This window comes from Periplaneta americana, chromosome 16 (genome assembly GCF_040183065.1).
Source record: "Periplaneta americana isolate PAMFEO1 chromosome 16, P.americana_PAMFEO1_priV1, whole genome shotgun sequence".
In the NCBI taxonomy this organism is placed as follows: Eukaryota; Metazoa; Arthropoda; class Insecta; order Blattodea; family Blattidae; genus Periplaneta; species Periplaneta americana.
The window spans coordinates 152509113-152581201 of NC_091132.1; the positions used below are offsets into that span (position 1 = coordinate 152509113).

Sequence of the window (72089 nt, forward strand, 5' to 3'; positions counted from 1 at the left end):
CTGTTGTAAAAAAAATGGTAATTTCCTGGTATAATGTTCTGTTTACACAGTTGAAATACATTATTCATTTTATAATCTTGTATATTTTCAGTGCACCATGATGCTTTGGTTTAAGCTGAAGATTATCCAGCCTAAATCCACGTGTAATCTTCCTCTGTACCTTGAATTTATGGAATTCTTCATCATAGTTGTATTTAAAAAAAATACGTGTTCACTGTCACTTTCCCGATACTGGAACCACACTATATCCAGCCATCTACAATGTTTCCATTAGTGTCAACTTTCTTGTTCTTTATTGATGTCTTCTGAATTTCTCTTACATCATTACATTACTCTGTTCCACTTCTATTTTGGATACAGCTCTAACTATAGTATACCACTCTGATGGATCAAATATTTCTGTATATTTTGCTGCTTTTTTTTCAATGTGCGCGTGGACTGTGTCCATTTGTGAATGTCCTAGTTAAAAAAAAGTTCAATTTGAGGTACGTCCAAAACATTCACAGCATAAAGGAGCATGGTTGATATAAGCACAGTCCTCCACAGGTATCGGACATGAAACAGAACCTTTTACCATTTTGCAGTTTTTTTCATTTGAGCAAAAAGATATAATGGTACCTCTGCAGCTCCCATTTCTGCAATTTTCTCATTCCATAAACAATTTTCTGCTGTTCTGTTGGCTGCATCATACATGGTCAAATTATGTACAGGTATTCTACATTTATAAAACACTCATTCCATTTTAACATTTGGACTGTAGCGCACAGCTTCGAAATCAAATTTAAGAAAGTAAAGATCGTTTACTGATGCTCTAAATTTTGTAATCTTTTTTTACTTGACGATCTCCTTCCTTTCTTTCAATGTGGGACCGATGAACTGCCTCTGTCTCTATCTTTTTACATTCAGACATGTGATCACATTTATAACATTTATCGCATTGATCCTTTCTGGAATTATGAAAAGCTATATTAAAATTATTTTTGAAAATATGACGATAATATGAAAGGTTTTCTGCCTGAATATTAGCATTCCTGAATTCCCCCACCCCCCCCAACATTTAGGCCCGTCATTGCTCCGGAAGCACTGCAGCCTTAGGCTTATTGTGCTATCTATGTTTTATAATTTAATACCGATTCATCAGCCTTGTTACCTTGATTAAGGTATACAGTCCGGATATAGAACCCGGTTCAAAATCTGAATTTTTCTTTATACAATTCATACATTTTTTTGTAAATTTAAATCACAAGACAGATACTCTCTTGCAGTGTCGTTTCTTGTACTCTTGTTGGACAGTATTCTTGAAAATGTTTGTGTGGTTCACTATACATTCACGAGTATTTTCAGATTTCTTTACTCCGTGTTAATGCTATCCTCTTCGATCAGTATTCACTATGTTATTGTCACTTTTTTACAAAATATGTTCTATTATTGTGTTGGATATGTCAAAGATGGCGAATTTTTCTTTATACAATTCATACATTTTTTTGTAAATTTAAATCACAAGACAGATACTCTCTTGCAGTGTCGTTTCTTGTACTCTTGTTGGACAGTACTCTTGAAAATGTTTGTGTGGTTCACTATACATTCACGAGTATTTTCAGATTTCTTTACTCCGTGTTAATGCTTTCCTCTTCGATCTGTATTCACTATGTTATTGTCATTTTTTTACAAAATATGTTCTATTATTGTATTGGATATGTCAAAAATTTTCTTTATTTTTCACAAGACAAAAAATGGCGTTTTGCCTTCTAGATTCATCCTTTTTGGATTTGATTTCCTTCACTTTTGTAAGGACCCTAAAAAATTGCCGCTTCACATCATTATTCTCAATATTCTAATATTGTTTATGAATTTCATGTTTGTCTTCAGCACTAAATGAGAGGTTGCATTTAAGGGGACATTTTGTACAATCTTTGTCTAGAACTTTTTTTACCAGCAATTTCTTTCCACTATTTAAGGACTTGTGGGCTTTCCCTGTTATCCAGCGTTGGACATGGACTACTAACAACTATGCTCTTATTAGCTTCATCACTCATTCCTTGTGAAATTTTAGATGTCGCTAAAGCCAACTTCACTGTTAACCTGCCCCTAGTATTCGAACTGAGTATTTTTTAGCTCTAATAAAAGAGTATCAAATTATCAGAGCAATCCTGTGGTGCGTTTCTTACAAACTGTAAACTTCTTACAAACTGAATTGATTTAAGAATCCTTGTTCTATTAATTAAATAATTATCAATTCTCTAACAACGAACAGTATGGTGATTGTATTACATTCTTGGTTGTATGTTCTGAGGTAGTGTCACCAATAAAATCTTAGAAATGATAAATAATTTAGAGACAAAGAACACTATCTCGACTTAGTGTTCTTCTAGTCTATATTTTGTTACTGTCAGAGAAAACTAAGTCTAGATAGTGTTGTTTGACACTCAGCATCTGTCTAAATTAACATAACACTATCTCCAAAAAAAAATAAAACTATTATTTGTAGAGACATATTACTTTCACACTATATAAAGGCTACTTTGTACAATAGGATACTATAAATAACTCAAAAAGTCGATTTTTGGAGTTAGTGTCCTTTGACACTAAGCCGTCGATATACCGGTATAGAATAGAATCAAATTATAATAATGATTTTTGTGACTGATATGTATTGAACTGATTCTGTATGGATTACTTTTTTTTCTACTACAATATCATTTTTTTAGAATTTCACTTCTCACAACAACAGTAATAATAATAATAATAATAATAATAATATATACATGTATGACATTGAATGCACTGAATTCCTAAGAAATTTTAATTTATTACACTGTAGATGAATGCTGTGATGATAAGTAAGTACACATTCTGTCATCACCAGTCGAACTAGGGAGTATAGCCAGTTAATATATTATTCGAGGAAATATCTTATCTTTATTGTCAGATTTTATGGATTACAATAATGACAGTGAACGAGAGAAACATATATCCCAGAATCAGAAAGTGAAAGCAATCTGAAGGAAGGAATAAATAAATAAATAAATAAATATATATATATATATATATATATATATATATATATATATATATATATATACATACACTGCTCAAAATAATTAGAGGAACACTTGTAATAAACTGAATAAATTAGTGTTTTGTGAAGCTATGGTGCTGAAAATTGGATAGTATGTAAATTGGAACATTAATTTAATCTGTGGATACAAATTTTAAAGATCCATGGCCTAAATACAGAGTAATTACCTGAAATAACAAATATGGAGAAATCTTTGATTACGGAAGGCACTGACAACTTCTAATTGATAAGCTTTCTGACGTTGCTATGGTGAAGATTGCTGATTATTGCCTTGTTTATTAAAGTCTCTGACAAAATGAGGCATTTAAATGCGTTTGAAGTGTATCGTGCTCTACTTCTTTTATGACAAGTTCAATCACTGAGATAAGTGGCTAGAGAGTTTGAGGTTTCTCCTTCTGTGGTGTCCAGGTTACGCAACAGGCACAGAGAGACAGGTCAGTATTGTAGAAGACCTGGCCAAGGCCGTAAATGTAAAACAATCCCCGAGGACGACAGATACATTGTCCTATCTGCTCTTCGACAGTACAAAAACTGCAAGAGATCTGCAGAATGACCTCTATATGGCTTCCGAAATCCGGGTTTCGGACCAAACGGTAAGGAACAGATTAAGGAATGAGAATATTCGTCCAAAAAGGCCTGTTAAAAATAGCGTTTGACAAATGAGTATAAGGCAGCAAGACTTAGGTTTGCTGAAAACCATGCGGATTGGAACCTGAACCAGTGGCAGTCTGTGCTCTTCCTGGATGAATCCAGGTATCGTCTCACACGTTGTGATGGTTGTTTAAGGGTGTGGGGACGTCCAGGGGAAAGATTTTCTGTAAAAGCTGTACAGGAAATTGATAGATTCGGTGGAGGTTCCATAATGGTGTGGGCCAGAATTATGTACAACAATCGTATGGACCTCATAATTGTTCCCCAGCGACTAAATGGTGTCCGGTATATCGAGGACGATCTAGAAGAGCATCTAGTACCTGCTGCCATTGGAGTAGGCCCTGGATTTCTGTTTGTTCAGGATAATGCCAGGGCACATTCTGCAGCTGTCACTAGAGATTTTCTAAGGGAGAATGAAATTGAGGTAATGGAGTGGCCAGCGATCAGCCCAGATTTCTACCCTATTGAACACTTGTGGGTTCTTCTGGATACGAGTCAGGAACCGACATCACGCTCCACAAACCCTGCAGGAACTTGGAGATGCTCTAAAGGAGGAATGGGAGAATATCCCCCAAGCGGAAATACAGAATCTCATAGGGAGCATGCCACGAAGGTGCCAAGCTATCATCGAATGTCGTGGAGGCCATACACGATACTAGACCTTTATAAAGGGTTGTTTAAGTTTGATAAGTAAGAACAAGATTCAATTTCTTATACAGTGCAATGTTTTAAAAAGTTGTTTCTTAACATTATTAATTTGTTTTTATTGACATGGAGATAAATATGGCCATAAATAACCATAAATAATGTACTTTATTAATTTCATGTCTGTAACTTCATCCAATAAAAAAATATGTAAGTACATATATATATATATATATATATATATATATATATTCATTTCATTTAGTGTTCTGCCCAAGAGAAAGTCTTTCACTGCAAACCCAGCTTTCTCCAATCTTTCCCATTTTCTGCCTTCTTTGTTTCCTCATATGAGCCATATATCTTAATGTCGTCTATCATCAGATATATTGTTCTACTCCGAACTCTTCTCCATTTCACCATTTCTTCCAGTACATCCTTCAGCAGGCAGTTATTTCTCAGCCAGTGACCCAACCAATTCCTTTTCCTCTTCTGATCAGTTTCAGCATCATTATTTCTTCACCCACTCTTTTCAACACAGTTTCATTTCTTATTCTGTCTGTCCACTTCACATGTTCCATTCTTCTCCATATCCACACTTCAAATGTTTCTATTCGCTTCTCTTCACTTCGTTGTAATGTCCATATTTCTGCCCCATACAAAGCCACACTCCATACAAAGCACTTCAGTAGTCTCTTACTTAGTTCTTTTTCCAGAGGTCCGCAGAAGATGCTCCTTTTTCTATTAAAAGCTTCCTTGCCCATTGCTATCCTCCTTTTGACTTCTTGGCTGCAGCTCATGTTACTGCTTATAGTACACCGCAAGTATTTGAAACTGTCCACTTGCTCTACTACCTCATTTAGAATTTGTAAGTTTATCTTCTGCATTTTTCTTCCTATAACCATGCTCTTCGTCTTCTTTGCATTTATCTTCATCCCATACTGCTCACAGCTGTCATTTAGCTCCAGTAGCATATCCTTTAGTACCTATCATTTCTTCTTCTGCTAACAACGCCATATCATCAGCAAATCTTATGCAGTTTATTCTTGTTCCTCCTACTATCACTCCTCCCATGTTCTGAAAACAGTTCTTTACTAAATCCTCTACATATATATATATATATATATATATATATAACAAGAAGAATAAAGATACAGCTATTATTAAAGTCTCTCATAATGGTTCAGATCTGCGAAAAGAGCACATTTTCAAAACTGTTCTACCAAACTGTAGTGGACACATCTCCTTCAAAAGATGGAGTTCGGCTTTCTTCTACGAGCAATGACAATGCTAAAGCAGTTTTTTACAACATCCTTGGGCAAAAGCAGTGACTGTAGAGTGAACACTTCTTTGAAATACTGGGCAATCGAATGTCAATGTTAATGGAAAGGAAGTACATGCAAGGAAAATGAAACCATTTAATGAATTAATGTTATGAAAAATTATATTTAAAAAAAATTTCAGAATAATGGGGGCTTCGTACTCTTGATAAAAGAAGGACTGTTACCTACGAATACAGTTTTGAGATCAACAGAGGAGTTCATACCTGTGGAGTAACGGTTAGCGCGTCTGGCCGTGAAACCAGGTGGCCAGGATTCGACTCCCGGTTGGGGCAAGTTACCTAGTTGCGGTTTTTTTCGGGGTTTTCCCTCAATCCAATATGAGCAAATGCTGGGTAACTTTTGGTGCTGGACCCCGAACTCATTTCACCGGCATTGTCACCTTCATCTCAATCAAACGCTAAATAACCTGAGTTGTTGATAAAGTATCGTAAAATAACCTACCAAAATAAAAATAAAAAAATCAACAGAGGATACCCGTATGCAAATACCTGTTTTCTCAGCACACTGGATAAACACAAGAAATTTGTTAGACGTGTCATTCAGAATAAAAGGCCAAGCACTACTGAAACATGGCTTTAATGACGGACGTGAAAAACATAGAGAAGAAGAATGAGGAAGAATAATGAAGTGTAATTTATTTACTGAAGAGATTACAATAGAGGTAAATAAATAAATGAATACTGATAAACATAAATAGAAACAATAAAAATACCTATAGGAAAAAAACTGGGTAACTAACAACATTTAATAAATTTGAGAACAGATTAAGCAGTAAGAACTCATAGTTTGTCTTTTCTTTCTTATGCAGTTCATTATACCAGAACCTTCGTTTTTTCAAGTACTGAGAATTTGCAGAGTATGGTAATTTGTTAAAGAAAATTTTTTTTTTATTCATTTCCCATGCCACATACAATCGGTCGAGAGAATGGTGATGGCAGAGCTACTCTTTCTTGTGGGAAGAAGGCAGATTATTTTTCCAGAGAGCCATATGAAAATAAAAATACATTAAACAAACAGACCGTGGGTGGGTGCAATGAATTTGTTAGCAGTCATCTCCCCATGATGAGTTTTGGTTTGATAAAGCTTGTAATATATTTGTTCCTCTTGTTTCGCATTCCTACCATCTCTTGGAAATTGAAAATAATACTCCCATTTTATCTCTAAATAATAACAATTTGTAGCAGTCTGCATCAAGCCTTCAGACCTGCAAACATGCTTATGTTAGAAAGAAATAACATCATCAGAAAGAATCCCTCCACGGCTCGGTTAAAAGTGCTTCTAGGAGGTTCGAATTTTTTGTGTGAAACGTTGTCACCATTGTACAACTCTTGCGAACCCTTAAATTTTTAATTTCGGAAAAAAACATTTTTCGGCCTTTTGATATGCCACACATCCACGGAAAGCATGTTACTAGTCTCTTTCTTAGTTATTTTTCCAGAGATATGGAGAGATACTCCTTTGTTACTGCTAGCCTCCCCTTTACTTCCTGACAGTGACTCATGTTATTATTACTTATAATACACCCCAGGTCCAGCAGAATTAATACAAGAGGGAGAAAGCGTATTATCTAGCAAAATTTATAAGCTTGTATTTGCTATTTGGAAAAAGGAAATTGTGCCAGAACAATGGAAGGAGTCCATAATTGTACCTATTTTTAAGAAGAGGGACACGACTACCTGTAGTAACTTTCGAGGAATATCACTTTTGTTGACGTCGTACAAAATTTTATTCAATATTCTTTTGAGAAGATTAACTCCATATGTAGATGAAATTATTGGGGATCATCAGTGTGGTTTTAGGAGTAATAGATCGACTATTTATAAGATTTTTTGTATTCGACAGATATTGAAGAAAAAATGGGAGTACAGTGAAACCTGCCTTTGCGGTCACTTCATTTAAACAGCCACCTAGCCAAAAGGCCAATTTTCTCTGGAACCAATTGGATTTGCCATAAGATCAATACAAATTGTCTCTTTATTTAGCGGCAACCTCATGCGCCGGCCAGCGGCCGGGGTCTGTTTGGATTGGAACCTGACTATAACAGTCACTGTCCAACAAAAAATTTTTTCACGGATACTATCTGACCAATTTTTTCGATGGTTAGAGGGCAGAGAGCAATATCACGAGGACAATAGCTAAGTGTACAACAGTACACCCTCCATATCTTGGGGTTAGTTACTGTTTTATGACTCTTTTGTCACTTTCCACTCCGACCCTGCACAGCTATAAATTCTTACTCGTTTTTAAAGGATTGAAACACGGACGTTTTCTATCGAAAATGTCACAGTATGTTTTAGGTCAGTAGTTTACCAATCGAATTTTTTATATATATTTTTTTTTCTCCCCTTTCTATCTTTTTCTATTTGGACCAGCTTTTACGAATTTTTCTTCTTTTCATTCAGTCGATTCAGAGGAACTGTGAAGTTAGTTTGAGAGGGAAATCATGTCTAACAGTAAATCTAGAGTGGTAGGCTATTAAGTTTAGAGGTGAGACGAAAAATGATTGAAGAAAGTGAGAACGGAACATCTGCGAGAAAAATTGTAGAAATATTCAAATGTGGAAGGACACAAATACACGGTATAATTAAGATGGAATATTAAAAGAATGGGAGGAAAATACGCATGGTGGTTAAAAAAGGAGAGAGAATCTGTGTTTAGTAATGTGAATGATTTCGTTTACGAATGGTTAAAGTGTGCGAGGGTGAAGAAATTGAGTTTTGAAAAGGCTAGCTGCAAGAATGGAAGAGGCTGACATTAATATGCACGATTGTTGTACGCGCACAGTACTAAAAAGTCAATGAAATTCAGTACTTTCATGCTGATTCATAAAAAACCGCAACCTTAATCAAGCGGCCACCTGATAAAACGGCCATTTTACAAGGTAACTTCATATGGCCGCTTTAGACAGGTTTCACTGTATAAGGGTACAGTACATCAGTTATTCATAGATTTCAAAAAGGCATTTGACTCGGTTTAAGAGAGAAGTTTTATATAATACCTTTATTGAATTTGGTATTCCCAAAAAACTACTTCGATTAATTAAAAAATGTCTTATTGAAACTTGCAGCAGAGTCTGCATAGGCCAGTTTGTAACTGATGTTTTTCCAATTCACTGCGGGATAAAGCAAGCAGCTGCATTATCACCTTTACTTTTTAACTTCGCTCTAGAATATGCCATTAGGAAAGTTCAGGATAACACAGAGGGTTTGGAACTGAACGGGTTACATCAGCTTCTTGTCTATGCGGACGACATGATTATGTTAGGAGAAAATTCACAAACGATTGGGGAAAACGCGGAAATTTTACTTGAAGCAAGTAAAGTGATAGTTTGGAAGTAAATCCCGAAAAGACAAAGTATATGATTATGACTCGTGACCAGAATATTGTACGAAATGAAAATATAAAAATTGGAGATGACGTGAATATGTTAGGAGAAAATGCACAAACGTTTAGGGAAAACGCGGAAATTTTACTTGAAGCAAGTAAAGTGACAGTTTGGAAGTAAATCCCGAAAAGGCAAAGTATATGATTATGACTCGTGACCAGAATATTGTACGAAATGAAAATATAAAAATTGAAGATTTATCCTTGAAAGAGGTGGAAAAATTCAAATATCTTGGAGCAACAGTAACAAATAGAAATGACACTCGGGAGGAAATTAAACGGAGAATTATGAGAAATGCCTGTTATTATTCGGTTGAGAAGCTTTTATCATCTAGTCCGCTGTCAAAATATCTGAGAATTAGAGAGACTAGACATGGATGTAATAAGATCGAATATGGTTGACAGGAACCAGAGAGAAGAAAAAAATACATATGGAAAATATTGAAGAAGCTGCTACGTGGTTGAGGACATGCATAGAATGTGGAGCCGCCCCACAAAACGTAAATAGGCAAGCGAGACTCAGGTTCGATAAAGAATGTTTCGAACAGAGAACGTTGACTCTAGAAAAACTGCATGAAATTCGAGAGGCAAAAAATGACAAAACTCTCGACGATTATCGACGAGAAAGAAAACTTTACAAAGATCTTACCAAGAAGAAAAAAAGGGAACATTTGTAAGTAGTACAGAGGAAAATCATAGAAGAAGAGGAAGCCTTATCCAGTGCCTTCCGCCCGAGAGAACAAAATTCCCAACTCAGCATTACCATGGAGGCATGGAAAGAACACATGATCGAAGTTATACGTGCAAAGGAAACAAGACTCCCGGTAAAGCCTCCTGTGATACCACAGGCAGAGGAAATCTTTACAAAAGAAGAAATTGCCAAAACCGTACAGGAAACCAAGAACAACAGAACCCCAGGTCCAGACAGGATCAGAAATGAGCATCTAATGCAGATAGCCCTGGAGCTACTTCTGGTATGGACCTCCCTCCTGAAACAAGTGTATGGAATTAGGAAACATACCGGACGAATGGAGAAAGTCGACTGTCAGACTAGTGTACAAGGGTAAAGGAGATATGGCCAGCTAAATTCATAAAGAAGGATAGCCTTAGAATCTACGGCATTGAAACTCCTAACGAGAATCCTAAAGAAGCGATTGGCAGAAAAGCTGGAACCACTACTTTTGGAAGAACAATTTTGGTTCAGAAGAGGAAGATTCACAATAATGGCAGCAAAGAACCTACTGGATCAAATAAAACTCACATTAGAAGAGCCCAGAGGGAAACTATATGTGGTTTTTTGTAGACTATTCAAAAGCCTTCCACTTGGTCAACCGAAAGCTACTCATGGGCAAGCTAGAAGAGCTAATTGGCAGAACAAGTACGACCATACTCAAATCAAACATCTTGGCAAAGAACTATCGTCAAATAGACGACGGAGTAGGAAGATCGGATTGGCTATCCCAAACGAATGGCAGACTTCAAGGCAACGCACTAAGTCCCATCCTGTTCAATGATGTCGCGAAACAGATAACAGGAGCCAACATGTATATCTATGCTGACGACATGGCTATCGCGACAGACATAGGCTCACTACAGGCAGTGATAGACATATTATGTGACTGGGCAGCGAAAAACGACATAAAGATAAATGAAGAGAAGACAGAAATTGTAGTATTTAGGAAAGGAGACAGATTCATCGAAGCAGAAAAGGTAAAATGCAACGAGAAATTCCTCAAGAGATAAACAACTTGAAATACCAAGGTCATACAATACAGACAACAGGGAAGAACTTCAGAATCCATATTAGAACAAGAATGGTGGCTGCAATTAGGGCCGTGATCGAGATCAGCAGCATCAGGCTGCTATCAATGGACACCACTATGGACCTATTCAGGCTGAAGATATTACCTGTTCTTATGTATGGAATCGATCAGGTGTGGGAACATCTCACATATAAGCAGCTAGAAGAGATAGGGTAAAAGCCAGGTATCTCAAGAGGGCGGTAAGAGTATCACAAAGTACAAGATCGAGGCTGGTGTACGAGCTCACCAGGGAGAACTTCCTCATAGAAGATCTGCGGACTACACTACTGCAGCCATCTAGTGAAGCTTACAGTGGACTTCTACAGAACCTATGAGAGGAGAAAAGGGACATACCATCGGAATTCTATGCAACCTGTGCGATGCAAGACAGAAGCTGGACTCAGAAATGCGTCATGTGACTACAAGACTGGCAATCCATGGCTTCCAACACAAGCTGTGTTCCTCGATCCTAATGATACCTGCATATGTGTTTTGTGCTCAGAAAAATGTGAAAAGTGCAAGAAATGCTGCAGATCTATCGCTGCTTATAGCAAGGACAACTAAGTTTATATTTACTCTTTGCAGAGTTTGTGAGCAGTTCTAGTTTATTATTATATTATCGTTTGTTCTGTATGGTTGTGAAACTTGGACTCTCACTTTGAGAGAGGAACACAGATTAAGGGTGTTTGAGAATAAGGTTCTTAGGAAAATATTTGGGGCTAAGAAGGATGAAGTTACAGAAGAATGGCGAAAGTTATACAAAGCAGAACTGCACGCATTGTATTCTTCACCTGACATAATTAGGAACATTAAATCATGACTTTTGAGATGGGCGGGGCATGTAGCACGTATGGGCGAATCCAGAAATGCATATATAGAGTGTTAGTTGGGAGGCCGGAGGGAAAAAGATCTTTGGGGAGGCCGAGACGTAGATGGGAGGGTAATATTAAAATGGATTTGAGGAAGGTGGGATATGATGACAGAGACTGGATTAATCTTGCACAGGATAGGGAACAATGGCGGGCTTATGTGAAAGCGACAATGAACCTGCAGGTTCCTTAAAAGCCATTAGTAAGTAAGTACACCCCACGTTTTTCAAACTACCCATTTGTTCTTCTAATTTCGAATTCGCACGCTTACTTTCTTTGTTTTTCTTCCGATAACCGTGGACTTCTTCTTGTTTGCATCTAACTTCATCTCACACTGCTCATAGCTACAGATCTAGTAGCATATCCCTTAGTACAGAGTGATTCATATAAAACTCCATGATTCATTCATTTGAACAGGAATACATTGAAATCTTTCATTTACCTCTCAAATTACGCGGGAGTTCTTGGAGTTTCATTCATGTCACATGGAAGCTTTAGGTGTTTATCATGAGATGACGCAGCGCGGGAGTTCTTGGGTTGTAACTTGCAGCTTGTTCATTGTCGTTTCACGCGCTATTGTTAACATTGGCATTAAAGATGCAGTACACACTACTGCAACGGTTATTCCTTGTCAAAAACTGCTGGATAATGAACTCGGCCACAGCGACGCAAAGGACATTTTCATGGAAGTCGTTGAGCAACTGAATGTATTGAGCTACATCATGGGTACGTTCAACAGGATGGTGCCAATTTTCATACGTCACATGAGTCCATGGCGCTTATCCCAATTTTTTTTTTTACCTCCGCATCATCTCCAACAACTTGTGGCCATCAAGATCACCGGATTGATCTCACCAACTTTTTCCTGTGGAAAGGGAAGAGTCTTACGCTACACACGTAGAACTTTGAACTATCTGAAGGAGAACATCACATGCGAAATCAACGATATTGACAATGCAATGTTCCAGAGAACGGCCAGAAACATGGAACGTGTTCAGCTTTACCTACTTAATATAAAGGTGAAGTAATTTCCTAGAGATTCTGTACATTTAAGACGCAATACAACCTTAATAGCATCCTTCTTGTTAAAATGAACACATAATTAAAACCATGAATTTTATATGAATCACTCTGCATCATATCCTTGTGGTCAATTTTGGTGAAGTCCGAAAGGCCTATTTAGTCAAATCTATTCTTCTCGCCCCTTGTTGGGGCCCTTTAGAATCTTTTAACTTGCGAATGTAAGAGTAGTGTGAGGAAAGCAATGGAAAGGTACAGCATTTCTATTATACCAAGGAAACCTGCAAACATGGCAAAAAAATCGCAGATATTTAATAAATTCATGAATAAATTGTAGGAATTATTTCGTATTTCCTTCGCAAAATTCATTGCAAGTTTCTTAAATGTAGCACATAATTCTTTTGCTGAGTAACAGCCATATTATTAATTTTATGTTATGTATAGAGTCCATCTCGCTCACATCAAATGGACATTATGAAGCCTTGTACTTAATATATTATAATGTTAAATTAAAACCTGAGCTCTATGTTATCTGTATGTAGACAGATATACATGCTGCCTAAGATGTCTTATCCTTTAGAGACTTTCCGTACAGATCACATTTTACTCATTTGTGATCTAATGTGCGCAGCGTTCTGGACTTCCCAGTTTCGAGAAAAATATTCCACGGATTACACAAATTAACTCTTGTCTAGGAAGTATGCCTACGTGCATGTCTATTTAAGGTTCCTGAATGGGAAAAACATTTCCCACACACATCGCATTTCAATCGTTTCTCGCCAGTATGTTGACGGATATGCGCTTTCAAATTTGAAGACGTTGAATATTTTTTGCCGCAAATATCACATTTAAAAGGCTTCTCGCCAGAGTGAACTCGTGTATGAGCTTGAAGGTGACCAGAGAAAGAAAAACATTTCCCACAAGCATCGCATTGAAATGGTTTCTCGCCAGTATGTTGACGAGTGTGAACTTTCAAATTTGAAGACTTCGAGAACCGTTTTGCACAAAAATTACAACTGTATGGTTTCTCACCAGAGTGAATGCGATTATGCACTTTCAGATGACCAGAAAAAGAAAAACATTTACCACAAACATCACACCTAAATGGTTGTTCGCCTGTATGGAGGCGTACATGCACTCGTAGGAGACGTGATTCCACGAAACATTTTCCACAAACATCGCACTTATAAGATTTCTGAACGGAATGATAACGGACATGCTGATTTAGGTGCCCCAACTTGAAAAAACACTTTCCACAGATATCGCATTCGAACTGTTTCTCTCCTGTGTGAAGGCGAGCATGAACTCGTAAGTAAGACGAACGCGAGAAACATTTTCCACAATCATCACACTTGAATGGTTTTTCGCCAGTATGATGGAGTTTATGTTGATTTAGATGTCCTGCCTGGAAAAAACACTTTCCACAGACACTACATTTGAATGGTTTTTCGCCAGTATGTAGTCGAGCATGCCGATTTAGGTGACCCGACTGCAAAAAACACTTTCCACAGACACTGCACTTGTATGGCTTCTCACCAGTATGTTGTAATAAATGTCTTTTAACTTCTCCCGATCGCGAGTAACATTTACCACAAATATCGCATTTGTACGGCTTCTCGCCTGCATGCCGACGAGCGTGGATTTTGAGGTGTTCTGAGCGCCAGTACCTTTTCTCACACAGATCACATTTGAAAGGTTTGTCGTCACAGTGAGATCCAGTAGTGTTTTGGTAGGCAGGTTGCTCTGAAGTACCAGAACTGTAATTAAATTTACCAATAATTACCAGGGTTAGGAAGTTCCTGCAAGTGCATATTATAATATTGTTAATGATATGCTGATAAATTATTTGTAGAAATTACGAATTTTGTAGTTTTCTGCATGAATTTTATTGTTCATGTAATTCTCTTCTGCGTTATATTTAAGTAAATATAAGCTTTTTTCTAATATTTTAACAGTGAAATGCAAATTTTTCAAAACGATTTTTAAATATATTATTTTAGTGAGTTGCCTTTGTATGCCATCTTATTCAGGATTATTTTCAGAGTTCACTTTACATCTGTAGACGAAAACTTTCAAAGTAACAACGTAACAATATGTTTACATATCTGTGCAGCAAATATTGTTTCGGAATTTAGTTATCTCAAATATTTTACTATTTTCAATTATTGTAAATATTTTCCTTTGCTTTCACCCTTGACATCGTATAATCCAACATGTATAATACGCAATCAGAGCGTTGTTTTAATTAAGGGTGGCAATATAAAATGCCATTCCAACAGCAAACGTTCCATTTACGACAATCAATTTTCACTTAGCAGTGACGCAAGAAACTGGAAGGTTCAAAAGTTGAAAACTTCATTAGAGATTGGTCAATAATGCATGTGATGAGTTACCAAAGAACAAGAGAATGCCACAAAGGCATCTCTAAAAAGTATCCTTGATTTTAGGTACGGAAAAATTTTATTTGTTACCTTTGAAATTGTGAAGGAGTGTGTTGCTACAATTTTACAGGGCCCAGGAAAATTGGCATATAGACTGCATGATGCTGAACGACTCTCTCAGGCTAAATTTGATCTCTTCACTGAAGACTTGAAGAAGAAAGAATTTATTTTCTCGGTATCTTATAACGAAGGTTTGTTGCGAACATTTTCCGATTCTTTGTGCCATGAGAAGAAAGAATCTGATGAAAGATTAATGCAGTTGAACAAAATGTAAGACATTTTTCGGGATGAGAAAAAAATTGTTCTGTCGACGGTGACAGAAATTGAATTATGGTACCTTAACTAGGCTGTATCACATGCTACAGCTACAGATGACAGAGGAAAGGGCAGGGGAAGTTGATGCGTCGTTTTGGTTTACTTGATAATGATTCATACTTTAATTTGCGCAAGTTTACAAAATATGTTGCGACAGTTTGGGTCGACTTATGCGTCCGAAAGTATGTTCTCCAACATGAATTCTGTAAAGAACAATCTCAGATCCAGAATAACTGATGGACACTTGCGGGACTGATGAGGTTCGATGGGTGAATTCTATATTTCAAACGTGCATATTGCCATTAAATGTGAAAAGTAATTGACCTAAAATTTGTTTCTGTGTGAAAGTATTATTGTATGTACAGAGTACACACTCCACAAGCTGTAATGCATAAAAAACAATAGAATCACAATGTTAATTCATGCTAATATACGTCATAGTTACTTTATTCTGACTTTATATCTACATCTATACAATTCTACGGAGTAAGACCCGCATCAGTCTTACTGACAAATGTTTGGACCTCAAAGTCTCTTTTATTGATATTACAATCACTCTGGATCCCCAAGGAAAAAATAATTGAAGACTCCTGATCTAGGAATGAGAACAGTGTTACTGTGAGTGATAACAGAAACAGTGTTACAAATGTCAAAAGTGCAACAAAGTAATGTGAGCAGACTTAAAAGTTTACATTGTGGATGTTATAGTAATCTTATTAGTAAAGATGTCTGACTTTAATATTGTAAGGCATGTGAAAATATATTGTGAGTGAAAAATATCTCATGTGGTTCAACATATTAATACTGTGAAATATCAGGAACAGCTAGCAAAAAAAGTGTGACAGAAGTGAAGGTGGCCAACAGCTATTACCACAAAAGTATCTAGAGAGACAAACATTTTCCATGGAAAGTATCTGTCACACAATGATGGTAAATTGTAATTCATCCCTTATTGTGGATGTGGAGCGAAGCACATCTTTTTCTAAGTAAATATAAGTTTGAATCAGTACATTGCTGTAGGCTATATAGACATTTTTGTGCATGGTTTTTTTTTGGCATATTTCGCACATTTCAGGAGAATAAGTGCACGCATATTGCGAGATACCAATATCTTTTTATTGATACCAGTAACTTTTTATCAGGAAAAGATAAGCAATACCATGTGTTTTCGTATAGAAAGGAGAATAAATCAACTAGTGGAATGGTTTGAGAGAAACAGACTGGTAATCAATACATCTTGATTACACAACAGCAAAAAATCCTTCTAGACATTACAATAACAAAAGTCGACAATAAACACACATTCAAAATCTACAGAAAACCCACAACAACAACAACAACAACAACACACATACATAACACATCCAATCACCCAACACAACACAAATAAGCTGCATTCCGAACAATGGTACACAGTCTACTCAACATACCAATGAGCCAACAAGATTACAAAAACGAGCTAAACACAATCAAATACTTACCATAAGAAAACGGATACAACCCTAACATAATAGACAACATAATAAGACAGACAAAATATAATCCCAAAAAACCTAAGAATACAAAACAAACACAAGAACACAAAAAATACATTCCACATTACACTAACACAAGGTTGCAACCTCATTCAAGAAATTAAATTACAACATCGCATACAGAACAAATAATACTCTACAAAAACATCTTAATACACAAACAAACAAATACAACCACACAGGCGTATACAAACTCATATGCCTGCAACAACTTCTACATAGGACAGACAGGCAGATCATTTCAAACATTGGAGTAATACAGAACACACCACACCTACAGAGACATCAACACAGACATGGACATCCTACATATTCAATCGAAAAGCCAGAAACTAAACACACTAGAACAAGACACAGATATATGCTGAAACTAGTTAGCCATGTACTGTAATATTTAACACGCGAAGAATATATAATACATATTCCGAGGTAATCAATAAGTCGAAAACCATAGCCATTTCTTTTCATCATTTACAAAACAATAATTCTGAGTGGTCAGTCCAAGAATATCAAAATGAAAGAATTCAGTATTCTAACAACACAAAATTTCTTGGTAGGCCTATATGGCTGCATGAACATTTAAAATGGTCTGTACACCTCCAGGAACTAGGGACAAAATTAAGTAAAAATATGCTTTGCTTTACGACTTATAATAACAGCATCATCCATTGAATCCGGTAGCACATTGTACTTTGCATACTTTCATTCTATTCTAACATATGGTATAATCTTTTGGGGTAATCCACCTAATGCAATCTAGATATTTAAACTATAAAAGAGAGCTATTAGTCCCATAGTTCAAGTATCTCAAACTATCAGCTGCAGGCCATTCTTAAAAAATATATATCTTGCCATTAGTCTGTGTTTATATTTATGAAACCTTAAATTTTATCAAACATAATTTGTATAGTTTTCCTACAAATTCAGACATACACATTAGCACAATACAAGATATAAAGATAATTATTCACGTCTGCTTCACAGGGAGTTTTACCTGAAGTCTGATTTGCATATTCTCATTTTTGTTTGTGTGTTTGTCCGCGTGTGTCCTATGTGTGCGGGCGTGCGTGTGCACTTCAATATTTATGTTTGTAATTCTTTTTGCATTATTATAACATTGTACATAGCATATCAATTAAAATATTAGTAAATAGCTCAAAGTGAATGATTTGGTGATGGTTGTGAGACTGGCGAAAATGTTAAAGAATTAACACAGATTGGAAGTTAAGGGGAAAAAAAAAAGAAAAACATCACACCACTTAATTTCATTATACATGAATATACTTGAAATTTTAATTCGAGTGTAAGTAGGAAATAAGAACTAAATGCACTAAAGAATTCCTGAAGATAAATATGAATATGTGAGGTACATTCTAATTATTACAATTATAATTAATGCAATAATTTGATCCATGAAGCGAAAGAATAAATGGTGGACTGAACAAGTTACATAGATGAAGAATAGGTGGAGCGGAGAAAAATTCTCTCCGGCACTGGGATTCGAACCCGGGTTTTCAGCTCTACATACTGACATTCTATCCACTGAGCCACACCGGATTCCAATTCCGATGCCGGATTGAATCCTCTCAGTTTAATTCTCACCTCTTAGTTTCCCTTTAGTGGCCAACCCTCATGCACTGTGTCACAGATGTGTAACAGTGGCACAATGTCCAACAGCAGGATCCGATGGAATGAGCGCCGTCTTAAATCACTGAGGATCCCGGCCACTTAGTCATTCGTAATGAGTGCACCTCTGTACATTAGTGTGTTGGACATTGTGCCACTGTCACACAGTGCATGAGGGTTGGCCACTAAAGGGAAACTAAGAGGTGGAACTTAAACTGAAAGGATTCAACCCAGCATTGGAATTGGAATCCTGTGTGACTCACTGGACAGAGCGTCAGTATGTAGAGTTTTATGCCCAGGTTCGATTCCTGGTGCCAGTGAGAATTTTTCTCAACTCTACCTACCCTTCATGATAATATGGTAACGCAGAATTCCTACACGGAAATGTCATATGTACTTTGATACATCGCAATAATATAAGTTATACAGAGTTTGTTATACAATTAAGAAGAGGACTGACAGGGCCTCGTCATGTCCTAAATGTACAAGATTTAATTTACAAAATACAAGTAGGAAGGCCAAGCAAAAGTAGATGGAACACACAGCACCGGCCTGGTACTCTTTTCTATAACTTGGGAGCACTCTGCTCCATTATTTTTAGTTTTTGAAATAAATTAACACATATCAAGGATGGACGACAGTCGAATACGAAAGAAAGCCTTTCAGTGTAATCCCAAAGGAAAAATAGCAGTGAGAAGACCTTGGAAAAGATGGACTCCTGTCTTAAGCATCGCCGAGACAAGCTGATAAGCCTAATTCATGTAGTTGATGATGATGATGATGATGATGATGCTGATGATGATGATGATGATGATGATGATGATGATAATGATGATGATGATGATGATGATGATGATAATGAAAATAATAGTCTTTCTCCTGCTCAACTTTGTATTCTATAAGTATGGATTAGTAATATGTGTAATAGCAGCAGCACAACTAATAAGTAATGATGATGATGATAGTAATAATAATAATAATAATAATAATAATATTATTATTATTATTATTATTATTATTGTTATCATTACCATTATTATTATTATTATTATTATTATTATTATTATTATTATTATTATTATTATTATTATTAGTATTATTATTATTACATGTAGGCGATTTTGATCCATTTAATGTATAGAAGTAGTAGAACATGGCAATGTCTTTGCTAATATTATTTCCTAATCTTTCTACACATATTGGTAATACCTTTGTAAGAATCAACTCCTTTCCATAAAATATAATAGTATTAATTCTTGTAAATTAATCATTGCAATCTATGTTCTTCATTTTGTTGTTATTTCAATTATTTAATTTGTATCATAGTTATTCATTTTATTGTATTAATTGTATTACTGTGCTGGACTTTCATTGGCTAATGGCTGTTGTCCAGCACATAAATATGAATAAATAAAAATAAAATAAAAATTACAATACCAGCCTAATACACAGTCTCTGTAAATACGCGGTTGACAGGCATTCCTTGAAGAGCATGGTGTCGGTGTTATAATAATAATAATAATAATAATAATAATAATAATAATAATAATAATAATAATAATAATAAACTTTTTGCGAAGCATGCTGGTAACATTTTATTTAAGACTACACCACTGGATAGTTGAAATGTAGGATGTCATAAGTAATAATTTTAATGACGTAAAGAAAGAAAGAAAGAAGGTAAGGAAAATGAAGACTCGAAAACTACATTTACCTTTCACTCAAAACCTCATCCTTCTCTGCCGTTACATCCAACTCCAGCTCTTCCTTCACTCTGTCCAAGTCACACAGTTGGTCCTAAGAGTGAAAAGTAGTAAGTAGTGGTAGTAGTAGTAGTATTATTATTAGTTGTAGTAGTAATATATAAGTAAGAGGGTGTGTCAGCATCTTTGGCTCCCATGAAATAATATTCATCAAGCAATCACAATTAACACTTGGCATACACAATGTAGCTAAAAACAAAAGTCAAAATCCCTGTAATATTAAAACTCGGGACACAATACATTACAACAAGGCGATTATTATATACATTTAAAATAAATGAGTATCACAATGGCTAAGACAAATTAAAATGACCAACGACATCCAGAAGAAAAGTGTCCGGTGAACTTACATTAACAATAAACTAAAATTTAAAAGAATTTATTATATAATTACATCAGTCAACAACTTTCATTATTAAGATGAGGTGAAGACTAAAAAACCTATCAGCTCATAAGAACATAATAGTATTCCACAAATATTTTCAACCTTTCAGTAAGTCATCTTCAGGTGGTGTACAATAGATGTGTAATTATTTGAACACAAGGGGATACACACATATATATATATATATATATATATATATATATATATATATATGGTAGTTGTATTTTAGAGTTAGCACAATTAACATAATTATAGTGTTTAAGAAGTCACTAATAGCATGTACGGACATTATTTACTCTAGAATTACAAGAAATTGAACATTAAATAAAATAATCATTACGATAATGACTTGATACAGTGTAAGAGGTTGTCAGAGTAATGATGTAGACACTATTTACTCGTATCTTCGTAATGTTATACCATGGGTAAAATCTCTTAAGAACAATTAAAACTTGTGTTATACAATATGATATAATTATAAATATTTATAGTGAGGTTACTAAGTTGTAAAGTACATGTGTTGAGTTTTTAATTTGATTACATGTAGTTACAATATATGCATTCAGTCGCTGCAATGAGAATACTGAGGAACATAAAACTGATGTTGTTTAGTAGGAAGGCAGATGACTGCTCTGCACCTCAATGCAGCGTAACATTGGTTGAACTCGCTGAAATGTTCAGATGTAAAAGATCCTATAGGGAAAACTAAAGTAAAACTCATGATTAAAATATCCTTCAAATGTAAAGAATCTGGAGAAAAAGTAAGGAAGCCCAGTAGTATTCTAAGAGTTAAATCATCTAGTCGAGACTTGTACTTGATAAAAATTTACAAACTGTATTTGCACAATTAAAATCATTTTCAAGAGCGTGGCATAGTGCTGATTGTATGGCATGTCGGACTAGGTCATACTTCGAACAGTATAATAAAATACATTCCACTGTAAGTGAAACATGGCAGTTATCACAGTCCAGTGAAGGTTCGCCACGTAAGAGATAGTTGTGTGTTAGATCAGTGTCCAATCCTCAATCGTGTTAATAAAATTTCTTCACGCGGTGACGCTCTATTAGACGAATCCCATTTCCGGACAGTACTCTTTATTAATCTGAGTTTGTTCTTCTGCACTCCCAGCGTTAAATACGTCATGCCACCTCTCACAACAATATACCAGTGTGTCATTCAGAGCAGCGTCCCTTGCTGCATCAGGAACAGTACTGGATTTAGTCCTAGCCAACCTAGGCAGTTGCCTAGGGCAGCATTTTCTCTCTCTCTCTCTCTCTCTCTCTCTTCCTTTTTTTCATTTTCATTTTACAGTGAAATTTGTTTTTGAAACACTTGTTGGTAAATCTTTTCTGAAGTTTATTATTGAACACCTTGTGGAAGTCGGATATTGTTCTGTTATCGCATTGTCTCGGTCTTGGTGAAAGTAAAACGAAAGTGTGCAGCTGCATAATTTATTTGTAGTGCTGGTATCACGTTATTATACTATGAAACTCCTTAAATTTAACTCCTTATATAAACAAGAATGCATTGTTGAAGAACAAATTGGATGTGTCTTTTTTTTTTTTACTTCAGTAGGTTCTTTTACGACTCTTTATCAACATCTTAGGTTAATTAGCGTCTGAATGAGATGAAGGTGATAATGCCGGTGAAATGAGTCCGGGGTCAAACACCGAAAGTTACCCAGCATTGCTCATATTGGGTTGAGGGAAACCCCGGAAAAAACCTCAACCAGGTAACTTGCCCCAACCGGGAATCGAACCCGGGCCATCTGGTTTCGCGGCTAGACGCGCTAACCGTTATTCCACAGGTGTGGACAAATTGGATGTATGTTTATATTATTTATCGCTATGAATGGTAACCACAACTCTCAGTTTTCCAATATAATATATCATCAACAATACTATTTAATCACTTTCCAGCATGTGCACTATATACGAGTAATTAGAAATGGAAGGTTTACTGAACAAAGAGTTGTACTTTATTTTTCAATTTACTTTACACTTTTATCAAATTAAGAAATATTCGTAATAATTATACCAACAACAAAACCAATGCTTAAAAATAAACAATAACCTGACTTTCACAAATCAATTTTGTTTCAATAATGAATAAGTTTGAATGTGTTTCTTTGCATCGAGTCTGATGTGCTTCATCATATCGACTTTGATGACATCAGCAATGTTTTCTCTGTGAAGAAAGTGCGAAGGAAATCTTTATAATTCACAAGATACATGTATTTTGATTTCAGGAATTTATTTTTTTCTGAATTGTAACATTTCATTTAAAACTAACTTAAACTAAACACGACCTGTATAATAACTGCTCATAAATTGTTTGTGCGAGTTGGGGGCGGCAAATTTTAGCACTGCTTAGGTGTGACACTATACCTAAATCCGGTTCCAGTCAGGAAGTTGGAACAGCATTACGAGAATATAATATATGTATCAACTACTATTCATTTTCGGTGCCTGAGATCTGCTTTTAAATCCTGCTCATTCAAAGTAGAAATTTTAGTAAGATAAGACAATTTTCGGCACTCTTCAGATTTATCATTGCGTTCTTTCATTATCTTTACCATAAAAGCTAAAATAACTGCTGTCACAGCAATGATATGTGAACGACTATTTCAATCCCCAATCGCTAATTTCGTGGGATCAGTCTCTTCACGGTTTAATTGCGTTAACACAAAATCTGACATTACAAAACGTTCTCCATTTTCTCCTTCAGTTGTGGATATTTGCCTTTACTATTCTATTGGTACACGTGTTTTCTTTTTTTATTTATTTCTATATGTTTTAAACATATCAATCATTCGGATTTTATTCTTTCATAATGTCTCGCCTTTTGGCCTTGTAGTGTAACTCATAATAAAATTAAAGCATACCCTCCACCCATTGTAGTTAGGGACTGGTCCATATAAACTTTTCTGTTCAAAATATCTCAGACCACCGTCTTTTCATTTTATTTATGTACATATCTCTGAGTAGTACAATAATACAAGATGGAGCAGTCCTGTGAATATCTTCATTTTTGTTGTTTGCATATCCTGGAAATTGTTAAAACTAATGCATGTACTTCACTTTTGTTCTATGCATTCCTCAAATTAAAATAACTATGAGATAAATACCATTTAATACACTCTTACGCACAACCACACAATTATAATGGACTGTGTAAAGGAAGTGTTCAAGTTTACAGTGCAACTTCTCTGTAAGGAAAAGCATATGATGTTAATTCTTCTTTCGTACGTGGTTAATCGTTACATTTTACACTGTCACTCGCTGAATTATATGTATTTTTTTAATAAGATACAGGGCTCCTACAAAAGAACTGTCTCGTTTCGGATACATGTAATTTACGTTCTACGAATCTGAGGTGTCTGAAAAAAGTACCAATGGAAAGAAAAACTCAAAAAGTTTAGTCCCTTACCTTGAAGATGTTCAATGTGTCCCCCCCCCCCCCTAGGTAACACGGCACACATCAAGCCTATAATGTATGACTTGAGTCTTTCCTGGCGTTTGATATAGAATAACTCTTCTCGGGTTCTTAGCCAGGTGAGTTGGAGATTAGCTTCCAAGCTTTCGACGGCTAGTTCTGCCATCTTCTTCAGGGACGAAGTGATGTGGGACCAAGTCTAGCCGGTATATATGCAAAAGTAGGGCTTCCCGCTGCGGGCCAATCAGGAGCTAGTTCCTAGCCCTGACCGCCAGGCGCATTCTGGTTGGTGGACACGGCAGCCAATCAGGAGCTACTTGCTGGTCCCAACTGTCTGCCGTGTGCTGGTGGTCTAAGCATATGGATGGCAGGTTTCCATGCCATACTCAGTTGTAGACCCCCGTCTCTGTTGAAATTATTGCCATCTAGCTGGATTTCGATGGCTTCCTTGATAACTAAGTCCCAGTAACCTGATGTCTTGTCCAAGATGGTGGTGGCGCCGAAATCTATCTTGTGACCAGTTTCTAGGCTGTGTTGGGCTACTGCAGACTTATCAGGATAATATAGTCTTATGCCGCGTTGATGAAGCCTATAGTTAAGTTCCACGTAAGTACGCGGATTTTCCGATCCCCAGATTCTGAGGTTATGTCTGTTCACCTGACCAGAAAGATGAAAAGTGGCTTCATCAGAAAACATCACGAAATGATTAAATTCATCATCGTTTTTAATTAAAGTCTGCATATCTATGCAGAAATTTCTTTGCCCTCTGGTTTTAGAACCTGCAGAAACTGTAGTTGGTACAGATGAAATCGCAACCACTTGCGAAGAATCTTGCCTTAAAATCAGTGTACCATTTACGAACTGTAGGCCCACTGGTTGAATCTGCACCAAAATTTGTTTGGTAATACCATTGCACATTAATGACTCACTGGTTCACATGAAAATCAAGCTCTTGTCCTCTGTAGCAGCCATTTCGCCTCAACAATGAACAAATTTGTTTATATGCGCTATTATGAGGCAGTGTTACCAACTAGATAAACAATGTTGTCAGAACTAAACTTCTGTAGGAGCCCTGTATGTCATTTCGTATGTAATGACTGAAATTCAATATCAAATTGGTTTCATTTATGTGATACACATCATCTTCCTTGTGATCTCTCATATAAAAACTGCATATGATTCTGCTACAGTCTCCAATATCAACGGAACCTATTATAAAATATGAGTTAAATTAAGAGCCAAAGACAACTTGGATATATTAATAATAATTTTCTATTATAATATTAACTGTTAATAAGAGTTTCATTTTCTCAAAGTACAGGCTTCATACAATGAGCTGTACTCAATGACGTCTTATTACTTCGCTAGATGGATGACTGACTTACTTTGTAATGGTTCTCAGTGAGGCCGTGAATGCTGCCATGCTGAACGGCGGAAAGTGTTGTCATGAAACAAACAACCTTATACATCCGATTATGATGTTGCAGAATATTAAGACTTCATTAGAGGCAACAGGCGTGATGATAATACTGAATTATAATTTTTGCTTAATACAATTATTATAATTCCTTAAATAATAGGTCTACAAGTAAGGTGCTGAAATTTCTATATCCAACTGCATTTTTCTGAATTCCATCGCTATAAAAATATGTAATTTTTTACGAAGGAAATTGCATTTGGAAAGTCCCTCGGTCCGTGATGGCCATTCCGATTGGGATTTTTCATGCTTTTCCACAGTCAAAAAAGCAAATGCCAGATAGGAAATTTACATACCGTCCCAATCACTAATAAATAATCATAAAAATCAAAACAAAATCTAATTAGTTAGGTCTTCATGAACACAAACCATCTAACACGACAAAGGAAAAACTAACTCAACAATAATCAATGGTCTACTGATATACCTAAAGATCTACACAAGCAATATGATCACAGACTTTTTTTTAACTAATGGTAGGTACTCGATTGTTCATCATTCACCCATATGAAGTCAGTTGTGTAGACAAATTTACCGACAGTCATTGTCCTGGGTGCGCCATTGGAGGTTGGTCTATGCTACACTTACGACGAGATGATTACAGAGACTTGTTTGGATGCCACAGAGGAACCAGAGTACCTGGAGAAAGTCCCTGTGTTACCTGGACCACAGGCTTCCCCAACACAAATTATAAATTGGAAATAAACCAGGAATTGAAATCAGGCCCACAGGATTGTAAGTCCAGCGCTTTGGCCACTATCCATGGCAGCTATCATACATATTGAATCATGTATTAAAACAGTTTTAAAAGTTTTTTTTTTCCTTTTTTTACAAATATGTGTTAGCTACTTTGAGAGAGGAACAGAGATTAAGGGTGTTTGACAATAAGGTTCTTACGAAAATATCTGGTGCTAAAAGGGATGAAGTTACAGGAGAATGGAGAAAATTACACAATGCAGAACTGCATGCATTGTATTCTTCACCTGACATAATTAGGAACATTAAATCAATCTAGACATTTGAGACTGCCAAGACATGTAGCACGTATGAGCGAATCCAGTGTTAGGTGGGAGGCTGGAGGGAAAAAGACCTTTGGGGAGGTCGAGACGTAGATTGGAGGATAATGTTGAAATGGATTTGAGGAAGATAGGATATGATGATATAAACTGGATTAATCTTGCACAGGATAGGGACCAATGGCGGGCTTATGTGAGAGCGACAATGAACCTGCAGTTTCCTTAAAAGGCATTTGTAAGTAAGTAAGTAAGTAAGTAAGTAAGTATAATGTGTTAGCTTAACTAAAGGAAGTCCACAATTACTTGCCTTGAGTAAGATTTGTATTCTTGCATATTTTGTCTGTTTGTATAGTTACATGAACTGAAGATACGATCATTTACTTACTTACAATGGCTTTTAAGGAAACCGCAGGTTCATTGTCGCTCTCACATAAGCCCGCCATTGGTCCCTATCGTGTGCAAGATTAATCAAGTCTATATCACCATATCCTATCTCCCTCAAATCCATTTTAACATTATCCTCCCATCTACGTCTCGGCCTCCCCAAAGGTCTTTTTCCCTCTGGTCTCTCAACTAACACTCTAGATGCATTTCTGGATTCGCCAATACGTGCTACATGCCCTGCCTATCTCGAACGTCTGGATTTTATGTCAGATGAAGAATACAATGTGTGCAGTTCTGCGTTGTGTAACTTTCTCCAATCTCCTGTAACTTCATCCCTCTTAGCACCAAATATTTTCCTAAGAACTTTATTCTCAAATACCCTTAATCTCTGTTCCTCTCTCAAAGTGAGAGTCCAAGTTTCACAACCATACAGAACAATCGATAATGTAACTGTTTCATTAATTTTTAGATCTTTTTACAGCAGACAGATGACTAAAGCTTCTCAACCAGATAATAACAGGCATTTCCCATATTTATTCTGCATTTAATTTCCTCCTGAGTGTCATTTATATTTGCTCCAAGATATTTGAATTTTTTCACCTTTTCGAAGGATAAATCTTCAATTTTTATATTTCCATTTCATACAATATTCTGGTCACGAGACATAATCATATACTTTGTCTTTTCGAGATTTACTTCTAAACCTATCACTTCACTTGTCTCAAGTAAAATTTCCGTGTTTTTCTTATCGTTTGTGGATTTTATCCTAAGATATTCACGTCATCCACATGGACACATAGCTGATTTAACCCGTTCAATTCCAAACCCTCTCTGTTATCCTGAACTTACCTAATGGCACATTCTAGAGCGAAGTTAAAAAGTAGAAGAGATAGTGCAGCTACCTGCTTTAACCCGCAGTGAATTGGAAAAGCATCAGACAGAAGCTGGCCTACATGGACTCTGCTGTAAGTTTCACTGAGACACATTTTAATTGATCAAACTAGTTTCTTGGGAATACCAAATTCAATAAGGATGTTAAATAAAACTTCTCTTAACCGAGTCATATGCCTTTTTGAAATCTATGAATAACTGATATACTGTACCTTTATACTACCATTTTTTCTCCAATATCTGTCGAATACAATTTCCAATATCTGTCGATCATTTACAGCAAAGTAAATTGTAATAATTATTTCAAAGTAACATAAGTTAAATACACCAATTTCTCCTAACCACATACAATGCAACATGTATTTTTGCCGTGCAACTCTCCATCCACGCACGGCTTCACATTGAACTCCAAAGTCAGCCATCTACCAGAGTTATAAGACATCACTGACTGCACTTCAGTGTTATAGCAATTTTACAGCAAAACAGTGTTTTGTTTAAAGGGCGAGCCAGCATCTGTCCTAGTCGCACTCCTTCAGTCATTAACTGCTAACACAAAATATGTAAAATAAAACATGTTTCATACAGAATACAATAAAAAATATCTGAATAACGAAAAAAACAACAAAGACCAGTGACTTTTAAAACATGAACGACATTTACATATATAAGAAATGAAATTAAAATAGAGAAGGCCAAAGCCAAAAACGAAGTGGTAAGATATGCTACCATCCCAAGTATGGGAGGTAGCATGGCAACTAATAAAATCTTTAAATATGTGGATGTAAATGGTCGACTGAAGTAAAAAAAAAAAAAAAATATTTTAAATATCCATTAGATCTAACCACGAAAAGCGAAACTATCAGAAAGTGCAGCAGTAGCAGGAGTAGCAGTGGCAGTAGTGGTGGTGGCAGCAGTGGCAGCAGCAGCAGCAGCAGCAGTAGTAGTAGTATTGTTCAGAAGGGTGCATCAGTAATGATAGCTATTTGTGCCACTAAATGGAAGTCAGGTAAAATTCAAAAGTAGTAGACATAAAATATTAACAGTCTTACTAATAAACCGTGTATAGTTTTTATACTAGACTTATGCAGAGTTGAGACAGAAAACGTTACTAATAAACCGTGAATAAGCTATGGACGTATAAACAGGCTGTAACTATACAATGGGAATTGCTTTGCGGTAGTTATATACACGAAACCCTTTGTTTATGCGTTGTATATAGTGAAAAAATGGCCGCCCCTTTAACAGCTGTTCATATCGACTGTCATTTTATGATGATGTTTACCTTGTAACCACAGAAGAACAAACCAAAGATTATAGAATTATTAGAATAATATTGCTGTAGCTTGTACTCTTTGACCAAAATCTAGTGTGGTAATCGATTAGAGCTAGTTGTACTATCGATATTTCAACACGCCACACTAGATCGCTCTACCGGATCCAGTAGAGAACCTCTGATATTCTATTACCTTTCGTAACGAAGTAATGACGAAACTATGACGTAGCTGTGTAACAGTTATACTGTTATACACGACGTATGTAGTGATTATTAGTAAGGAATTTACACACAACTTATAAACGAGCTACTCATTGTATAAGTATAAGACAGTTAAACGTCTGTATATAGAGTTTTTATTAGTAAGACCGTAAGAGTTTGAGTAAAATTTATTTTGGCTAAGTCCCACCTTTTGCTGTACTGGACTGTACTCAAGTACAATGCAATCTGTCAATCTCCGTTTCTTTGTATTACTTTGCTATTGTGAAGAAGGATTATTAGAAAGCGAGAGCATAGTTAAACTGGCCACCTCTATGGAACCATCTGCATCAACATGCTACCGGAGGAGGAGAAGAGAAAGAAACCTAGAGAATCTTCATGATGGTTGCTGGCTGCGAGAACCCTCCCCCAAGACCCAATCCCAAGCAACCACGTCACTCAAGTTATCCTTCAGACTGGACCTAACAAAAACTCATACATCAGAGGAGACCTGGAACTTTATGCCCCTACCATGAAACAACAGACCTTGGCTGCCCACTATACACCAAATAATCCCAAGATTACAATTTTCAGGAAGTTGTGATTGTTTACACTAACGCTTCCATTTGTCAGAGGTAACACATTGGGGAAATTTACCATTTCCCGGTTGACAGATCGACCACCGGAGGTGCCTACATAGCTTCGGACATGGGTGTATATGACCACTCATCGGAGCTCTCCAGTTGGACTTGCATATAGGGACAGTAAGAAGGGTTCATTATCACTTCGTTGGGCAGCATATAGAGAGTGTGCATGGTTCCTACCATGAACAACCATATCAGGCAGTGGTGTTCTCGGTATACATGTGCACTTATAATATGTAAAAATGTCTAAAACACGGCTAAATTTTTACGTAGTGATTTTCCACAATACAGGAGAGAACACGGGAGGAACTGGAACTAAATTTAATTCATTTCCTAATCGTCCACGAGAAACAGATAAGATGGAGGAAGTGGATTTAGCAGAGAGAAGAGTAAAGAATTTCCATTGTCAAAGTTTATTTACATGTTTTGTAGAAAATTATTAAAACAGTGAGGGTGGTTGGCGATTAAGTGACTAATAACTAAATGATGACTATATAACCATATTAATTACAGCCCCACATGCATTACATCAGTTTAGATTAGGTTGTTTACTTTATCAGTGTAAATTGTGGTTCAGCCACACTAGAACATTCCCATAATAATGATGATTATGCTGATGCTGCTGATAATGACGAAGATGATGATGATAATAATAATAATAATAATAATAATAATAATAATAATAATAATAATAATAATAATAAATCAATCTTCTTAATGTATCCAGCTGTTTGCTGACAACATAAAGTCCACTGTAGTCTATTCAGTTGTTGTTTTTGACGAGAAATGGGTGGTACATTTAAATACCGAGAATTAAAACGAAAAGGCAACATTAACCCAGATGTTCCTGACGTCCTTCCAGAAGGACGGAATGCATGGCTAAGAAATAATGACGTAATAGTTAATATTAGGCTCCAAATGTTACTATTGTTAGTCACGTGCCTTTTCAATGTCCATTGTTGACGACTGCACAGAAGCTGCAAGTTAATCGTCAGTTGTGAGCGAGAAATTTAGACCTGAATGTTGGACTTCAGTAGCGATGGTTGATTTGACTGACCTTGTTATAATTGGGTAATTATATTTTCCGTAATTTATGGATTATTTTTTTTTTTAATTTATGGTGCAATATCTCAAAGGTTAGGTCTTTCAATACACTTATATGAAATTTGCATGAACGTACATTCATAACTAGTAATAACGTTATATTTTTTAGCGTCCTTCTGGAAGGACGTCAGGATAATATGGTATTTTCTTTGTGTTTCCCGGAGAAAAATTACACTGCATGAACTTCTGGAAATTATGGACAGTAGTGAAACTATTCCAAACAGTGGTGTAGATGTCGCACTTTTGCCACCTCTAAATGCAAAGGATGATTTGATTGATGAGGATTCGGGTGCAGAAGACAACCCATGTGTAGATAATTTGCCTGCAAGTCAGCTGAGTGCCGATGTGTTTGTAACTGACATGGCTATCAACAATGTATGTGAGGAATCATCATATGACAGGATTGCCGTCTGTTACCTGGTCCATCTTCGCTATCTAGAAAGTGTAGAAGGACAAGATCTACAACGCCCTCAACAGCCCTGGAGATAAACAAGGAAAACGTTACTGGGACAAAGGCTACCAAGAAAGAAGACAGAGGGGAACCTGTAAAAGCAGGCTCAACACTCCCAAGCACCAGTTCTACAATGGCCCCTCCAACTCTACACACAAACAAGGAAGGTATTACTGGGACACAGGTTGCCGAGAGGAGAAACTACAGGAGAACCTGAAAATGAAGACTCAACTCTTCCAAGCACGGAATGGCCTCTGATGTGTGAAGTATCATTCAAACCCGGTAGAAGTCCATTAGAATACTTCACACAATATTTCGATGACGAAATTCTAAACATGATGGTCACTTATACCAATCAGTACTCGGCAAAGAAGAACAGAGTAAGAGACTGCTCTGAAAATGAAATGATGATGTTTCTAGCTGTAGTCCTGCTTAGTGGTTATGTATCAGTTCCCAGAAGAAGAATATACCGGCAAGGGGAACAAGACAGTCACAATGAACTTGTGTCAAATGCAATTTCGAGAGACAGATTCGACTTCATCATGATGAACTGGCATGTGTGTGACTGATAACGATGACCTAGAGAAATTTTTCCTCTGAGACAAGTTGGGTGCTTTTCAAGAAAGAAGAACCTAAGGATAGCTGTGCCTCAACCTCGTCTTTTTGAGTCATACAACAATCATATGGGAGGCATTGATCGCGGGGACCAGAACGTGTCTCTCTATCGGACGTCCATCAGAGGGAAGAAATGACACTTCCCAATCATTGCTCATCTCATAGATGTCGCTGAACAGAACGCCTAGCTTTTGTACAGGTGTAATGAAGAGAATATAGATCATCTGTCTTTTTAGAGACGAGTTGCTACAGCTATTCTGGAATCAAACAAACGTGTTCTCACCAGCAAAGGGAGGCCTTCCAAGGTATCGAAAATTGAATCCTGGTATGATGAACGGGACCACTACGTTTATGATCTGCAAGTGGACAATCATACGCATAAGAAGAAGCAACTGAAATGCAGGATATGCCAGAAAAGAGCAACCACAATATGCCTCAAGTGTGATCTGCCCCTCCATGTCAGCTGCTTTGTGTCTTTTCATATCAAGTGAAATGATTGGTGAAAGAACATTATTACTGGATTAGTAAAAAAACATAGTCACTGGATTAGTGATAAGCATGAGTGACTGGATATCCACAGCTAATTCATGCTATACTTTGCGATATTTATTTATGTCTGCATGTTCTCAATTGTTTTGTGGTATTCCAACATATTATCATTCCTAAATAAATACCAATAAATGTAATTGTGCGCAATGGTATCAATAGTTTTAACATCATTGGGCCCCTAAATGTTATTTTTAGTATTTATTATGTTTTTGGAGGACCACGAGTATAATCTTATGGTACGCACTGCTGAAATTCGCTTGTCTATTACGAAAAATCGTTCTTCACATTTCTTATGACATTGTAGTCATATTATCCTGACGTCCTTCTAGAAGGACGTACTTTTCTGCAAAACCTAGGAACGTTATTACTTAAAAAACATACTTGTCCATTACTAAGGATCACTATGAACAATATACACACTATCTTTCGAAATTAAAAAAAATAATAATAATTCAGGAACATCTGGGTTAACGAAAAAGATACAGACACTAAAAATTTTACAATGTAACTCTAGGTCTTTAAGAAACAAAATGGATTTATTAAAACAAGAAGTTCAGGACAAAAAGCCTTCTATAATATGCATACAAGAATCTTTTCAGATTGCTGATATTTTAAAATTTTACAAATTTGCTGACTACAAAATTTTTAAACTGTTTCGTAAAGATAGAGGGGATGGAGGTGTTGTTACCATGATCCACAACTCCATTCACGTAATTGAATCTAAACAACAATTTAAAGGCCAAATTGAATTCATTAGGATAAAATTATTACTTCAAAATAATATTTCATTTTCACTTGTCAATACAGTATATATATATATATATATATATATATATATATATATATATATACCTCTAGGCCTAAACCTAGTAATGGATGATATAGAACAATCGATCCCATCTGATCGCAAGTTTATCATAGTTGGTGACTTTAACAGTAAACATCACATATGGAATAATGGACCTTCAAATCAATATACATAATAATAATAATAATAATAATAATAATAATAATAATAATAATAATAATAATAATAATAATAATAATTTCTTTATTGCGGTGCAGATGGTCAAATTCCATTTATATTTCTAATTTATATAGTTTTTTTTTTTAGTTGGTTATTTAACGACGCTGTATCAACTACGAGATTATTTAGCGTCGATGAGATTGGTGATAGCGAGATGGTATTTGGCGAGGTGAGGCCGAGGATTCGCCATAGATTACCTGGCATTCACCTTACGGTTAGGGGAAACTCCAGAAGAAACCCAGCCAGGTAATCACCACAAGCGGGGATCGAACCCGCACCCGAGCGCAACTTCAGACTGGCAGGCAAGCGCCTTAACCAACTAAGCCACGCAGGTGGCTTTTTATATAGTTCAATATAACAAAACTGCAGCTGGAGCACCCCGGAAACCAATAAAATGTCCTTCTATTTCTATTGAACATTTCGTTGGGGGAAGTCGAATAGAGCAGTGAGGATGAGAGATGATTATGGTTGTCACGATGTTATGTTTTATTTAACGACGCTCGCAACTACAGAGGTTATATCAGCATCGCCAGATGTGCCAGAATTTTGTCCCGCAGGAGTTCTTTTACATGCAGTAAATCTACTGACATGAGCCTGTCGCATTTAAGCACACTTAAATGCCATCGACCTGGCCCGGGATCGAACCCGCAACCTTGGGCATAGAAGGCCAGCGCTGTACCAACTTGCCAACCAGGTCGATGCTAGTCATGAAGTGGTGGGTGTTTTGTATGCAATGCTGGCCGGTGACAAGAATGAGAAAGAATGAATAGTGATCTTGCGAAAAATAGAATAAAATGAAAGCGCGAAATACACGACTGCATCCTTCAGTCACCAACTTGGTGGAACCTACCTCTATTGGTCAGTAAGCCAAGAGCGTACAAAAATTTAAATAACAAACGAAATATTATTATATACAAATTATGAATAAATAAAAATATTAGAATTTTTTTAACTAATGGCGGGCACTTGACTTTTCGTCATTCACTCATATGAAGTCACTTATGTAGACCAATTTATCACAGAGTCATTGCCTAGAGTGCGCCACAGGAGACTGGCTTACTCTCTACACCCACGATGAGATAAGATGATGGAGATTTGTTGGGACATCACAGGGGAACAGGAGGTCCCAGAGAAAATTCCTGTGTTACCTGGACCACGGTCCTGCCCACACAAGTTATAAATCATGGGTACACCAGGGATCGAACCTGGGTCCGCAGAATTATAAGCCCAGCACTCTAGCCACTAGATCACCGAGCAACAGATATTGGGATGTAAAAGCCTGAAGAGTGAAACTGAGACAAAACAGGTGGATTAAATTAATGTTCTCTATGTGTAAAAGGACTGGAGAATAAAAACCAAGGGCCAGTAATATACTGCAAGTTAGATATTCTTGTTGGGAACATTAAATGAGCTCATAAGCACTGGACACAGACGTGAAATTACTGCTCGATATGCATTCCATTATGTTCCTCACAAAGGATGGAGTACATTAAATTACTTCTCGCAATGCTTTTTAATTCTAATATATGTACATTCCAAGTTATCCAACAATCAGGGATAGCACCACAAAATATCATGTACCGTAGAAGTGGGTAAAGTCAATGAGTGGGTGTAAAATCGATCATTTGCGATTTTTATTGAAAATTATATATTTTCTCAGTTACTTGTTAAAATTTTGTAATGCTGACTTCATTGCCTTACATTGTAAATGTAAGCGAGAGGGACAACAAAAAGCCTGCGCATGCCAACAATGGGAACACAGTGTAATTACCATTGAAGTGAAAATTGTTATTTTCAACTTTTTCTCTTAAATGAAAACAAAGTCTTACAAACTCTAAATTATAGTCAGCAGTGAAAGGAGACAGGAAGTATACATAAGTACTTTTCGTTGAGATTGTATCCTGAAGTAATAGTTTTGCAGTTCGTAAATGTTAGTATTGAAACTTATTATTTTAAGAAAACTTTACCTTTGTAGGGTTAAGTCAATCACGCCATCGACCTACTCGAAACCGACAGAACCAGCAGGAAGAATAAATTGTTCACCGAAATACCTCCAACTAACACTTATAAACAGAAAAGTGTCATAGTATAGCTTATATTGATGGGATAGTGGGGAAAGAGGAAGACGAAATTATGGTGAATTTCTTGCGTAAGAGAAGCACTGCCAAAGGAACATATTTTGTACACCCCTCTGTACTTGACTATGGGAACAACGTAGTTCCTAAAGTGACACGAGTTGGGGAAGATTTCAATTAACATCTGATATAAACCTAAGCAATGTTGAATTGCATTTTAGATTATAATTGAAGGGTGGTATTTCAATGTAAATTTTGAATTCTTAAATCTTTGTTTGTTGGTATGTGAAGTATTAAAATGTGCTTTTACGTTTTATAAGTTGGCAATCATAGTCACGATTGTACAGTGGAGACCTATAGACCTAATTGTATCGAATAGTATGATCACAGTAACAAAAGATACACTATATAATGCTATAGGCATATATTGAAGATTATTATTATTGTTTTTTACAACCCTTATAACAAATAAAATATATGTAATACACTTAATATGTTTTTTAAAAACAAAAACAGTGATCGACTTTACTCCGCAATATTTTAAAATCGATCTTAAACTAAAAATTCAATGGTGGTCGACTTTACCCTATTTAAGCAGGTAACTTCGATCACAAGTCGAATAAAAAAAAATAGTTTTTTATAGATTGTAATTCAATTCTTGTAACGTGTCTTCATAAGTGAAGGATATGACGACAAAACGCTATTTTCTGAGGAACTTCGCTCCATTGCATAACCTCAATATCATTAAAAATTTGCAAAATTTTGATCGACTTTACCCTCTTCCATGGTATGCTCTAACCCTGCTGCATTATGAGTCAGTCGTGCATGTTGATACAGTCCACAAGGATTCTGGAATTAGGCACACAGTATCATCCAAAACTATAAGTGTTCACAAATATCTTTTCTTTTCCATTTGCGCCTCTGTCTACTTTTATGGTTATTGAGACCAATTATCCTATTCTAAGGCCTAGATCATATATGTAACAGATATGTCGGGCTTATAGGCCTTGAGGTTAACAACTTTTGTCAGGTTTACTACGCTGCCATCTAGTTATTACATAAGGAGTCACGTCATAACTCCCATTTGAATTGCATTGGCGATTGTACTGCCATCTCGTGTTCGTTTACAGAGGATGGGTGGCGATCCTGGCGGTTGTTCTCTTCAAAGTGCTGCCGATTTTACGGTAGCGAGGAGTTATCTGTTACATATATGATCTAGGTCTAAGGTTAAGGCACCTGTTAGATCGGATTTTGTTCGCCCTATGTGACATGATGACATGAGTATGAAAGACAAGTAAGCACAATGCACGAAGTTGAAGGTGATAATAACAGGGAATGAGCCAAGTGTTTGGCAGCGAAAGTTATCCAGAATTTGCTCTTAATGGGTTGAGGGAAAGCTTCAATAAAAACCTCAATGAGGCAATTTGTCCCAAACAGAATTCTATCCCGAACCCGATAGTTTTGCAGTCAACAAGCTGATCACTATTGCAATATTGTACTTACATTCAACAGAAAGAAAACTGGAGGAAACAGCATTCTCTGAAAGTTAATGCCTCTTTCATATGCACAAGACACTGGGTCACAGTTTTAAAACAAAGGCAAAATATAGGAAATGATAACACTTCAAAGAAAAAAAATCTGCAGTAAAACAATATGTATCTCTACAGCAACTTACTACAGCAAGCTGCAGCCATTTCGTTTCCATCTTCCAGTCTTCTGTCTTATGCATCTTGCATTTTCGGGCCGGTAGTGTTCATATCACTTAATTATAGTATATGAGGGGGTCAGAAGCAAAGGGGTATAAGTGCACTTAAGTTATTTTTTAGAAAATGTGGTTGAAAGTACTTTTCGTAAATTCCGTCAAATTTTTTATTTATATTTCAGTGAGTGATGTGGTGAAACCACAGTCTAGTATATACAGTCACGAAGCTTGAGTTGTTGAGAATACTAAGAACAATAGACTGTGCCAGTACTATTTCACATTGTCTGTGATGAGGCGTTAGTAATGATCCTAGTGGTTAGCAACTATCTATGGATGCATATTCCCTGCGTATTGAACTTCGTGACTGTATATACTAGACTGTGGTTAAACTAACATTTTAGATGCTTCAGCTTGCCCTGGATGCACTTAACTTATGTTCTTAGAAATGTCACTTGTACCCCTTTGCTTCTGACCCACTCATACAGTATGTCTTCACTTCACGCTTTTTTTTTATTACCCCTTTTCCCTAATGCTTTCTATCTCCACAGTTGTTTGGCCATCTTTGTTCTTCCCTCACCAAAAGATATCAGACCAAAATGTAAGCCCTCTGTTTCAATTCCACTTATATTTTACTTAGTATTCATTACCACTAAATCATCATCCCCAACTTATTCAAATCAAACATTAATGAGTTAAAAACAATGAAATTATAGTTGAAATCTATTATATATTAGAACAAAGAAATTATTAATTACAGGTCTCAGCAGATTTGAACTTCTAATATACACAGAGCTCCTATGCAGACTGGTCCCAGGTTTCGTTGGCTTAATGATGGTAGTGTGGAGCATCTGTCCAGATGAAGCTAAGCAGTAAGGGTGGTGTGGGACTGGTCTACATAGGGAAGTGTGCATGGACCTGTCTGTACAACAGCATACGAATGCTCACTGCCCGACAACACATTTTGTTAGGCAGAAGTTGCAATGAGCCTGGTCTGCATAGAAACTCTTTGTATGTCTTATATGGTAAAAAGCATTGTGAAAGAAATTTTTTTCAGCTGGTGTATGTGAAAAACAAAATATACATTTGAAATTTAGGAGAAGTGCCAGCACATTCTGTTGGCCTCACTCACCTCAGCTTCATACTTCACCACGGGAAGTAGAGCTTCTTCAAATTTTATCTCTGATGTGAGATCACAGCTAGGGTCCTCGCGCTCTATCTTTATCTTAGTTGAGCATAGGTTTATTGAATTTATTTCCTGAAACAACAAAAATGAAATGTAAAAATAAATACACAGTAATTGCTGTTTTGAACATGATTTCATGTATTAGACCTACAGTCTGAACTGCGATTTTGCATATAAAATGTTTAACTACTAGGCCACATATATGACAAATATAGAAAAAAGGAAGGTAGAATGCTGACCAGAGCACAAATAATGTATGTCCATTTCAGGTCAAAATTGAGATGTGGTGATATATTGACAGTTTGAGGTTAAATCTACATTCTGCACAAGTGTTGTATTGTATAGGGCAGGCGTCTCAAGGCCAACGCATAAAAATTATTACAAAGAGCAAGTGTAGATAGCGTAGTCAGATGAAGAGATAAGCGTAGTACCCGAAGATAGCCAATCGTTGATTCATGTTACAAGCATGAGCGAGCTAATTGTAACTGTCGCAGGAGAAATGCCACAAAGCTGCACTTTTGAGTGGTACTGTCACAATAGACGGTTGTTTCCAGAAAGAATTTCTTAAGTACTTTGCAACAACAACAACAATAATAATAATAATAATAATAATAATAATAATAATAATCATAATAATAATAATAATAATAATTTGGGAGGAACGAGAGTAGAACATTTTTTGAAAGTGTTCGAAACATTAAAACAGGTTTCCAACCAAGAACTACTATGTGTAAAAATAAAGAAGGAACCCTTGTTGCCGGAGAACAACAAATACTAAAATTATGGGTAGAACATTTTAATGATTTGTTAAACGAGGCCAGGGAAGATAAACCCACATCAAATATGATCTATTTTGGACCTGATCCTCTTGTTCCCCCTCCAACTATCTTCATGGTAAATGATGTAATTAGGATGAAGAATAACCGAGCCCCAGGAGAAGATTCTGTTAACATGGAATTAATAAAACATGGCGGCAGAGCTTTATGGAAACATATCTATAATTTGATTCTTGATATTTGGCAGCTTGAACAAACGCCTAATGATTGGAATGTAGCCATTATATGTCCTATACACAAAAAAGGCAGTAAATTGGAATGTAATAACTATAGAGGAATCTCACTTTTAAATGTCACCTATAAAATTTTTACCAATATTTTATCTAAATATATTGAACCATACGCTGAATTAGCTCTTGGCAATTACCAGTGTGGCTTTCGTAAAGGAAAATCTACGACTGATCAGGTTTTTTCCTTACGTATGATTTTAGAGAAATTTTATGAATTTAACTTACCGTTACACCAGTTGTATATTGATTTTAAACAAGCATTTGATACAATAAATAGGAATTATATATTTGATGCAATGGCAGAATTTGGAATCCCTAGAAAGTTAATTGCCTTAACCAAGATGACCTTAATGAATACACAAAATAAAGTTAAAATACAGAATAAATTATCAGAAAAGTTCATAACTCATAATGGAATTAGACAGGGTGACTCCTTATCAACACTCTTATTTAATATTGGTCTAGAGCGAGTTATTAGAAAGATTGCCATTAATCCAGGGGGAACCATATTTAATAGAATGTTTCAATACATTGCTTTTGCTGATGATGTAGCAGTATTTGCACGGAATGTGTCATCCTTAGATGATGTCCTCAAACAGATACATAATGAGACAAATGCTTCAAATTTAAATATTAACAGAACAAAGACAAAGTATATGAATAACATAACCACGAGAGACAATACTGTAAAAACTGTTGTCTTAAATGAGGTTACTTTTGAGAAAGTGTCAAGGTTCCGATATCTCGGCTCGATAGTCACCGAGGATAACAATATATTAACTGAGATCAAGGATAAAATAGCCATTGGCAATCGACGCCTCAGAGCATTAGATAAAATTATAAGAACCAGATATATCTCAAAAAAATGAAGGTGAGGATTTATAAAACAATTATTAAACCTACGGTGACTTTTGGAAGCGAAACCTGGACTCTACCTTGAACGAGCAATAACCATCTTAAATACGTGGGAAAGGAAAATTTTAAGAAAAATTTATGGCCCTATTTATGATAAGGGAGAGTGGAGAATTAGGACCAATTCTGAACTACAAAAACTATATAAAGATCCAAGTATTGTCACTGATATACAAATTAGACGGCTGGAGTGGCTGGGCCACATTATCAGAATGGACAATAATAATATTCCTAAAAGATTACTAGATGCCACGCTAAGTGGTAAAAGAAGAGCATGAAGACCTAAACTACGATGGTTGGATGATGTTCAGGATGATCTAGCTAAAGCAGGAATTAAGAAATGGAGACGGAGAGCCCTAAAGAGGGAAGATTGGGCGGCAATTCTTAAGGAGGTCAAGGCTAAACTAAAAGGGCTGTATTACCACAGATGAATAATAATAATAATAATAATAATAATAATAATAATAATAATAATAATAATAATAATAATAAAAATAAATTTATTTTCTAATTATATATCAATAAGTAAAAAGAAAACATCTGAAGCATGAAGAACTATACGTGTTACGTAATTATTTAAGCACAAGGAATTGGCCACCCTACCCCATTATCTCCTGGCCTAGTTACCTCATAAGTTGGTATCACTTGTGAGGTTCAGACGTGTCTTCGGACAGTTGACTAAACAACAATAATTCATTTCTAGTAAATGGTTTTTGGTATCTTTCTTTTCTTTTAAGTTTATACTATATTTAATAAAATAAAATTCAATTAAATAATAATAATAAAATTACAATTATTAAACTTTTCGGTTGTTAAAGTACGTATTCTTATGATATGCCAATATTCATATATTCATTACAATAATAGTTAAATAATATGTTTCGTAATGTTTTCAATAATTAAAAATAACCAAAACATCTTAGAAATTCACAAACATTTATTTTAAATTAGAATTATTCAAATCTTAAATCTGGTTTCAAATTATTTTCTCAATACTTCATTATATTTGTTACACTGGTCTTGATTCAAATTAGGTAACAATAAATTTTAGATTAATAAAGTGGTAAGAGTTACCCACTGAAACTTGCGACTCCCACAATTTCGCTTTCCCTACGAAAGCTTTTATTTCTTCATACATTTTCGGTAAAAAGGACGTTCTTTCTTCGGAGATGGACACAACATCGTAGCGGTTGCAGATGTTTATTCAAACGTCGCGGTCAATGACGTCATCCAGAGATACACAAACTGCTCCCGCATCTTGTTCCACTCTTACATTAAAAAAGAGAAAGAGGAGGAAGTGCTCCGAGAAGGCCCTATTGAGACGTCTGGTATAGGGTATTATTACTATAACGGTTACATTTTGCTCCATTGTTTCTAAATGATGTATGCAAAAGAAATTGCTTCTTTGAAGGTTTCCAGAACATTAGGTAAAGTAAACATATAATATAGGCTGCGGCAGTGGGATGACACTTTTTATAGCCTTGTTGTGGGACACTCAGGACGAACTAAAAAAACACATATACTGGTAGTAATCTAGTACAATGCAATTTATTAATGTCTCATAACTTTTTAAAAATTACATTTCATAAGTAGCCTGCACGGCAATTAATGTATTTCTACAATCTGCTATGAAAGTTCTGCATAACTTGTCCCAACAAAACAGGTTCGATGGCACTAATTTCGTCCTTTATGTTTTGTTTCAGCTGCATGATGGTGCAAGGCTTGTTGCGAGACACCCTACTTTAGAGATAATTCCATAGAAAGAAATCACTGCTCATGGATCAACGAACTGTCTGTGAAACATGTTTCCAGGACAAATAATTTCATGATTTGGAGAAATTGCCTGGCCGCCAAGATCTCCTGACCTGACTACAGCTGATTACAGCTTGCCCAAGTCAAGTCTGCAAGTGGGGATATCGGGATGGAATGTAGAGGACTGTAGAGGCAAAACACAGTTGCCACATAGGTCACTTGATGCTCGGATTTCAGCGTGTGCACATCTTTTAAAATACACTGCGGAGCACACGCATTTTTTGTCCTTGTCTTCGGATAAAGGCAACAGTTACGCTGTCTCCCAGCCTTCCCCGTCATGCAACTTTCTCCACGCTTGCCAATCAGAACGCCAAACCTCACTGTCAAGCAGAAATAGAAGTACAGTCTATTTCAAAGCGTCTTAAATTGTTACCGCTCTATGAACTAAAGCGCAGTAGGAAAACTTTGCTGTCATATGAGACTGTACTGGTCTCCTCTCGTTACCGCCTCTTTCACTACAGAACTGCCTCCAACGTCCCCTCTCGGCTCGCAAACTTAACTTGCTCGAGCTGTACTTCCTGTGGGGTTATCTCAAAAGTAGGGTGTATCACAACAAGTCTCGCGCCATCATCCAGCTGAAACAAAACGTAAGAAACGAAATTAGTGCCTTTCTGGAGTGAGTTATGCAGAACTTTCATAGCAGATTACAGGAATGTATTCGTTGTCGTGCAGGCTACTTATGAAATGTAGTTTCTAAAAAGTAATCAGACATTAATAAATTGCATTGTACTGGATTACTTCCAGTATATGTGTTTTCTTTTAATTCGTCCTGAATGTCCAACAACAGAGCTATAAAAACCGTCATACCCCACTGCCGCACCCTATATTTGTGCTTCAAGCCATCGATGTACATGTATATTTATATATAGGATGTAATTGTACATCAAAGAAGTTTCCCACAATATCCATTCCCACGAGATTGTAGAAAAACATATGACAAACACTGGAGAAGGGACCTTCGATCAATACCTAATAGACCAAGAAGACTGGCAGTCGCATATTTCAGCCTTGCAACTGGACATGACTACTTGACGCAGCATCTCCACCATTTCGGTATTTATCAAAATCCAACCTATACCCTTTGCGACCTTCAGGAAGCTATGGATCATATCCAGCTCTAAAATCACTGACAGAATGTGCCAAATACTGGAAAGCGAGAAGCCTCATGCCTCTGTTTAGTTCTTTAAGGATTTTTTTAGTTACTCCATTAGATTTAATTTTGAGTTGTAACAAGTTATATTACATTAATCTTGAGGTTGTGCTTAGGTCAAAGATAAGTTACAGTGTACCTGTCATTTGAATAAGCATATATATATGATGTTAAAAATATTTTGAAGATTAGTTGTAATCATCAAAAGAAGAAAAAAAATTAATACACCAGTCCAAAGATTAATACCTTTCATCAACATCAAAGATAAGCTCAATGTGTTATTCATTAAAAAAGAGCATTCAATATTCTGAGTGGTGATAGCATTCATCAAAACAAGACATAAAAACTCGAATAAACAGGGCTCCTAAAATTAATATCTTCTGGCATATGTGTACTTGTTGATCAACATCACTGGTGATGTGCAATATCATTTCCATTCATTGTGACACATCCACTTGCCCTATGTCTTAGGCCCCAAACACACTACAGTGAGAAGTACGTAATGTTTTTGTCGAATTATGGAAAATGCTTTACTTTAGTACGGAGTAACGCTCGAAATAAGGCATAGCTGACATTGGTCAGCTAGCGATTTTTTTAAAACATGGCTACCCCACCACTGTGTTTCCCGCTCCCACAGGTAACCTAACCTAATTGTAGCCTATAAAATTTATATTAGAGAATGAAATTGAACAATATTAATAGAAAATCATGTTCAAATTTATGTCACTTTATTTCTATCAGCGCAAATCAAACCCAAAGACCTTGTACTGTATAGTATTATGTAATGTCTATTCTTATAAATATTATCAAGGATTCTCTTCAAATATTACATCATCATCTCTATTTTAATTAATCCACTTATATTTGTCTTCAACAATTAACTTTCTTTTTTCTTTAATGTTTCAAATCACATTATAATGTACATGTTTATTGTATTCAGGACCCTCGTGGTCACTCAGATTCTTTGAGCTGATGTCTTTAATGAATAAATAAAAATACAAGGACTTTCATCAAAATGGCTTCTGTAAGATGTAATAAAATTTGTGTTTTAATTATCTATACAGAGATGGTTCCACTGTGTAGCAACATATATATCGCTGTAGTGTGAAGATGTTAGGCTAAGCTTTGCTGTGTCCACACATTACATAGTTCATAGCTCTCGCTGTAGCGTGTTACGAGTCTTAGGGAATCACACCATGTTACCCTTTTGTATACTGCATTTCCAATATGGGCCATTTCATTGTCACATACGGGACATTTGCATTACATTTTTCCTACCCATATGACAAATACTTAATTTAATAGGAACAAAAATGAAAAACTGCCATACAATATGAACTCTTAACATTAAAATTTTCCATCACTTGTGAATTTTAAAGAAATCTTTGCCGCAATTTTAATCCTATTCAGTTTTGAAATCTTGTCATAGGTGGAACCAAAATTTGAAATCAAGCATGACAATGTATGAAGTTTTATTAAAGTTCTGCGAAGTGCTTGGTAAAAGAAATTCATAACACTTCACTTTCAGACTGATAGAAGAGGAGTTGTACTTCACCATGGTCTGCATAAAATAAGAATACGGTAATTACATTTACATGCTAAGTATAAATTATTAATTAGACTTCATTTTTCTATGTACACTTTTAACACTTAGATAATAATAAATGATTAACTTACAATTTCCCTACTGTGTTATCTTTTAGGTAATTACCTGGACCACGCTTGGATAATGAAGGATAAAACTTCGAAACTAGTCAAAACTAACTGCAGATTCGTTTTTGCGACCACAAAATACAAAGAATACACATATTTTTATAAAAAAAGGACAAATTTCATGTTCTACAGTGTTAATGTCATGGGTGGGACAGTCAAATGTCACGGGTTGCACACAGTGTGAATTATTCAATTTATCCTCTCTCATATACTGTATGTCCAGAGGCTCAATGAAATCATAGAAAATGCAATTTCTCACACAGCTGTTTCATTTCTGGTTGGGGAAGGACACAGACAATTTGTTCATGTCTATATGTAACACATCAGATACATCAGTTCTGAAAACTTTTCCTGATTCACCAACTGTTCGCATGCGTATTATTTTCCTATCATCATTCTCATCTATATTATTTTGGGAGAGGCTGCATACTTATGATTTGATATACTGTTTTTCTAGTCGTAATAATAAATTTCACCAGAACAAATTCTTCTGGGTTAATTTCAAGAATTGCTGATGTTGTTGTTCCTGTATTAGTTGCAGTTTTCTGCAATCGTCATTTTCACATTCACTGTCTCTACCAGAGTCAGGATTGGGCTCAAATACCTTGTATTTCACTATTCTGATAGATATAAAAACCAATAATTAAGTTTCCAGAAGCATAACCCTTGAAATAATGCTTTGACTGCTGTCAGGTCAGTCATACATTGTACATTTTCTACATCACAGCAAAAATCATCTCTGAAAGTTTTGTACTATTAGAAGCAAAGTGCGGGACTTTCTTGTTCATGACAACTACAAAGAAGCTAAAATTTGTGTGAAACTTACACAATGTGTGGCATGCACTTCACTTGACATGGTTTATTTAAAGGCGCTCGCAACTGCAGAGGTTATATTAGCGTCCCCAGTGTGCTGGAATTTTGTGCAGCAGGACATAATCTTAAGTTGAATTCCTGAATAAGGTAAATATTTCCATGAAAATTCATAACTATGCCAGACAATTATTCTGAAACTTTGCAAATTAAATAATCTAAAAAAGTTTAATTAATGCAATTTTTTTTAAAAACATGTGTTGTTGTTTCCTAATGCCATGCGTTTGACAATAAAGTCATTTGACCTCTTGCACTCCAATATTTTTTCAAAGATATAGTCATGGTCAGCCACTGACGCACAGATTTTGAGGTGTTCTGAATCCATCTCTTGATTTGAGTTGCACAATGGACAGTAAGGGGACTGATATATTCCAATTCAATGCAGATGCTTGACCAAACAGTCATAGGCTGTTGCCAATCTAAATGCAGCTACAGGCGATTTGTGTGATAAATCGGGAATCAACTGTGGATTATGATGCAGAGAGTTACATTTTTTCCCTTCAGATTGTGTTATCAAATTTTGTTTGTTGAAGCCTAAGTATGTAGATTTAATAAATCTTTTCACAGAGTAATACGTAGATTTAGTAACAGGTCTGTAAGTAGCAGTGCTGCCCTTCTTTGCTAAAGCATCTGCATTCTCATTTCCCAGAATTCCACAATGGGATGGTATTCATTGGAATACAATTCTTTTATTGAGTGTTATTAATTGCGAGAGTATTTTGGTTAATTCTGCTGTTTGAGATGAAGGTGTGTGTTTAGATACTATTGATACAATAGCTGCTTTGGAGTCTGACAATATAACTGCATTTTTAAATTTATTGATGTAGCATAGAAGATTTCTGAGACTTTCACTTAGTGCAATGATTTCTCCATCAAAACTTGTTGTTCCATATCCAAGAGATCTATAAAGTGAGAAGAGACAGCACGTAACACCTGCACCTACACCTTGTTCCCTGGAGATCAAGGATCCATCGGTGTATAAATGAAGCCAGTTTTGTGGAAGGTACCTAATATTAATTCTCTCTAAAGACAATGTTTCATTATTTCAGTGTTTAAAAAACATGTGTATATACAGAGAGATTCACGAGGAAAGGTAAAAAATTTAGGATACGATATCTTAGGCCATTTTGAGTGAAAATTCATATGAACATAGGTCCGTTTTCGAACAATGGCGGAGCTAGATGCATTTTTTTTTTTGGTAAAACGTCTCGCTCCAATGTGAATCAGACGTTACCATATCCTGCTGAAGTGAGACAAGGTCACAGATGAATGACGTAACATTGGAATCTGCATTGTGAGCGATGTAGATAGGAGAAGAGAAACAAACCGGGTGGTGGGGTATTACAAATTTCACAACAAATACGCTATCACTTAGCAGTTCACAGCAGCTCAGTCAGCTACCTACAGTACAGTAGTTATACAGGTACAGTTATCGGAAGAGTTAAGTTGTGTTTTTCAAGATCCCTTATAAATTTTCGACTACAGAATACGCCGATATTGTGTATGTTTATGGCTTGTGCGATGGAAGTTCCTTGCGTGCCATCGCTGAATATGAACAACGCTTTCCGAACAGAAGGGTACCATATCGAAGAGTATTTACTGTCTATGAGGTTGGATGAAAGACTTGGTATAGCAGAGGAAGGTGAAAACAAGAGAGGCGCTAATCGACCGTATTTTGGATGCGGCATAAAGACAACCACGTGCAACTCTCCCGAGGGACGAGCGCGATTCACGCCCGAGCGCAACAGTGCACTGAAGCATAAGTAGGTATCTTTGAAAATGTGCGAAAACATCGACCCCGACTTCTAGAATATTAGGTATGTATGCATACATGAATTTAAACTTTAAATTTGTCCGTTGTCTGTCTCTAAATGCGAGTTCATACAATGGAATCTCAGAAGTTTTTATGAAATCAAAGAGCCATACCTCCGTAACCGTTCGAAAACGGACCTATATTCATATGAACTTTTTCACTCAGAATGACTTCAGAATTCACATTCTAAATGTTTTACCTTTCCTCGTGAATCACCCTGCATACTTATATCAGTGTAGGAAAACTTATCAAAATCAATAATCTAAAAAGCAAAAAATTAAGGATAATATACAAATATATCAGTGCAATTATAAAACATAGCAGCGTCAATGCTATGAAAATTCTTTAATAAAGGGAAAATAGTTTAGGAATATTTAAACTTATATCAGTACAAATATATAATTTAGCAAACGAAATACCCTACAAATTTACTGGAAAATTTATATTTATTTCTGTAAAATTATGAAACTTAACATCTCAGGCAAGCACAAATTAATATTCTACATTACAAGGCATGATAACATAATAAGTGCCACTCTTCAAAGAATGTACACTATAGAATGTGCATCTTTTGCGTGAGATGTTTGATAGTCTATCCTCAACAAGATTTAAATACCTTAGTGTGCTTCAATAGTGCCAAACTGAAGTACATCTTCTGAACTTATCGTATTCAAGATCTGTCCATGTCCACAATCACAAAGAACAAAGTACTGGTCTTAATTCTACATACCCTATTCCTTACAACGTAGATAATAATAATAATAATAATAATAATAATAATAATAATAATAATAATAATAATAATAATAATAATAATAATAATAATAATAATACGAGGCACGGCAGCCCATGAAGGACCATGACAACATAGGAAAATAAAAAGGATTTGCATTGATTATAAAATAAACTTACATTGAAACTTCTTCTAAACCACTGTATAAGAGTACAGTCCTGTTGAATTTTAAATTTATTTTTAAAGAAACATACAATATATGACATGATGGCAAATAAGACGAGGAAAAATAGGTTTGATTTTTTCACTCTGATTAAGCTCAGAATTTAATTTCGGTGTTGCATTCTGTTCTGTTATGTGACATATTGTAAATGTCGCATATAGAAAACAAGAGAGTAGTAATTTTAAATTTACCTGCGATAATGGTTTCATATCTTCCACATCTGTATTATCACTTGTTTGTACAGCTAACGGGTCAACATCAAGTTCCGTCTTGATCACATCCATCACAACTAAACAGGGATGATAAGAAATGAGAAATATGAGCTGTTAGAAATACACGTTAGTTTGTTATAAACAAATTATCTCTCACAAAAGAGGGGATAAGAGATGAGAAAGAAAGGCAATGAGAAAGAAGGATTCAGAAATACTTGTACGAAGTGTCGGAGTGACTTTTACAGGCAGAAACAAGAACAAATGTGATATAGGCCTATAGAGTGTAAATGATATAAATTACTAAACAAAAATAATACTGGTGGCAGAGCATAAAAAAACCGAAGAAAAAAGTAAATTACCGTAAAATGGGGTAACTTTGTACCACTTTCTAGTTCAAAATTTGCTTTCAGTCTGTCTTATGTAGTCTTTAAATGTCTAATTTTAATATGGACATTTATTTTATACGTTCTAGAGGCATGCTGGAATGTATTTAGCCAGTCACATCTTCGAAAATAAATGTCTTTTCAAATTTGTAACCTGCGAAAAATTGGTGCAAAGTTACCCATAGTTGGGGGTTACTTTGCACCGCCAGTTTTAAGAGTTAAACAATGAAATATACTGTATCCAGGAACAGAAAAAATGGAAACACAGATTCAAAAACTGCTATAAATAGTAACTGAGACAAAACTTTTTTGAAAAAACTACACAAAATTTCAATATAAGTGGTCACATTCTTCTAAATTGTTGTTTCAAAAATATTTTCAGTTCTTTCGAATGACAAGCCAAGAAAAACACCACGTGAATAACTGTAAAAAAATTATACATATTATTTTGTGTCAAGTTTTGGAATGGAATATAAGCAAGTCGTTTCTTGATATGTACTTTCTTGGGTGGATTTAGTATCCTCCCATTCATATTCCATAATATCCTCCCTTTCAAGTCATTTGCATTTGTATCCTTCTCAACATTTTCCTTTGGCATATTAGGAGATTTTTACCAAGTTTGGCAGTGAGAGACCATGTATGACTTTAATATGTAATAAAAAGAAAAACGAATTCAAGTAATTTAGCTGTAATACAAAGTGTGGATTATAGTAAGCATTTTTAAACTTCATGGAAGGTCCTCAAATCAAAATAATGCAATTAAAATTTAAAAAAAAATCATCGTTTGCGTTATTGGGCAAAGTAACCCCAATTTAGCCTCAAATTCACCTTGATTATAAAATTATTTGCCGACAAAATAGCTGCACAAACGAAACTAGAAAGCCTAAATGGATGAATAAGGAACAGATACACGTATAACTTATCTTGAGATTGTGCACACCATCTGTGATGGAAGACAATTAATTTGATCTATATTTCAATCAAATTATACACACATTCTGTTGTTAAGGTATAGAAATACCATAACCAAATTCTGTGACCACGAAAAGTGTAAAAATACTGTACACATATACCATCTATTGGTGGAAGTGGTGAACAGATAAATTGGTTCACGTAAACACCACTAGACCTATATAAAACGTTTTTCATAGATGGTGCAAAGTTACCCCTGCAGGTGCAAAGTTGCCCCAATTTAAGGTATCGTTTTTCTCTAACTTTCAAAGTTTTCCAGAATAATATTGTTTATTACTGTAAACATTTGTTCAAACGTCGTAATATGACAATACGTGAAGTAATAACTGATAGCTGTGTTTACGTAGAGAGCAAAAAAAATTAAAAGTATCACTCACATTTCATTTAATTCCGTGATATTTCACTTAATTCCGTGACACTGTAACCTTAATTCCGTGACACAAAGTGTACATAAAATAAAGACAGAAAAATCTTACACTGTGACCTTGAACATTAACATGAACGTAATTATCCTAATTAAAGTTATTCATTATTCATATAATCAACGTGAATCATCACGATCAACTTCAGAAGTGGCACAACTATCACACATAAAACATCAACATCAGAATTCTGCAATTTGACACTTCTCATGATATGTTTTCCAACAGAATGAGCAAGCAATCCAATTTTCATTATTTCGTTTTTAGACGTCAGCATTGTAGGATCCGTTACAAACTCCACAAACCCAGTTTTCATCGTTAGCACTGGCTCGTGATGTGGATGGATTTCCTTGAGAAGATTTTGTAGACTTCTGCAGTGAAGCATCAGCTGGAGGTTTGGTTGGTAGCGTAAGGCACTTGGCTCTGACATCTATTTTGCTGTTAACTGTTCTCTTTTTCTTTGATGGATCATATGTGGGTGTTTTCAACAAATCTATTACAGTCTGATGTCGTTTCTCTTGTGTTCAAACAGGCAACTGAACAGAATCATTTTGTTGTGATGAAACAGACAGCTGAGCAAACTCTTTCTTCTGGAAGGTCACCCTGCGTTTGTTGACTTCCAAGAGTTGGCATGTCTTTTAATTTGCTAGCTATAAGGGCTTCATCTGTCAAAGAAGATGGGTTGAATGGATAAACTCCCGTTTTAGAAAACTCGGAACGGATATTTGTTGATGTCACTGCCTTCTCATATGCCAAACTGAACAACTTTTGCAAGTCAAATCGTGTTGGTGCAACATTGGAGTTTGTCATATGAAAGTTCTCCAACTCATTTCTAAAGCTTGCTTCAAGGAACGATAAACACTGACACCTAATGGTTGCAGAATATGGCTGTTATGAGAGGGCATGGTGAAGAGGACGATCTTGTTTTCTCTGGGCAAAGCCAACACATCAGGACCTACGTAACTTCCATGTGAGTCCATCAACAAAAGGAAAGGTCTGCTTGGAGGGATGTTCTTCACAAAGTGACGCATCCAATCAAGAAAGAGATCACAATTGATCCATCCATTTGCTGAGAGTCAGATACCCAGTTATCTTTAAGAATCTGGGTAGATAAAGCTTGAGACCAGTTCCTGACTAAAAAATGTCTGAGAGTTCCGAGAATCGAACCCACGTGCGGATCAGAGAACAGAGTGCTGATCCCTATGCGAAGATGGTCTTTATCATTATATATATATATATATATATATATATATATATATATATATATATATATATATATATATATATATATATACATACACGTATCATATGCAAAATTTTCTTCATTTTAATTGGCGGTAATATTCGATTACTTAATATAAATTATCTAATTATTATAAATAAATATTATATAATTAATTAATATAGATAACAACTAGTCGTACAGGCTATATGACGTTCATTTAACGAGTTTTCATTTTCTGTTCACTTAATTTCGTGATACAATAAGGCAGCCAAATGTTAAAAATCCGGTAAGAAATTGTGCAGAAAACTCACGGTTTGTAGACTAAATTATATAAGTTAACTGACAACTGTGTACACATTCAAAATCTTCAAAGCAACCTCTATAGAAATATATATTCATACACACGTATAATTATGCACATACTGTACCTGTTTTTTTTAACTTATTTTAGAATACGACACCAGGACAACTCAAACCAAGCTTCTTAGCAATGGCGTACTAAGAAATTACTTCCTGTTAGCAGTGCACTTGTTCCCAGTAGCCCAAACTTCTTGAGATGGTAGCTGATTAGTGCTGCTATCCATTGAACAAACTACCAACAATTTGTCATGTACACATAATTCAGTAATATTCATTATATTCAGGATAACGGAATTACATGAGTCACGGAAGTAGATGAGTTTACCCTATAGAAAGCGAGTACCTTTCTTTTCGAATATCTTATATCACAATACAGAGGAGAGTCAAAGCAATGCACCACAAAATTCGGATCACATTAATTTTATACCGGTATCACATAATTTCTTTACACCATGTAATATGCAACAGTAGAACGTCATCCAGGAAGCCGTGGTCAGGTTTGACATTAGGCATAAATAATACTTCCAAATCCCCATGCTAAATAATGTCGAACTGCAAATCGTAACAAAACTTTGGACAAGTTAATGATACAATATGAATAGACTACTATAGAGAAACCACAACAAGAGCATCCAGCCCTCTAACGAATCCCTCACAAGTTAGCTATGTAGTGAGTGGAGTTGCCAGATTTGTTTAGGATAAAAAGGAAAATTTTCACAAAAAAAATAAGAAACATGTACCGGTATGCGAACTTTCCAGGGATTTTGTAGGATATAGTTGACTATTTATTGTTTAAGGTGTAACACTGAGAGGATAAACATCATTAGGTACCGTACCATTATTAGCAAGCTTGAATCTGATCTTTGCATAGAAGCCAATAGACTCCATGTTGATAATATGCAATTAGATACCTGTACGGTATATTCGAAGGTAAAAAAAAAAGTAGGCTAAACAAGCATAAAATTATGAAAGACCTATTTTGAGGTAAAAAAAAACCGTAAGAATACAAGGAAAATGTATAGCAACCAGTGGCGTGTGGTGATAAATAATCCTGGTGGTGCACAAATATTTATTATGATTATGATTATCATATTATTATTATTACACCCTATTATTATTATTATTATTATTATTATTATTATTATTATTATTATTATTATTGGTACCAACTACGACATAACTATTAATATATGTTAGGCCTATGTAGGTATAGATTTACATAATTTTGTTAGTCAAGAATTACAGTTAATCAATTTCCTATGTAGGTCCAGTAATAGCAAAGTAAAGTGTTCAATTTCTATGCAGCACACCGTAAATAATATTGTTTTCGCTATATTACGTTTTATAACACAGTTCACACGTTCACAAGCATTCGATACGTGTGTCGTCTCATCAGCCTTAACTGCTAAAAGTCAGCAGCATTCTTTATTTCTTTGAAATCTCATCATGGCATACATCCAAAATGGCTTCAAGGATTTCATGCTGTATAATGTTTGATGTGCTTTCAAACACTGTACCTCTTTCCAAATGTTCCTTAAGAGTGCGTCTAATTCAGAACTAAAATTGACGAGGCCAAGAAAAATACTAGCGTTTCAAGATGAGTTTCCGTCTTCGTGACCTCTTAAAGCCAACTCAGAAGCTCCACAAAACCGAATACACTTATCTGTTCTTGGCAACTTCATCATTGTGAAGTTCGACAGTCTCATTGAATCCAATTGTGTCTGTATGTTTGTTTGACCCAAAATTGCTAATTTAACGTTATTGTTGAGTGTGCAGCAGAAGAATCGTGTTTTTATTTCTTTCATTCATGTGCTTCAAATCAATCATACCTACAGAACGATAATCAAAATTATTTAGTTACTACGCACAGTCCTAAATTCAAACAGAAAAATAAATAAAATTCATAACACGTAGCCTACTTGTTTTTGTCAATGAATGTTCGCCGCCGTACAATAGGCAAGGAAAACAAAATACAGCATCTTTTATATTGCAGCCACATATTGTATTTTTCGTAAGTCCGAATGTTGAATTTTCTTGTCACTTCTCTATTACTGTTCTTCGTCACTTATAATTTTAATTCCTGTGTACGTCAACCCATCTTCTTTATTTTTATCTTTTCGTGTAAAGTTCTTACAGAAAATTACATATTTAAAAGATTTTGCACACTATTCATTGCAATATTTATGATAGAACGGGCCAACAGCTACTGGAGACAGCTTGAGAACACATCTGAAAGTGCTCCTAACCCCTCCTACGCACATTGTACTGGCTCCCTACCATGCTCCAAAACCTGCCAGTGAAACAGTACTACTGCGCATGCTCCAATGGAACAGTGTGCCGCAAGTGTCGAGCGGTAAACGTAAGTCCCAGGCGTCAACAAGACCAGTACACGTGCAGTGTTATTTTTACATAGTATTATAATAAAGAATTATGTTGCTCACATAGTCTATTGCAGCTCAATGATATAACTTTAAAAACATGTGTTATTTGAAGAAGTGGTGCACTGCTCCTGTGCTCCTTAAGAGAAATCGCCACTGATAGCAACCACACTAGTGAAATTGATATTGGTGACAGGGAACACTGTATTAGGCCTATTCTGTGTTCCACAATGTGTGACAGGCGATGTAAACATTGCCGACAGAGGAAGGGAGAAAGATACTTGCCTATCAACCAATTGCAGAGGTCACATTGCAAGCTCATATTGATGGTATAGGAAGGCCTTGGGGCTTATCAGGCTACTCGTCTTCGCATGAGACTGAGTTCTGTGAGTGGATGAGAGAGGATGGACCATCTGTCAACGTCGGATTCATGAATACCACTCAGGTCACGTGTCGAACTTGGACTTGAGTTATAGAGAGCGCATAATGGGCCAAAACATGCCTAAGCTCAAGCACCCGTTACCATTCCAATTATTGAAGAAAAGAAAATCATAGGTAATGGTAGTGAAAAAGTAAAGTATTACTTAAAAACATCGTCTTATAGATCGTATTAAAACAACTATAGGACGAAATTTAAGAAAGATGTTTCATGAGACAAATTCATATTCGCAAAAATACTTTTGTTCTCATAAAAATATTCCTTTCAAAATACAATATTTGACTTAGGCTATCTGATATTTTTGTCCAAAATCCCATCATTCAATTTCAATAAAATCGCAATTATGCGTTACATTTGAAAATCTCCTTAAAAACAGAGTCATTTTAGTGATTTGTATACGCTTATGTCAACAATTTAATACCGGTATTTGTCAATGCCCGGTTGTGTGGAAACCATTAGCCTAAGTATCAAATGGGGATATTGTCCATTGCAATGAATAGACCTAGCCCTTTAGTGAATATAGTTTAGTTAAAAGAACGATTCAATAACTGTCAACTGTCCGAAGACAGATTTGAACATTATATCACTCATGAGACAATTAAGCCAGGAGATAATGGAGTAGGGTGGCTACTTCCTTTACCCCTCCATTGCATACAATGCTGACTTGTTACATGTACATATCAGCCAGAATTTCGATCGGAGGTATAAATAATTATTGTAACAACGAAAATTTCTTAGGAATTCGTAGCAAGACATGGCACCCGCTCTAGTCGTATTGAGAATCAGATAACGCCAGTTTCGTGTACGTGTTTGAAGAATTGAAGACTGGACATAAAAACGCAAGTGCCAAAGAGAAAAGCCCTAGACAAGTAATAATGTAATATCATACATTATGCGCAATTATGGGAGAAGTTAGGTTCTAAATATTAAAATAAAATTGCAATGGGACTTATCCTTCTTTCTCACTGGATTGAGCCGGGGGAGAAAAAAACTAAATTTTGGAAAGTATTGGCACTTACAGCCTTTTTATGTGCAGTCTTTAATTACGATAAACATTGAATGTATATTTAAAAATTACTAAGGCGTGGGAATGTAAAGCGCGCGTCTGTGAGTACCCAAGGTTAATGCCGCGAACTTTCCTTGTTGTGTGACGTTGAAGCAATGCAAAGAAAAACGAGGCGTCTGTTCTCAGCTTTCATTTCCTTGACTTTTTTGTTTACACTTGCTCATCTGTCACAGCACCAGTGCAAACAAATAAACTTATTTTATGGTAGTGCCTCTACACGTCAACAGTTTAAACATAAACATGATTAATGGACATGAGAAATGGAGGGTATTCACTACGATGTAGGCACATGCGCCGATAACTAAGTAACGGGAGGCCGAGGATTCGAGTGAGTTAGATGAAGAAAGAGCTAAGTGATTGTTGATCTACGACTGTAACAAGTTTAAAATGGGATAGTTAAGGAGATAGATAAATGACAGGAGGCGAGGACTACGACAAGGTTAGAGTGGCTTATATGAGAGAATACCTGACATAGGTTATACAGGGTGATTCATAAATACCTGTACAAACTTTGTAGGCATAATATAGAGGTAAAAATAAGACTAAAATATTCTGTGCAACTTTTCCCGCAAATCCTTACTTTCAGAGTTATGATGCATAATGTCGTATCTTGCTGGGCATAAAAAAAACATGGGCCAGTAAAGCAATCGAATGTGTCTCTATATAGCGACTTCAGTAAATGTTTGTTATTTGTACGTCCCACTACAGTTGATACTGACTTGATAGGACTTTGTTTACTTTCCTTGGCATGACTGATCTTTGAATGTTACAGAGCCGGTTGATATCATTTCAAACATTTTCACAGCCAATTTGACTTCGTTCTTATGCTACGTTTGGAATTTGAGTGGCAAAAACGAGCGCCTTCAGACGGCCCCAAAGGTAAAAGTCCAGGGGGTTCAGGTCCGGTGATCTAGCTGTCCAAGCAAATGGTCCTGCACGACCTATCGAGCAATCGGATGTGTCTCTACATAGCGACTGCAGTAAATGTTTGTTATTTGTACACCCTACTACAGTTGATGCTAACTTGATAGGACTTTGTTTACTTTCCTTGGCATGACTGATCTTGGAATGTTACGGAGCTGGTTGATACCATTTCAAACATTTTCACAGCCAATTTGACTTCGTTGCCGTTCTTATGCTACGTTTGGAATTTGAGTGGCGTAAACGAGACCCTTCAGACGGCCCCAAAGGTAAAAGTCCAGGGGGTTCAGGTCCGGTGATCTAGCTGGCCAAGTAACTGGTCCTGCACGACCTATCGTACCATACACAACTGATATCGGTACTGAACGAACAACAGAATGAATGTGTACTAACGAGATATGGTGACGTTAGGAAATACAACAGCGTCATACAACTAAACATACCTGCGTATAGTAAAGTAAAGAAAGTTCTGTGAGGTCGAACTCAACTGTAGTGGAGTGTACTGTACATATAACAAACATCTACCGCAGTCGCTATGTAGGTGTACGTGACACATCCGAAAACTTTTCTGGTCCATGTTTTAGATGCCTAGCAAGACAGGACATTACGGTATGCATTATGACTCTGAAAGTAAAGATTTGCGGGAAAAGTTGTATACTGTAGAACATTTTAGTCTTATTTTTACATCTACATTACACCCAAAAAGTTTGTACAGTTACTTATGAACCACCCTGAATTGCATCATCACTTTTTCCTATTGTAGTAGGCCTAAGTAAAACAAAAAAAAACTTTATACTCTACTGGTAGTCTATAAATTCTCATATTTTAAACATCATGCTACTAAACATTCATACGTTTTAGGCAAATGTTTCATCTAAAAGTTAAATGCGTCAATCTCTTACAGAATCCCCGAAATTAATTCTATATAGAAGAGCAAAATGAGTCTTCATCACTGTCAGCCTTGCATGTTTAGGAAGTCGCAAGTACTGTAATGTTGCCGTATCTGGCCTGACATAGGTGCGTCCAGCGGGAAAGGCACCTAACGTAAATATCACTATCGCTACAAATAACTGCATGCTAGATAGACTATTAGCATTAGAGTATTAATATTCGTATATCTCTGTAACTCGTAATATTGTCTTCTGAAAGAAAAAACGACAAAACAATGCATAAACCTACAGCCTGCTAACAAGTTAGGCTAAAGCAGGCCTGGGCATTAATATCTCAATTGAGGTACTGCAGACTACCCCTTAATTCCCCACTGTACATTCCGTGGCAGAGACAGTTATGTATCGGACCATACGATTAGACCTGAAGGCAAGCGTTGCTGAGTGACGGATTGTATAAGGCATACATCATAGCTTTCGGCTCTCGCTGGTCACCTAAAATCCACTATTCATGCACAGTTCTTTACTGTGTGCTCGTTTCTGAAGCAGTGAAGTGGAAAGGACATGGGCGGGTATCTCCTTTCCTTTTCCTTCTATGTCCAGGGCTATGCTAAAGGAATTTTTATTTTTGTGCAATAGTTATAGAAATAAATTATATTTCCTTCTAATTATAACAAAATAGATTATGTCGATAATAATAATAATAATAATAATAATAATAATAATAATAATAATAATAATCATCATCATCAATATTATTATTATCATCATCATCATCACCATAATAATGAACAAACTAAACTCTCTATAGTTTTACAAAACTTATTGTAAAGTAAGGAGTTAATTCTTATGACGTACTATTATTTCTCAAAACAACCAATTATTTTAGGGAACAAATTGAATTTCTTGAAATTAGGAGTGCATTAATCAGACCTATACTTTGACATGAGGAGATTTATATGAAGGACATTAACAAACATTTTAAGTTAGTGTTACTTCAGAGGGTGGTGTTTGCTGGCGACAATGATGTAAATATTGTGTTTAATACTTTTAGCAGGCGCAAGTCTCATTATGAATATTAGATTATTGTGAGACGATATCTACTGTAACTGCGTCTACTTTCACTGCCGTTGTCTTGTTACGTTCCCGGGCACAAGTTAATGTGTACAGGGACATCATTTTATTTTTACTTCAAGTTTTATTGTACCTGAGTTTTTGAATGTACTTCACCATCATCCCTTCTATTAGTATACTTCCACACATCCTCCACACAGAACCAAGACCGCATATGCAGTCAAAGTCGTCTTACGGTCACAGTATACAGTACTGAGTGAGTGATTGAGTATAGTACGTTCCAGAAATATGGTCGTATTTTCCAGTGAATAAAGTGTATTCATTATTGAATCATATTTTCTCACAGGTATTGTGTCCGATTGGTTACGTCGCTTCCCGGTTTCCCCCACCCGTTTTAGCTGGCCCCTCTGTAAAGGCTAGTGGCTGGACTGTCTTAGCTCTTTTATGAAAACATTTGCTGTTAGGAATTGGTCGTCTACGTAATATAATAAAGTGTTTAAAATAATTTAAATAAAATGTTCTCATTAAGTAAGTAACTTTCACGTGATTTCCCCTCTTTCTACGACTCTGCGACGTTGCCAATGGGACGGTAGATCGCATGTCTGGTAAATTTATCTGTGCGGATCGGGCAGAAGTGAAGATTGAATTTACAGTACGTAAGGTACTCTGTTACAGAGTAGGTACAGAATTACTTCAACAGGCACAGGATTATGGCCCACCATATCGATTAATTTGAGTGCTTTGCATTTTTTCTTTTGGGGTTACTGTAAAACACTTGTGTTTGCTAAACATCCTACAACAGAGGAATTAAAGAATTACATTCAAAGAAAAAATACATTAAATTTAAGAAGATGTGCTTAAAAACGTTTTCGATATTATGCACAAAATAACTGAATCCTGTATCGAAATGAACGTCCATCATTTTCAACAATTTGTTTAAAATATCCAGATTTTGATTATTTTTCAATTTAAATGCACTCTCCATATTGTATGCAAATGTGCTGTAGACAGTGTATTATACATTGCTTAATGAATACGTCCACCTTGATAGTTCAGTTAGTGAGTAGAAACACTTATTGTTAATACTGTACTGTATTTTGACTAAATAAAATCCCAACGAAAATTATTAAACTCAAAATCGTAATAGTTTCCAGTTTACGTAAATGGATGCACTACTTTTCTTCTCTCCTATACCTAGTAAAGTGATTTGTTTGCATTTCATATTAGTATCATCAACCTCCGGTATTGTAAGGGGGTAACAAACAGTATTTCTGGTTCTCAACCGTTAAGCCAAAGGTATAGCCAGGTTAATAATAGAAATGTTGGTAAAAACAAAATTATGTCTCGGTACTAACCTCTACTATGCAAGACCCTTGCTTCTCTTCTTACAGCCAGAGGGGAAGTGAACTGTGTACCTACCAGACCTCTGCATGCTCTTGAAAACGGCCGACCGAGCTCGCCGATCACTTCTCGGTTGTGAAGAAGGCAACTGGGATAAGGTACGCTCAAGCGCATGCAGTCGAGAATTTATAACCGATCGGTTGAAACATTTACTCGGTCGGTCGCCAGTGCTTGAGGCTGTTGAACTACAAGTGCATCACCTTTTAATGTCTGATACCCAAAACAGCCTAACTATGAAGGTTCCCATTTTGTTTTTATTTCAGATAGTACGAAAATGAGGAAGTATTTCAACATTTAAACAAGGAAATATAATTATTAAATAACACAATTCTTTAAATGAACAAATTTTATATTATCAATAATGTCAATTAGCATCAATCTTGTTAAACTCATTATATCATTAACGAAATGTTTAATGTAGCTTAGCAAATATGTGATTGCATTAAACGAATAGAGATTTTGTGATGCGTGTCAAGTTTTTTTAAAAGCAGACATAATCTATTTCGTCACAGTATTTAATAAAAATAAATCAAATCTACATATTCACTTTGCTTAACATTTTTACAATAGTGTATATTAAGAGATGTTTAATCGCAGACAATGATTGACATTGCAGCTATTTATGGTAAGATGTACATGTAGATTCTATTATTCCATATTCAACGATCATATCAGATAATGTCAAGGATGGAGGAAACAATTTTGTCCTGAAGTTATTCCAAAATTAAAAGAATAAATGGAAAATAGCCTTTGGTTTTAAAATTAATAATTTTTATTCAAAATTATCTAGAATTTCCTCCTTGATTTCTTTAATGTATACTGTGTCTGGCTTAAACGTGTAACATTTCATTATTTTATTACTTGAAAAGTATTGTTGATATTTACATTCGGTTTGCGTCTGCGGGTTGGGTAACTAAAAATATTTCCTGTGTTTGCATGAAGGGAGTGTACATCGCATGCTCAAACTACGTCGTTAGCGGAAATAGCCAATTAACGTCAGTAACCATGTGGACTCCACAGCATAAGGCGTTCTGTGTGCTTTCTTTCGCGGAGTTGAAATTTGTTATGCAGGTACAACGTCGATTTCGGCGTGAATATCAACTGCGACCAATTGATGATGTTCCAAGTACTAACAATCATGAATGGGACAGATGCCGTCGTGAAAATGGGCGTTTGATTTCAAAGTCGGGCCACCACACCAAGCGCATTGTTCCAATGACTGATGTCGAATTAATCCGTACGTCTTTCCAGCGGAGCACCCGTAAATCAATACGACGAGCAAGTAGGGAGCTAAATTTACCTCGTTTGACAGTACACGATGTTGTCCATAACAGGTTGCGCCTACAACCTTCAGATTCGTCATCAAATCAAACCTCAAGAAGCCGCGACGGAGGGCATTCGAGGAGACAATTCTGGCAAAAATTGATGAAAATGAAGCATTCCTCGATATGGTTTGTTTCTCGGACAAGGCTATATTCCCCACTTACGGAAAGGTTAACAACACAATTGCGGCATAAAGGGGAGGGAATATCCTCACACAGTGGAAGAGTATAAACAACACTTCCCGAAACTCAATGTGTGTTGTGCATTGTTGGACAGAATCATAGCCTACCAGTGGCGGCTCGTGGGTATTGAATTAAGGGGGGGCTGCATACAAAAATAAACCAAGCAACTTACTTTATTTAAAGATTAGTTCCATGCGCCTTATCTTGCAAGTTGTGTTTAAATGAGACAGGCTCATTCTAGTAGATTTACTGGCATTTAAAAGAATCCTGCGGACAAAATTCCGGCACACCGGAGATGCTGATATAACCCCTGCAGTTGCGAGTGAATTTAATTGTATGTATGTATGTATGTATGTATGTATGTATGTATGTATGTATGTATGTATGTATGTATGTATGTATGTATGTATGTATGTATGTATGTATGTATGTATGTATTTACACTGCAAGTGGGCAAGCACCCGGTGGCAGTGGTATATACAATATTAACAATACACAATAAAATGATAACCAATACACAATAAAATTTACAATACACAATACAATTTTACAACATATATGCAATTTTACACACAATACAATAATAATACACAATACAATTTAACACAATAATAATAAAACATAAAATAAAATACCTAATTTTACAATACAACCTACATAATTATGTATAGGTCCTACATAAGTTTCAATAGTCTTTCACTTTACTCTCATCTCATTCCCTGTAGTGGCACTATGACGCATTTCACTGACACTTTAGCACACATTTCACTGACACTCTGTAACACATTTCACTGACACTATAGAACACATTTCATTGACGCTATAAATTATCACTGATCGGAACTGTTCACTGCACTGTAAAACCATAACTTCACTGACTCACCTCGCTTCACTGATACAACAGTTCAAATAAGTCAAATAATTACATCCTTATGCATACTTATAAACAGAACTACATTTAAACTAAACATTTCTAGTCTAAGGCCCTCTTACACGCTAGTTTTAAATAATTTACAATTCAAACCAAGGAAGTAAACTCGTCAGCCTAGATAAATACATGTCACTTTAAAAAATTAAATGTTGAATGTCACCTTAATTTTAATTTTCAATTTATATACAACTTTTTAAATTATTCTTGAATCTCCTTAAGGAAGGACAGCCCTCAAAGACCGCTGCAGGTAGGTCATTCCAATCATTTATAGTTCTATTTAAAAATGAGAATTTACCTATATCCGTTTTCTGTTTCCTACATTTGATTTTAAAATCATGATCGTTCCTACCATAGTACGTTGGCTTTTCTAACCGAGCCGTTATGTCTACCCATGCTTTCTTACCTAGATGTGCTCTATACAATGATGTTATTCTAGTTTTCCTACGTCTGTTTTCCAAAGTTTCCCATTTAAGTTCTTTTATCGTATCGTTTCCATCTTGTCTTTTACCTTTAACAAATTTCGCTGCCCTATACTGGATTCTTTCTAAGGAATTTATCTGGTATATTCTATAGGGATCCCAACACGTAGTTCCGTATTCCATTAACGGTCGCACTAACGTTAGATATGCTATTTCCCTCGATTTGGGGCTAGCCTTTCTCAAGATTCTCATAATAAAGTGAAGTGCCCGCCATGCTTTACCCGTAACATTATCAACATGCTCTCCCCAAGAAAGTTTGGAGTTTAAATACACTCCTAGGTATTTACAACATTGTTCTTGCGGAATTACAACACCACTGAATTCGAAATTTAGACTAGTTTCCTCTCGGGTTTTACAAAATGTTATAGATTTACTTTTAGAACCATTTATTTTCATCCTATGCTTTAACGCCCAGTTATAAATTTTATTCAAGTCTGTTTGAATAGCATCTACATCTGAATTATTTCTAATCTTTCTATAGATAATGCAGTCGTCTGCAAATAGCCTCATATTTGATGTAATATTCTGGCATAGGTCATTTACGTATATTATAAAGAGTAATGGACCCAGAACGCTGCCCTGTGGCACCCCGGAACTTATATTTCCAATTTCCGATATTTCATGACCTACTTTAACTCTCTGGGTTCTACCTTTTAAGAATTCTTGGATCCATAGCACCACTCTTTTATCTATTCCTAGCCTACTTAACTTATCTATTAATATGTCATGTGGCACCAAATCAAATGCTTTCGAAAAATCAATCACAACTGCATCGATTCTTCCGCCTCTATCTACCTCTTCAGCTAGATCTTGAACCAGCGACGTAATTTGACTATCACATGAGAAGCCTTCCCTAAAACCATGCTGGCGGTTGTAAAACCAGTCTTTCGCATTTAGAACATGACGAATATAATCCGATATCAAATGTTCCATGACTTTACATACGACAGATGTAAGGCTAATCGGTCTGTAGTTTCCGACATCTAATTTATTTCCACCTTTATGTATGGGTACCACTATAGCTGATTTCCAGTCACATGGAATAGCTGCATTGTTTATGGGAACATGAAATATACGCATTAAGTATGGAATTATGGCCTCGGAACCTAATTTAAGAATCTCTGTAGCAATACTATCTGGTCCTCGAGACTTCCGATTTTTTTTAATTTCGTTATTCTCTCTCTAACCCCTTTGGAAGTTATTTTGAAAATCGAATTTGGTTCACATTCATGGTCTTGACACAACCACTCCTATCAGCGGGATTATTATTATTATTATTATTATTATTATTATTATTATTATTATTATTATTATTATTATTGAAAACCGAAATGAAATAGGAATTTAATAAGTCGGCCTTTTCTTTGTCATCATTTATACCTTCTCCGTTCTGATTTCGTAAAAGCACTACTCCTTCGTTTTTTCCTTTTCTCCTGCGTACATAATTATAAAACTGTCTCCAATTGTTACTTTCATCTTCTTTTAAAATAGTTTTTAGAAAATTTTCCTGAGCTAACCTTTTTTCACACTCAAGTTTCTTAATTAATTCGACATATTTTTCCCAATGCTCATGGCTTCGTTTACGTTTGCTAAATGCGCGCCTTGTCTTTTTCTTTAAGTAGCGAATATAATTAGTGTAATATTCTGGGTCCGGATTTTTCTTAATTATTTTAGAAGGTACACATTTTACTAATGCCTCGAAAATTATACTCTTAAATTTATGCCACACATTTTCCATATTTCCTTCAGTCCTTAGAAAGTCATCATGCTTTTGTCGTAGAAACGTTTGTAATTCATGGACATCGGTTTTGTTAAAATTCCAGACAGACAGTGGACTTGACCTCGGATTTACTGTGTTTTCCCAGAAGATTTCTAATAAGACGCTATTGTGATCACTTATTTTATGAAGACTTTCAGAGTTGACAAAGAGAGAGACAGGTCGTAGTAGGTAAACATCTAAGAGGGCATTGTCACGCGTCGGACCATTTCCTACCTGCGTGAAATCTTTACGCCAGATCAATTCATTAACAAGGGTCTGTGCATCTGAATTTGTACCTGAAACCCCGTTCCAGTTAATTTTCGGGAGGTTTAGATCCCCAGCAATTACTACGTTTCGGTCTTCTGATACTGTATTAAGATATTCATTTAGTTTGTGCAAAGTTAAATTGTTTAATTCACTGGGTGGTCTGTAACATGCTATTACATCTAAGGTTTCCCACACATTTCTTATCTGAACATTCAATATTTCAACTTCCTCATGTATCCACAGAAGATTGCTATACTTCGCACGAAAACATGACGACCTTCCCTCATCCCCTTCACCAGTTAACTGCAGGTACGCGCAAGGGATAAACCCTTAGCCGAGTTGCCAATTCTTGAAGTCATTGTGATTTGCGAATGTTTTTCAAACTGTGTTCCGTGAAACCGCGATTTTCAGCGAGACTATATTATCTTTGTAAATATACCTTAATTTATAATTATACTAAAAGAAAATTAATATAAAAATGAACAAACTTATTTTAAGAACACTTTATATTTATATTTTCACTAACATGTTTTGCCTAAATAAACAAGGAAATGCAGAATTACTGTATATAAGCGTTAAATTCTCATGTTATTGAAGTTCCAGAATTTTATACTTAATTAAGGATGTTGCGCTGGTAAAATTTTCGGAAACTGTGATCATTGAATAGAAATTTATAGTACAAGAGAGTAAAATTAGATTTTGGGTGATAATTTCCACGAGCGCATAAAATCTGTTTACTCTAGTATGCTATACAATATTTTATTCATTACTGGTATGTAAATTTAATTTTAAATTGTAGGTCTTTTCTTTGTAATGTGTTGTTGGAAAAGAAGTTCATATATATTCATTTTATTATTGCTAATATGTTGGTTGTCATGTAGAGAGTTATTTAAAAACATTTAATTCACTGCTGTAAGTTAGAAAACTTTTAAGCACTTCTGTGAATAACGTCATTATTTAGGTTGCTAAGGACGGTGAAATAAAGACCAGTTTAGATATCAGTCATGGATAAATGTATTCCTTTTACATATTTTTTCATAACACGAAAATCATATTAAAGCACAAAAGAATATATTTGTTTCTCTGCCAGTTTAGTTGCCGGTTCGATGCAAATTTTCTGTAGGCCTAAGGAACGTTATAAGATACGAAATATGATTGAATTAATTAAGGGGGCATGTACACTTCTTATACCTTAAAATTCTGTTATGTAATATATAGGCCTAATATAAAATTTAAATTTCTAAACTAACTATTGAAGTTAATTCAGGTAAAACAACCTACATTAGTTTTTTTTTAGTTATTTAACGACACTGTATCAATTACTAGGTAATTTAATATCGATGGGATTGGTGATAGCAAAATGGTATTTGACGAAATAAGGCCGAGGATTCGCTATAGATTACCTGACATTCGCCTTACTGTTGAGAAAAACCTCGGAAAAAACCCAATCAGATAAATCAGCCAAAGAGGGAACTGAACCCACGCCCGAGTGTAACTTCGGATCGGCAGTCAAGCACCTCAGTCAACTGAGCTACGCCAGTGGCCCTGTATTAGTTCCGAAGTTATGATTTTTAAGGTAAAGTGCGGCGTTGGCTATAATAACTGTTACGTGGAATACGGCATAAGCTTTTTTTTCTTCTTCGCAAACTATGTTCCTTAAAAACCCTTTTCCTGGTAATTCCGAAAGTGCTGGATAGAATCGAATGAAATTTTTTCTGCATTCTTAAACATAATGTACAAATCAGGCCAGAATATTTCCGCAAGTGTATTTGCTGTTGGCGATATCTCTTTCGCGTATTGTTCACATAGTATTCGACGAAGTAAATCACGCATAAAATCGTCTATCTTACCGAATTCTGTTTTAGTTTATTTTCTCTTTAGTTGGTGAACCGTAATTCTTAATTTCTATATATATTTTTTACCATCTCCGCCGGTTGCGTCCGATGTTAAGTGATTAAGATTTGTATTTATCAAACTGCCTCAACTTTCGATTACTCTATGGATAGAATTTCTAACGTTAGACATAATTTTAACACTTCGTTTTCTTAGCTACGCTCCTCTGCAAATAAGATATTCTGTTTTCTTCGACGGTGTTATTTGTTCTTGTCGTGATCTTCAGGTGAATCAGGAGGCCTGACTGCTCCAACACTCTTTAATCATGGCCAGAATAAATTAGACATATTGAAGCGCACAACGGTATAAAACAACACGTCGACAAATGTCTAAAAAGACACTGAGAACGGGTGAAACCCAACAGGTAGATGCAATGACTACTAGATTTGGCAATGCTGGGATCTATTTTATTTCTGCCACGTGGCTAGGGGTTGAGTAGAGGATGGGGGTTTATGAGGGATTACCAATTCCAAGAAGAGAGGCCGTCATGTTTTCGAGCCAAGTATACTTATTTCTATCTTAGTACAAACGAACACTCCCCCTCCCTTTATATACAGATTTGAACTTTAGAAATATCTAACTGGCGATGTTGTAGTTGGTTGTATAATATATCTACATGATACATCAATAAATTTAAAAAAAACTGAGCCAGAAATTGAATTCTGGATATTCAAGAGTACGTACCAGGGCGCTTGCCTCATTTATTGTGATGTTAGATGTTTCAGATTCCATAATGGTTTTGAAAACATTCTAGCAATGGCTCCTTCTCATGAACAACATTTACTGTTCTTATTTTAAATCCATCTTGTTGCCCCAGCTGATGGAATTGTCTTTGAAACACATTAATCTAATACAGACTTTATGGAGATCGAGAGACGAAAGCAGGGATACTGGATAAATTATCAAAAAATATGCAAGCTTTTGTATTATGTTTAGCGGCTCTTTCCATTATGAGATTCAACTGATGGGCACTTAATTTCACATTTTCTCCTGAATTGTTAAGGTACTGAACAGAATAGACTGTAAATATTGTACAGAATTAAGCATTGTTGCACTTGTTATACTCACAATATTAAAGAAAATGCATTTAAAACTGCGCGCTACTGACAAACTGCTGCAAATTTTGCAGCGCCTGGAAACTTTGGATTCACGGCCAGAGGTAGCAGGGAGGAGGGGTAAATCTAACACCCAAAGCATCCGAGATGAGACTGGCAGCTCCAGGGGAGGAAGTGGCTTCACTCATAGTCCTTGTCTCTGGTTTCGCTCTGGCAGCACCAGGGGAGGAAAGTGACTTCACTAACGATTGCGTGCATGTCAATGAGAACGAAATTTAAAAAAAAAAAAAAATTCGAGCTTCTAAATAGAGACTGTATAATAAATGCATTTCACAACATAAAACGAGACAAGAGCCACAAATGTCTGGGAGTGCTGCAGCTCCGCAGCCCTTCTTCGAAAGCCGCCCCTGTAGCCTACTGTTATTGCAAGAACGTAACTAGACATGTTGCAGTTGTACGCTGTGCTACGACTTCCTCCTAACGTGATCTTCCAATAAAATGGGGCGCCATGCCATTATGCGGATATTATCAGAGATTTCTTGGATGCAAACCGAGTGTAAATATCAACAATACTTTTCAAGTAATAAAATAATGACTCAACTAGAAGATAAAAACTACCATATTTTTCTTATATTTTTTTAGTGCTGCTTATACAGGGACATCACTTTATTTTTACTCGCATTTTTATTCTACCTGCGTTTCTGAATGTACTTGACTCCCACCCCTTTTACTAATGTTCTTGCTCCCGTCAACTACACAGGCTTACGGTCGCTGTTGCATTCGAAGTCTGCTAGCAGTGAAGTGTGAAGAGTATAGTGTGTTTCAGAAATATGGTTGCGTTTTCTATAGAAGGAAGAGCCAATATTATTGAAGCTTAATTCCAGGGGCAGGTATTTATGGAGATTAATTTTATCATTTGTGTTTTATAATATTGGTGTTGGCGGAGATTGTTGGAGATTGATTTCTACTCTTGATGGATATTAATGGAAATTTTGGAAAATACAATTATTTTGAAACTGGAGTATTAACTCAGTATAAGTATTACTTTCCAAATAATTAACATTAAAGGTTCTTTGGATTCTAGTAAACGTGCGGTATGGCCAATAGACAATATTTGTTGAATTGAGACTGTATTTAACACACATTCATTAAAAACGAAAAAAAAAAAAAACTTGCAGCCCTCAAATTAATACTTTCAAATTATTAGTGAAATGTTGAAATATCCGTCTTTTGAGTTCACTAATGTAATTAGAACACCTGGAATACCATGTAATGTAGCCTATTTGAATGTGCAACAAATTCAAATGAAAAAAAAATGTCCGAAAAGGAACTCAGAATATGAAATTCGCTATAAAACGACACAAGAATAATTCGCGAATGTGTTCATATTTCGCTATTAGAAATCTATTTCGCGATTTGTCGTGATTGTTTTATCCGAATATTATTAATCAGAATCACTTAATTCGTAAAGATTAGTAAAAATCTATTGTATATCTATTATGTAGTGATTTTCGCGATCTCCGTAAATACCCGGCCCTGCTTATTTCGCACAGGTACGGTGTGTAGCATGACTGAATAACTTTATCTGAGCAGAAGTGAAGATTAGAGTTACCGAAAGTACGTTAATATGCTGAATAAAGTATCCATTATATAATGAATACAACAGCCTGAAGAGTTGAGTTTGCGAAAAAAAAAAAATGTTACTACTCTACTGTATTTTGATAAAATACCGTTAAAGTAATAATCAAACTGAAAATCCTAATATCGTATTTCCCTGTAACATAAATGGATACACTACTTTTCTCTCCTCTTATAGCTAGTAAAATGATTTGTTTACATATTGTAATGGAAGGGGGTAACAGTGTTTCGGAGTATAGCCAGGTTAATGTTAAAAATGTTAGTAAAAATAAAGTGATGTCCCTGTACTTTATATTTATATTCTTATAGACAACTTAGTTTGTTAAAATTTTATTTTATTTTATAGATTTATTAATTTATTATAGTTTAAATATTTTATTATAATCTTTGTTGAATCTGATAGCCTGTATACATTCTAGGTTTACCAATCAGGTGATAGGGCATCAGGCAGTTTAACATTTCCATATCGGATACTGTAAACACGTTAATCGAAGAGAGTATTCAGTCTATGATACCCTTCATAAGTCCGGGATGACCGGTCGACCATGAGCCTTTATTGGGTGTTTTGCTTTCTGCGGAGCCAGGACACACGGCAGTCAGCCTGCTGCGTGTAGTGCGGAGCTAGCGACAGACCGCGCGAATATCATGACTATATCTCGGACATCTAGGACTGAAGAAGGAAATCTAGTTAACTCCATTGCGATATTTGTGGAAGGTATGTAGTATGAAGGTGTGGGGGAGTGGTTGCGTACAGTCATGCGACTCAGGCAATAGCAGTGCTGTAGTTGGGCTGGCACGAGCCGGTACGTCGTACCATCTAAAATAAAAACTCGCTGTTACCGGGTACCGGAAAAAATATAGACTCGAACATATATTAACTATGTTTAAATAGTCTGTAATATATGTTGAAATGCAGGACGTTAGCTATTTGAAAAACATTTTGATTTTGATATCCGGTATAAAAGTAGGCACTAGCGGTTGGCATCTCATATCCTTTGCTTAAACGCTTGTATATTCGTTGTTTTATCGAAAACCATAGTCTGACACTTCAGGAGTAGTTTTGATTTGTTAGTTTCAAGCTTGCATAACGCCGTGGTATTTCTGCTGTATAAATAATTAACACTAACTTGACATGGCGTCTCAAGAAATCTGCTAAATTAATTCGCTAATTTCAAAACTTGTGTACGCATCTAATACCACTAATATCACATAATAATAGTTTTATGATATGGCGCCTAAAGAATTCTGCTGCACTCATTCGCTAATTTTAAAACTCGAGGCGTACTTTCCGTGCGTTCTTGAATCTTGAGTCCAGTTACATGTTATAGATTCTATTCCAATTTCAACTAAAGAATGTGAATGAGCATTACTGTAATGAACGATATCTGCACTTAGAATAGCAATACTCTTCCAGTAAAAGATTTCCTAGGCTTTTGTTCCTAAAAAGTGTTGGGCCACCAGTGGCAGTGTTTAATTTTTTTCCTTATATGCAATTATGGCTGCGATCTGGAAGGAAGTCTGCAGAGGTGGATGCATGACGAAAGGGTAACTTTGGAAAAGAAGTTCAGTAAGAGTCCATACAGAGTATAGTCACTCTAGTCTGACCAAGGAGATTTCAACAGTACCCCCTAAAATTTGTTTCCAACTACA

General features: G+C 35.8%; 1 protein-coding gene across 5 annotated transcripts; it reads right to left on the minus strand.

The window, feature by feature from the left end:
* Positions 1-2649: 2649 nt before the first annotated feature.
* On the minus strand, positions 2650-53426 carry LOC138691360 (zinc finger protein 235-like). 5 transcript variants are annotated; one of them, XM_069813267.1, is made up of 6 exons: positions 53090-53426; positions 52815-52978; positions 49364-49461; positions 38827-38952; positions 20422-20504; positions 2650-14547 (listed from the first exon to the last, which is right to left on the minus strand). In XM_069813267.1, the coding sequence occupies exons 3-6, from the start codon at positions 49454-49456 to the stop codon at positions 13482-13484; spliced, it is 1368 nt and encodes a 455-aa protein (XP_069669368.1). In that variant the 5' UTR covers positions 49457-49461; positions 52815-52978; positions 53090-53426; the 3' UTR covers positions 2650-13481. The 5 variants fall into 5 exon arrangements, 2 of the variants coding, with proteins under 2 accessions (XP_069669368.1, XP_069669367.1); XM_069813266.1 differs by lacking the exon at positions 52815-52978; XR_011329861.1 differs by lacking the exon at positions 49364-49461 and having other exon boundaries at positions 52815-53426.
* Positions 53427-72089: the final 18663 nt, after the last annotated feature.

Excerpts from the sequence above, each read along its gene's own strand:
- LOC138691360 (XM_069813266.1), bottom strand. The coding sequence starts at position 49,456 with ATGGATGTGATCAAGACGGAACTTGATGTTGACCCGTTAGCTGTACAA. Across the intron at positions 20,505-38,826 it reads TGGTGAAGTATGAAGCTGAG|GACCAACTGTGTGACTTGGA; the intron begins GTGAGTGAGGCC and ends TTTCACTCTTAG. Across the intron at positions 14,548-20,421 it reads GATGAGGTTTTGAGTGAAAG|TTCTGGTACTTCAGAGCAAC; the intron begins GTAAATGTAGTT and ends ATTTAATTACAG.